Consider the following 72,089-nt stretch of genomic DNA (forward strand, 5'->3'; position numbering starts at 1 on the left):
AGATGAAGCTTCCATGTAGCAGGCTTCAGAGAGAATATATTTTAAATGTTTCTTACGAGATTTTAAAAGGCAAGGTTTCAGAGAAAAGGGAACACTTATACACTGTTAGCGGGAGTGCAAATTAGTTCAACCACTGGGGAAATCAGTATGACAATTCCTCAAAGAGCTAAAAGCAGAATTACCATTTTACGGATCCAGCAATCCCATTACTGGGTATGTATCCAGAGGAATATGAATCATTCTACCATAAAAACACGTGCAAATGAATGTTCCTTGCAGCACTATTCATAATAGCAAAGACATGGAATCAACCCAAATGCCCATCAATGATAGACTAGATAAAGAAAATGTGGTACATATACACCATGGAAGATTATGCAGCCATAAAAAAGAACAAGGTCATGTCTTTTGTGGGAATATGGATGGAGCTGAAGGCTATTGACCTTAACAAACAAATGCAGGAACAGAAAACCAAATACCACATGTTCTCACTTAAAAATTGGAGCTAAATGATAAGAACTCATGAACACAAAGAAGGAAACAACAGACACTGGGGTCTACTTGATGGGGGAGGGTGGGAGAGGGAGAAGAGTAGAAAAGATAACTATTGGGTACAGGGCTTAATACCCAGGTGATGAAATAATATGTAAAACAAAACCCTGTGACATGTGTTTACCTATGTAACAAACATTCATATGTACCTCCAAACCTAAAATAAAAGTTAAAAGTAAGAAAGGAGCAAACAAACAAACAAGATTTTAAAGGTCCCACACACTTAGTTAATTCTCTCCTGGATCAGGGAAAAGACCTGGAAAGGGAAGAGGAGAAGGGAATTCTCTACAGAATGTAGACTTTCCCCATAAGAGACAGCTTTTCAGGGCCATTTCAAAATACATCAAAGAAATATATCTGGGAGTAAAATACTTCCATTTCTTTCAGGTCCTACTATCCATCATGTGATGCTATTCTAGACTCAGGTTGGAATTCGGTGTCTTATTGCTACAGAATCGGTTTTGCCAGCCTTAAGCTGTCTGTTTTAATGTTAATGTATAGGAGATTGGTCAGGGTGATGGGAGAAGCTATAGGGAAAGACACAAACCTTGAAAGACCAGACGGTTTTGCAAAGCTTCAGGAGAAAATAAGCTGAAGGCAGCTGTTCTCTTACCCTGAGGCAAAGGGTGAGAAGTAGGTACAAGGGAATGTAGAGGAGTTTACCTAATAGGCTTGTTTACTTATGTTGTCCAGAAACCGACCTTTGATCATCAGCGAGAGACTGATCCCTGCAAGGGGGAACAACAATGTTAATTACCCACATATTGCGTTGGCTCCAGGCTTTTAGTATTATGTCTGTACTCAGTAAAAGCTAGCAGCTCCAGCTTATTAGGGCTACTCACTGTGCCAACAGTCCCCTAGTGGCTCTTACACTGCCTACCTATGTCTCAGTGCTCCTTTCTTCTGTCGCTCAGCCAGCGTCTACAGGACAGACCCAGAATTAATGTTAGTCAGTTGTTCCTGAATTCCAAAGGGAGGAGAGCATAATGAGGCATATCCAACCCCCTTTTCCCATTATGGTCTGAGCTAGTTTTTCAGGTTAACTTTGGAATGCTCCTGGATGAAAGGAGGGGTCCATTCAGTTGGTTGGGGGGGCTCAGAATTTTATTTTTGATTTACATGGTAATCCTATTTTTAATTTTTTGAAGAACCACCATATTGTTTTACATAGTGCCTGCATCATTTAAATTCCCACCAACATGTGTGAAGTAATATCTCATTGTGGCTCTCATTTCCCTTTCTTTGATAATTTGGGATACTGAGCATTTTTTTATATACCTGTTAGCCATTTTTGTGTCTTCTCTGGGAAAATGTCTATTCAGTTTATTTGCCCATTTTTTAATCAGGTTATTTGTTTTGATTTTTACTTTTGAGTTGCATGAGCTCTTTATATTTTTGGCTATTAACCCCTTTTGATTTGCAGATGTTTTCTCCCATTCCGTAGGTTGTATTTTCATTTTGTTGATTATTTCCTTTTCTGTGCAGAAGCTTTTTAATTTGATATAGCTCCTCTTGTTTATTTTTGCTTTTATGGCACATGTGTTTGGTGCACTATCCAAAATACAATTGCCAAGGACAATATCAAGGAGCTTTTCTCCTATTTCCTTATAGGAGTTTTGTGATTTCAGGTCTTACATTTAAGTTTTTGATTCATTTTGAGTTTTTGTGCATGGTACAAGATAAAATGTCCCATTTCATTCTTTTACCTGTGGATATCCAGTTTTCTCAACACCATTTATTAAAGAAACTATACTTTTTCCATGTGTCTTCTTCATGGCCTTGTTGAAAATTCACTAACCATATATGTTTTTGTTTATGTCTGGGCTCTCTATTCTCTTCCATTGGTCTTTGTGTCTGTTTTTAAGCCAGTACCATGTTGTTCTGATTGCAATTATGTAATATAGTTTGAAATCAGGATGTGTGATACCTCCAACTTTGTTTTTCTCTCTCCAGCTTCTTCTGGCTATTTGGGGTCTTCTGTGTTTCTATATATTTTTTAGAGTTGCTTTTTCTATTTCTGTGGAAAATGTTCATAAGACTTTATTGAATCATATTGAACTGTATATTGCTTTGGGTAGTATGCACATTGTAACAATATCAATTCTTCCAGTCCACAAACACAGTACACTGTATTTAACCTCTTTCATCAATGTTACAGTTTTCAGTGTACTAAATGTTTACTTCCTTGGCTAAATTTATTCCTAAGTATTTAATAATTTTTATGCTATTGTAAATAGGATTGTTCTTGATTTCTTTTTTAAACTAATGCTTTTCAAATGGTTATTTTCAGACATTATTTATTTAGACAAAGAGTGGCAGCTATTGTTGAAATTTTTTAAAGCAGACTTTCAAGCATGAATTGTAAAGCCAATTTTGAAGATCTTATATGATCTAGAGCTATTGTTTCCATGCTATGGGTAAAATAAAGAAATGGGTAAATAATTCTGAGCATACAGCTCCAGTGCCAGCCCTACAACTGGTAACTTCAAGGACCCCCTAGTAACACCTGAAAAAATCCTGCTGCATATACTTCATTCATTCATTTTCATCCTCCCACGTGATTATTTCACTTCTTCTTCATTCATTGCAAAATTCCACCTCCCTTGAAGCTTACCCAGCTGATAACCCTGCTTTCTAATTCGCTGAAAAACTACAGTAATCAAAAGAAGCCCCATTTCCTCCCATGCACACATCTGCCAACCACTGGCTCCATGCCCATATACTCTGCCCTCCCTCCAGTTACTACAGATGAAGTAATTGTCTGTGCTCTAATAAGCCAACTGCTGCACTAAGTCTCATCCCCTCTTACCTACTCAATGACATGTTGCCAGGTGAATGCCTTCTTAAATCTTTTATCCAAGGTGTCTCACTTGCCTCCCAGAGTCCCAGCCCTGCACTATTGGCAGTATCTTAAAACTAGAAGCAGCATCTGACCACTTCTTACCATCTCTACTGCTACTGACCTGATTTAAGCCAGGACAACTGCTCCTGGGGCTAGTGAACTACCAGCTGGTCTTTCACATCATTGCCCTCACTGTTGAGTCTTAATAGAGTAGAGTTAGTCCTTTTGCATGTAAGTCAAATGAGAACAGCTCTTTGCTCCAAATTCCAAATTCTCCCATGACTTCCCCTCCATTCAAAGCAAAGCCAAAGTCCTGGCAATGGCCTCAGGGCCTGACAGATGTGGAGGCCAGCTACTTCTCCAACCAACCTCCACAGTGACACTGGCCGCCTTGCTGTTCCTAGAATGTATTAAGTACACCTAGAGCCAGACCTTTGCTTTTGCTGCTTCCTCCACCTAAAATTCTTTCCTCACAGATATCTGTGTGGTTTGGTCCCTTTCTTTACATCTCTGCTCAAATTCATTCTGTTGTCAGAGAGGCACTCCTCAACCCTTCCTTATAAAATAGTGATCCCCCTCAACCTGGCCTATTCTTCTTCCTGATGTTATCACCACCAGATAATCTTTATTCTCTGTCTCTTTCTGCCCATGGTTCACTAATGTATGCATCCCACCTGCTACATAGTAGTCCAATGCACCTGTTCCCACCTGTCCAATAAATATGTTTTAAATTAAGTGCAAATGATCTTCATGAATGCCTGTCAATTTATACATACAATATCAATAAATCTAATTTCTTAACTTTCAGATAAAATTGAGTTTTAATATTCCCTTTTCTCTGCACCTCCCACCACCACCTTATTTTGTTCAGCTTTTTTAAGCCCTGTGACCTCCCCTTACACTACCCCCTTTGTCATGGTAGTCCACTATTCTGAAGAGCCCACATCACACTTTTCCTGCATGTGCAGAAGTAAACTAATATGAGAACTGTGGGTTCGTGATATAAGTCTGTTATTTTCACCATCACATCTCACAAACGGTCTACTGCTTCTATTAAGAAAATAGAGCTGTTGTCCAGAACCTATTTCTAAACAGCAAAAACATCTTGACTCCCCCTCTCAGTGATAACCAATATATTCAAATCTAAATTAAAAATTAAGGGGAAATTTTTACTTTTATGTAAGCATATTAATATTTGGAATATAATGTGTGTGCAGATAAAATGTTTCTATTTCTGTAATGCATGCAAATGTTTATCAACTTACCAACCTGCATATATGCTTCCCTTTAAAAAAACAATAAAGCTATACCAATGAATACTAATGGTTGTTGACCCAAATACTTTTTAATGTAATCTAAGTGTTGAAAAATGCAAAGCTTTCTTTTAAGGGTGCTGCTCATCCTACGCTAGTGCAAAAACTCCCCAGAAGTCAACCAAAGCTGCTAGGTTATTACATTTTTTCCCCTGTGGTTTCTTTATGTAGAAATAATGACTACCCTAGCTACCTCTCTCTAATCTCTGCTTTTCAACTAGATCATTTTATCTTCCACCATTTGGCCACGTTGAAGAAAACTCAGGAGCAATGAGGATACTATGTAGGACAAAATCACTATGTTCTATGGAGGAGAGGGACTAGTGGTACACGGCCCAGTGGAAAGACAGGGTTTTCTCTATTCAGAGAAAGCAGATGATGCTTACAGTCTTCCATGGAAAGGATGTCATGTGAGATGCGAAGTCAATGGAAATCAAGAGGTTTCCACGGGTTGAGGAGAAGGGGAGATGCTGGCAATAAATAGACAGACAGACAGGGAGAGAAATGGCGGCTAATTTTTTTTTTCCTGTTTTTACAGTTTTGAAAGGCACAGCCAGCCATACTTTCCAGTGTAGTCCATTTTCCTTCTAAATATAAGGCAGCACTGCAGGATAAGCAAGACCAGAGCATAGCATGGGATGCTTATGGTGATCATAAAAGAGGGGGTGACTGAGTTGTTTGCACAGAACAGACAAACTTTCCTGGAAATGAATACAGCTGGGCCTCCTGTATTCAGTGCTCCTGTTGACTTTAATTTGTTTCATCTATCTGCTGCTTGCATCCATACCTCTACTTCCTAAGTGCCTTATCTGCAACAGTGGTGAGAAGAGGGGTCAGCCATTCTGATTGTTCTGTTAATAAAAACAAAATGAAGGCCCCTCTCTGCAATAGACCCATGACTAACCCCTCCATCAGGACGCCAGAGAGTGCAGCTTCCTCTTCAACTTTTCCACACTCATCTGCCAGCCACCTCTCCCAAATTCACCTTTTCGGGTCTGCTCTCCATGTAACCGAGGAGAGTGGGCTAGAGAAGAAAATCAAGCCAGAGGATCTGAGTCAAGAAATCTCAACTCACCAAACTCCGCTCCACAGGAGGTGTGGTGGAGCCGCCTCACACAAGCTGGAGAGAGGCCACTGTGCACATCTGTTCCCTGTTCCACTTGGCGACTCCATGTTGGTCGTGTGGCATCTGTTGTGGTGGAAATATTTAGAAGTCAGCAAATCTCACAAATCAGCGTGCTCATTCTTTTCAGGGAGCCCCTTGTTAAACACCAGCACATCATTGCTTTTAACCCTAATATTTAACTGATGGCCTCAAATGTCTAGATGCTCTAATAGCTATTTCTGACAGCAGGATCCCAAATATTAGATAATGCAGAAAAGCATAAGGGATGTAAATCTCTATTGTAAGCATACCGCTTAGAGAGAAACACTGCAGATATTTCTGATGTATATCTTTTCAGACACAAATATGTGTATGTTTCTAACCACATTTTCCTAGTGCAATTATTATTTTAACATTTTTATTTATAAAACAACAGATTTGTTCATGGACACAAATTTCAAACTATATATGTTTGAAGTAAAAAGTGAAAGACCTACCCTTATCCCCTCTCACCCTCTCTCTAAACTCCTATTCCCTAGGGGTAAATACTGTCCATAGTTTGTGGAATATTCTTCTAGATCTTCAGAAAGCTAGACTCCCTTTTTTTTTTTTAACTAAAACTAGCATTAGCATACTACCCTACAACCTGCTTTCTCTCAGGAGGACTGACTGCCAGCTCCGTGTTCCCGTACTTCATTAGGCTGACTCCCCTGCAGCCTCATGTTCAGGAAATAGCCAAAGCTGGGAGCTTTGGGCAAAACACACTTTTATTCTAATTGTTCTTTCCTTGGTCTCTGCTGTGGACACCAGTATTCTCAGTTCCACATAATCATCAGGCCCCAGCATTCATCTCGGAACCCCTCTCCTCTCCAGGCAAACCTATCATTTTCTTCAGATGAGAATGAAACTCCCTTTGCAAAATTATGACAGCAAGAGAAATCTGACATAGTTGACTCTGTCTTGCTTCTGACCTCCAAGCTGTCCCTGGTCATTCCTGGGCATAGGCCATTCCTCTTAACTTCAGGAGAAATTTAGTTTATGTTAACTTCAGGAGAAATTTAGTTTATGGTTTAACTTTGAAACAAGAGTAATGATAGGCTGGATGTGGCAGCTCATGCTTGTAATCTTGGCAGTTCGGGAGGCAGAGGCAGGTGGATCACTTGAGTGAGTTCAAGTGAGTGCAAGACCAGCCTGGGTGTTACAGCAAAACTCCATCTCTATAAAAAAATACAAAAATTGGCCAGGCATGGTGGCACATGCCTATAGTCCCAGCTGCTCAGGAGGCTGAGGTAGAAGGACAGACTGAGTCCAGGAGGTCAAGGCTGCAGTCAGCTGTGATTGTGCCACTGCACTTCAGCCTAGGTGGCAGAGCAAGACCCTGTCTCAAAAAAAAAAAAAAAAAAAGGATAATAGTGTCTTCCTGAAACGAATCCCCTCCCTGTTCCAGGGCTGAAACTGCCGTTAGAAGATTGAGAAAGATCACAGTATAGGTGTACTTTCTATAATCCCTCACTGCTCAGCAGTTATGTGGCCAGAGGTCACAAGATTTGCGACCTTCCCAGTTGCTCTTATAGATGACATCGCTAATGTAGAACCTAAAATTGCTTTTTGTTAGATATTTTTCACACTGATCCCACCCAGACTGATGACTCATGACTCAACTGATCCTCTGGCCTCACCCAATGGTGGACTAGCCTGAGAGAACATTTTCCACACCCTTAAGACTTCATCCCCAACCAGTCAACAGTGTCCATTCCCTAGCCCCCTGCCCACCAAATTGTCCATAAAACTCCGTAACCTCCAAGCCTTCAGGGAGACTGATTTGAGTGATAATTCTAGTTCTCCCATGTGGGCTGGCCTCGTGTCACTTTAACTCTTTCTCTACTACAATTGCCACAGTGTCAGTGAACCAATTCTGTCTGTGCAGTGGGCAGGAAGAAGCTGCTGGGTGATTACAGGAGTACCTCGGATTTGGCTACAGTGCTAGACATTCCACAGGCACTATGTAAGGAAGGTTTGGAATCAGGCTAATGAGTTTTTCTGCACTTTCAATAAAGCCTAGAGAGAAAAGGGAGGTGATGAAGATGCCCAATGGGCCATCTTGAATCTGATGTATTAAACTATTTTGATTTTTTTAAAATGTTCCTCTTAAAAGTATATAAATAATATATTAATCTTCCTATTACAAAAAAATTAAAATATATAAATACACAAACTAAAACATGAACATATTCCTTTGCCTACCCATCCTCACTCCTAAAACCTTCTTAGGAGAGTACTACTTTGAAAGTTCCATGAGCAGACTTCTAGTTCTTTTTCTCTGCAAATACACATAACACATTTACATGTAGCCAGTGGGCTCATACCATAAGAAGTGTTTTGTAACATACTGTTTTTTTTTTTTTTTTGAGATGGAGTTTCACTCTTGTTACCCAGGCTGGAGTGCAATGGCGCGATCTCGACTCACCGCAACCTCCGCCTCCTGGGAACAGGCAATTCTCCTGCCTCAGCCTCCTGAGTAGCTGGGATTACAGGCACGCGCCACTATGCCCAGCTAATTTTTTTTATTTTTAGTAGAGACGGGGTTTCACCATGTTGACCAGGATGGTCTCGATCTCTTGACCTGGTGATCCACCCACCTCGGCCTCCCAAAGCGCTGGGATTACAGGCTTGAGCCACCGTGCCCGGCCAACATACTGTTTTTACATACAATGCTTCTTATAGATATTTCTGTTCAATGGATATAAGTTTATTTCATTCTTTTAAATGGCTTCATAGTATTCTGTAGTATAAATTTTCTATAATGTATTATCTCATGTCCATGTTATTTGTCTATTTCCAATTATTTTGTTACTTAATTGAAACAACGTTACAATGAACATCCTTGCACATACATCTTTGTGCACATGTATTTTCATAGGATAGATTTCTAGACATGTAAGCCTGCCTCAGAGTTACTAACATTTAACTTTTTGATAGCTATTTCCAAATTGCCTTCCAAAAAGGCCTCATTTACATACAATCCTCTGATAACATAAGCACACTCATTTCTTGTATCCTGCCAACTCTTTTTTCTTTACTCTCTGCTTGAGGAGAGAGTACCCTGCCAACTCATGATCATATCTATATTTTTAATTTCTGCCACTATAATAGATAAAACAATCTTTTTAAAAAATTGTATTGCCCTGATTACCAATGAAATGTATATTTTACGTTCATTTGCCATTTATATTTCCTCTTCCACAAGTTATTTTGCTTACATGCTTTGCCCTTTTTACTAATGATATTGTCCCTGTACCTTATTAATGGTGGAGCTCTTTGTACCATCTGGGGTAATGTATGTTTTCTGTAAGACGTATCCTAACTATATTTTCATCAGTTTTCAGTTGTCTTTAATTTCTCTTTTGTACTGTAGAAGTTTGTGTTGTGTCTTTACTGTAATGAACTATGTCAATATTTCACTGTAAAGCTTCTGACTTTTGTGCATTTTGTACATTGGAAAGGTCATCCCTACTGTAAAATGATTAAAATTTTTGATTAAAAATATTTTCCTGGCTGGGTGAGGTGGCTCACACCTGTAATCCTAGAACTTTGCAAAGTTGATGCAGGAGAATTGCTTGAGGCCAGGAGTTCAAGGCCAGCCTGGGCAACATACTAAGAACCTATCTCTACAAAACATTTAAAAATTAGCTGGGCATGGTGGTGCATGCCTGTGGTCCCAGCTACTCAGAAGGCTGAGGTGGGAGAACTTCTTGAGCCCAGAAGGCCAGTGATGCAGTGAGCCATGATGTCACTGCTACACCTGGCCTAGGGAACGCAAACAGACCCTGTCTCTCAAAACATAAAATGTCCTATATTTGTCTTAAATATGTGCTTTCTACCTCACTATTTTTTTCTGAAATTTACTCGGAGTATAGTACAAGGTATGGGTCTAATGATTCTTTTTATAGAAGAGTAGTGAATTTCATAACACAATGTGTTGAAATGTCAGTTCTCACTCATTTGAATTTGCACCTTTAACATAAACTAAATTCCCATGTATTCATGGTCAATCTCTGAATCTCCATGCTAACTGTTGGTTCATTTATCTCTTCCTAATGCCACACTGTTTACATATTGTGTGGCTGCCTAGCCTTTGTGGTGGCTCCCATTGGTCACTGGCTCCTGGCATTCACACATTTGTGTAGTCTCCTCCCACATTGTACCTGTGTTGGTCTGTGTGACCAACAGCGCATGCAGAAGTGATCGGATGTCACTTCTATTTGGGATTTTCTCTCTCCCCTCACCTGCTCTATGGGAAACCAGATGCCATGTCCACTGAGCAGCCCTGTGGAAAGGCCCAAGTGACAAGAAACAGAAGTCTTCTGCGTCAGTCACTCCAGTGAGCCATGAAAGACTCTGAGCCAGGAAGCCACTCCAAGATTCCCAATTCTCAGAAACTGTGACAGGCAATAAATGTTTGTATTAAGAGGTCACACAATTTGGGGGAATTTTGCTACATAGCAATAACCAAAACACATTGTATTAGTTGGCAATTTTGCTATTTAATAGAGCAAGTCCTCTATTTGCTCATTCCCCTCCCCATGCAATGTTTTATCAGCTATTTCTGCTCATTCTCTCTTCTTTATGAACTTCAGAATCTACTCTTCAAGCTCAATAATCCTGTTTGGATTAGAACCTTGACTTTACAAACTAATTCAAGATACTAAGCAGCTATACAATTCTGGGTCTTTCCATCTGGGAACATGGTATGTCTTTCCAGTTATTAATATATTTCCTTTCTAATACTTATTGGTTATTTATTAACTTACATGTTATTTGTCTTATATTATTTTTGCCTTATTATATGGGCCAGAGCTTCAAGGACAAAGTGTTTTTGTAAATGATATATAGTCTAACCAAATTACCCCCTAAAACTTTCCTACATCTAAGAAGGCAAGTTTCACTGTTAGCTAAATGTTTAATGCATGACTATTTTTGCTGGTTTATGTTATTTTCAGGTTGTAGTATATATAACATACAAATATGCTGGACATACATGAAATAGATTACATATAGTATTATATACGAATATTACATTTCAATGTCCCCATTAGGTATGATCATTTTTGCACAGAAGGCTTCTAAAATAAATTTAATACTCTAAATAATAAAATTTATAACAGTTGTTTCATTGCTTTCATGGTAAATTATTAATTGAACCTAAATGTACTCAGTGCCAAATGCTAGCTCATGAGCATAGTTTTCAAACATAATGTTTCTACGGAAAAGTAAAATCTGCATTTTTGATCATTTAGTTTATTATGGTCTTCAAGAACATATTCCAGCAAAAGGTAAGAAATACATATATAAACTTAGCTTTAGATAGTAAAAGCCTTTTATAAAATGTTGAATCTCTAATGCCATTATTGGATCTGTTGATGTTAGAATACAGTGAACTAGGGACCAAGATGGGGGATTCTAAAAGCAGGAGAGCCACAGAGATTTCAGACCCTAAAGACCAAATACAATAATAGCAAAGAAAAATTCCCAATAGAGTATTGCATATATTAAATATAAACACAGAAGAGAGTTTTCCAAACTGTTCAAATAGATGTTCGATGCCGTTTCTGTGAATTGCTTAGTCAAGGTAATACAGAGTAAAAGACATTTGGCATTTCTTGATTTTTTTAATTTTGTGAGGGTGATTCTTTACCCCCAATCTCCCAGAAAATATCCCAATAATTTAGAAATATATTTTAGAATAAACTGAATTGCTATAGATAATCAGGAAATAACCTATAAATGCAAAAATCAAACGAACTTTTTTTCAGTTGCTATACAACATGGTGGGCTGACTTTTTGAATTATTACTAAAAGGAGAATCTGCTGACCACAACTCAAGTTATGAAGAGCATGAAAGTTTCATGACTGTGTATCATTAATTATTTAGAACTGGAGTTCTCATTTTTTAAATTTGTCATGTGATCTGCCACAAAGCTGCTATAAAATAAATACTCATCTTTACTGAGCTTATAGACAGAAAACGGACTAAGACACACGCTCTTAGCAAGATCAAAATCTATATTCTCACCATTGGTATCACTATCTCACAGTGAATTGTATAAAGATCATTAGAGTGAATCGGCAATAACAGAATGAGCAAAAACTTTTGCAATCTACCCATCTGACGAAAGGTTAATATCCAGAATCTACAAAGAACTAAAACAGATTTACAAGAAAAAAACAAACAAGTCCATTCAAAAGTGGGCAAAGGATATGAACAGACACTTTACAAAAGAAGACATATATGAGGCCAACAAACACATGAAAAAATGCTCATGATCACTGCTCATTAGAGAAATGCAAGTCAAAACTATATTGAGATACCATCTCATGCCAGTTAGAATGGCGATCATTAAAAAATCTGGAGACAACAGATGCTGGAGAGAATGTGAAGAAATAGGAACACTTTTACACTGCTGGTGGGAGTGTAAATTAGTTCAACCATTGTGGAAGGCAGTGTGGCGATTCCTCAAGGACCTAGAAATAGAAATTCCATTTGACCTAGCAATCCTATTACTGGGTATAGACCCAAAGGATTATAAATTATTCTATTATAAGGACACAATGCACGAATGTTCATTGCAGCACTGTTTACAATAGCAAAGACTTGGAACCAACCCAAATGCCCATCAATGATAGACTGGACAGGGAAAATGTGGCACATATACAACATGGAATATTATGTAGCCATAAAAAACAATGAGTTCATGTCCTTTGCATGGACATGGATGAACCTGGAAACCATCATTCTCAGCAAACTGACACAAGAACAGAAAATCAAACACTGCATGTTCTCACTCACAGGCAGGTGTTGAACAATGAGAACACATGGACACAGGGAGGGGAACATCACACACTGGGGTCTGTTGGGGGGAACTAGGAGAGGGACAGAAGGGGGTGGGAAGTTGGGGAGGAATAACATGGAGAAATGCCAGATACAGGTGATGGGGAGGAAGGCAGAAAACAACATTACCATGTATGTGCCTATGCAACGACCTTGCATGTTCTTCACATGTACCCCAAAACCTAAAGCGTAATAAAATATATAAAAGAAAGGCAGTGTTGGCCAGGTACAATGGCTCACACCTTTAATTTCAACATTTTAGGAGGCTGAGGTGGGAAGATTACTTGAGCACAGGAGTTCAAGATCAGCTTTGGCAACATAAGGAGACCTTATCCCTACAAAAAAAAAAAAAAATGAAAAAAGTTAGCTGGACATGGTGGTGCACCTATGGCCTTAGCTACTCAGGAGGCTGAGGTGGGAGGATCACTTGAGCCTGAGAGATCGAGGCTGCAGCCAGCTATGATTGCACTACTGCATTCCAGCCTGGGCGACAGGAAGATCCTGTTTAAAAAATAATAATAAAGCTACTGCAAAATTCTTCCTCTTTGTAGTAAATGTTATTAGGGCCTACTCAGATCCTGTTTATCTGGTAAATGCCTGCATTTCCCAGCTGTATGAATGTTAGCTGTTGGCAACTCACAGCTGTACTTTTCACCTAAGAATTGCCTTCAGCACAACTGCCTTGCCTGGAAATGCCTGCAAGGTGTATGCCTCCCTACCCCATACACACACTCTCCATGGGCAGCATACAGGCAATGACTGACTGATAAAGAAGCACAAAAGATCCAAGAGAGGACAATTCTATGATACTATTCATGCCCCAAAACTCCTGTGAGATCAGGTTGGGGTCAAACTTTAGCATACCCACATCTTTGCCCAGCTTCCTCCCCCGATCTGCCCTCCCCTGCTCAGCTTACTCCTCCACTGGCTTTTCCTGAGCCCACTCCTCAATGAGTCACTTGCACAGGAATCTCCATTATAGGCTCTCCTTGGAGAGAACCTGACCTAAGACACTTCCCTTGAACATTGCCAGATATAGAGCTATCTGCCTCACAAGGCATGCCATTCTGTTTTTGGACAGCTCTGATCATTAGAAAAGTTTTATTATTGTTAGGATCACATCTGCCTCTGATCTCCACACCTTGTTCTATGTAGGATGAGTCTAATCCCTTCTCCACATGACAGCCTCTCAGATATTGGGGCGGTGTGTGGTGGGGGATTCCTTCTTAAATCTACTTTTTTTTAGGTTTCAAGGAAAAAAGGGGGGGCTTTTTAAGAAAAGTTTTTAAAAACTATACAATGATATTCTAACTCAGAGTAGTATCTGCCCAACAACAAAACTGCATGAAGTAAAATAATGGAAAATCAGCCAGAAGAAAATCTGAAGAAGGTTATGTTCAAATCCACTGGATGGTGGGGGCTGGGGGAGAGGGTGGGGCAAAAAGATGCACCCATCACAAGAATGAAAAAGAGATCAAATCTCAGAAAAAGATAAATCAGACATAAACTACTCTAAACCAGACACAATGAAAGACTGCAAGCATCTCATAGAAGAGAAACCTTATAATTATCAAGAGAAGATGTCATAGAAGTAGATCTAAAAAACTCTAGAACTCAAATGTGTATATGTCAAATGCACACAGTATCCATACCTTGAAGATTTTTAAATAAGGATTGGTAAATACAGTCTCAGGGTCATTGAGATTTATTAATGAGACTCATGCCTGGAATACAACAATGAAAGAGCATGTATACCCTGTTCAAAAGGAAAATGTTTCAATGAAAGGATAAGATAGGAAAATTGTATGTCAAGAATGTATATATTCCAATGAGAATTTAAAATCTGAGGGTAGAAGTATTTAAAAGCGGATAAACCCAGAAAGAAATGGAAGTAGTCTCTTTAAAGGACTATCATACAGATAGCCAGCCAGATGAAGGAAGTTGGGTAAAACAATGCTAGATCGCTCTCATGAGCAGGGCAAGGTCATGTTTGTGTCTTTGCATGTTTGTGTCTTTCACAATGTCAGATTTTTACAGATGCTCTTTTAATCATAAAAGCCACACGTTTTCAAAGAAGCAACTCTCTCCTAAGACTTCTTGTTCACTAAGTAGTCAGAGCACACAAGCTCAAGCCACTTCATGAGTCAGTTAATATTGCAAACTATACATAGTAGTATTTCATCAATATATAAATTTTAAGATTAAACATTCCACATCAAAGTAATATTTAACATCAAGAGAAAGGGGATAGGAAAAAGGGTTAATGAACTAGTCCATGGACAGTGACGATGAAGACAGAAAGAATCTCCTGGTCTGTACTGGGTGGTCCATAAGTCTTGAAAGGAAAAGTCTTTGATGTGAGCAGAGCCTTCAGTAGCAGATGCCAGGTGTTGATAACTAGTGACAGCAAGGGAGTGTCAGTTAAGATGGCTGCTTCAAGCTGCTGAAGCCCTGCTCTTTTTATGGCCATCAGAGGACAGATAGTGGAAGAGCATGCTTGCTTATGTCCTCATCTGGTTGGATGCAGTCTTTATTTATTATAAATTTGTTAGGAAAACATCATATCCCTGTTGGCAAAGTGTCCCGTGAAATGTAAGACAGAGTCTTTTTCTAAGATGGAGTTACTTATGTCAAGGGTGCTCTATACAATAGCCTCTGTTGGAATTTTATAACTTAAAATGTGCTTTCTCACATTTGCTTCAAACTCTCAGAAGCCTTATCAGATGAATAATACATTATCATCATTTTATGGAAGTTATAAGTGATTAATTGACCGTGCCCTGTTAAATTAAGTTTAGCCTAACACTGCCTTCTTACATACTTTTAAGTTCAGGCTAAAGGTTTTCTCTGCACATAGTGAACTGTAACCTAACTGGATGTATCAACAGACTGTAACCTGCTCTTGTACCAATCGCTGAGTTTCAGCCAATTACAGATGGCCAACTGATTAAACCACGTTCAAATAAGACAAACATCAAGCTGTTACAATCCAGCTGTTTCTATTCCTCACTTCTGTTTCACTTTCGTTTTTCTGTTCTTAAATCCTTCTCACGTGAGTCTGTCTGAATCTATTCTGGTTTGGGGATTCCCAGTTTATGAATCATTCCTTTCTAAATTAAACTCTCTGAAATTTAGTTTGTCCAGAATTTTTCGTTTAACAAGCCGAGATCACTCACCTCACCAAGGTGGTAGGTTCAAGGCTTGAGCATGGGTCTTCAAGTCTAAAGTCTATGTCCTTGTCACATAGCCATGCTATCTTCTGATAGATGTAGCAAAACTGCTATAGCATTGGGCACCTGGAACCTGCTAGTGGTATCCTGCTATTAACCACATGTATTGGTTATGTGATGCTGCCATAACAAATTACCACAAACTAGGTGGTTTAACACAACAAAAAATTATTAACTCAGTGTTGGCAGCTAGCAGTCTGAAACTAAAGTTCTGGCAGGATGATGTTTTCCTCTGACACCTCTAGAGAACTTTCCTTGCCTCTTCCTAGCTTCTGGCAGTTGCTTGTCACCCTTGGTGCTCCCTGGCTTCTAGATACATCCCTCCAGTCTCCACCTACGATCTTCTCCCTGTCTATGTCCCTGCAACCCAATGGCCCTCGTTTTATAAGGATCCAGTTATATTTAGGGATTTAGGGCCCATTCTATTCCAATATGACCTCATCTTAACTTGATTACATCTGCAAAGACTACATTTTCAGATGAGGTCATGTTCACAGGCTCCAGGTGGACTTAAGCTGGGGAAAGCCATACATTCAACCCAGCACACAGCAGATGGAGGGTTTGTTCTTGGCGTATGCTGCTGACAATTTTCCCTCCACAGGTAAAGGAATACATTTGGGAAACTTCTATCCTGGATTCCAACAAGAAAGAAGGCGTCATCAAATGTAGAAACAAGGAAAAAAAATAACTTGGGATAAAATGGGCCTTGATGTTTTCTAACAGCGAAAAGGGGAATGGTTAGGCCTTAAGAAAGGAGGCTTCATTAAAAGTAAGGAAAATTAATAGTGCCCAAGGGAATATGTTTAGAAGAGGAATGTAGACTCTGAAAACAGGATTACTTCCACATTACAAAAGGACCCTGTTTAGGAGGAAAGATATCCTGTCTGAAAAGAAAATATAATAGGGATAATCTCAGATAATTGACCATAAATGAGGTCCTAAGCTTGTGCTGAAAACATAAACAGCAAGAATAGAGAAGTAGTCTGGGAGCAGGCAGCTCTCAGAGAGGAGGCGAGAGGAGTGTTGGTTACGGAGTCAGAAGACTCAAGGTTCCTGTGGCTCAGAGGATGAATGGGTGGACAGAGCCAAGCATGCAATAAAAGAAAGGGAAAAACTGTTTAGAGTATTATAAGAATAAAGTCTTAAAGTAGGGGCTGAGCTAACACAAAAGACAACAAGAAAGCCGTTTTTCTTTTTAATCACTGTAGCCAAGAAAATATCTGGGAAGAAAAGGCTATGCTGTATCTCAGACAATATAACCTTAGGCTGAGCATGGTGGCTGACACCTGCAATCCTAACACTTTGGGAGGCCAAGACAGGAGGATCACTTGAGCCCAGGACGATCGCTGGCCCACCAGCCTGGGCAACAAAGTGAGACTCCATCTCTACAAAAACATTGTAAAAAAAAATAGTCAGGTGTGGTAGCACACGCCTGTGTTACCAGCTACTCAGGAGGCTGAGGTAGGAGGATCACTTGAGCCCAGGAAATAAACCCTCACTAGCCATGTTCACACCACTGCACTCTAGCCTGGGAAACAGGGCAAGACTTTATCTCAAAAACAAACAAAAAAATATATAACTTTAACAAATGATAGCATAATCAAAAAACTATTCAATTTTCTGCTTTATTTCCATATTCGAAGAGAGAATGAACATCATTTGTGAGGCAGACATTATGAAGAGAGAATTAAAACCTACAATAGAATAAGAGATAGTAAGAGAAATCTTCACTTACTCTAAATGAGTGCAAAATTTCAGTTAATACAAATTCTATCCCAAAACATCAAAAGAGTTTGCAGATGAGAACAGAGAACTGTTCCTGAGAATCAAGGAGAATGGAAAAGGTGACTAACGGCTAGAAAATGTTTCTACTTCTAAAAATAGTGGAAGAATGAGATTTGTATGTAAACTGATGAGCCTTACACAGATGCCAAACAAAATTCTAAAACGGATGATTTGTAAGCAAGATACAGTAAGCAAATACTAAGCACTGGCAACGAGTGTGAATTCACTAAGAACAAGTCATGCCAACCAGTCACATCTTTTCTTAGATTTGGTTGCCTCTGTGTCAGGAAGAAGGCACGTACAGGGTATGGCTTTGTTTTAGCATGGCATAGCCAAATATCATGATGCACATCTTTTGTTGTTAAGATGGAGGAATGAGGGCCAGGTAAGAGCAAGATGACTGGTGGTTTGCTTCATAGTTAGGCAATCAATGTCACCCAAAGAATATTGGCCAAAGACTTGACTTCAATCTTAAAAGGCAACTCCAAGAATTTATGATTTGCTTATTTCTGTTCAATATTTTTGTCAAAAACATGAAAACCACAGAATGTATGTTTATAAATATTTGAATTAAAAACTTTGGGAGAGAGAGCTAACACACCAGGAGACAATTCAAAACTATTTCTTCACATAGAAATCAGGCCCAAAACAAAGAAAACACAAGTTATTTGGGATAAACCTAAGGTCTTGTGCTGAGACTAAAAAAAAAAAAAAAAAGAAAAGAGACTAATAATACCAATAGCTTACATTTATTGAATAGTCATTATGCATTATGTAGTCACATGATACATATATATGTGTATATATGCAGTCACATGATACATACATATATATATATGTATGTATATATATTTTTTGAGATAGCTTCTTGCTCTGTTGCCCAGGCTAGAGTGCAATGATGCCATCTTGGCTCACTGCAACCTCCCCATCCCAGACTCAAGTGATCCTCCCACCTCAGCCCCATGATAGCTGAGACAACAAGCACATCACCATGCTTGGCTAATTTTTATATTTTTTGTAGAGATGGAGTTTCATCATTTTGCACAGGCATTATATTTTTTAACCTCACAACAACCACTTTATCATTAGAGTTATTACTTCTAAAATTCACCAACAAGGAAGCTAAGACTTAAGGAGCTAAGTAACTTCTTCAGTTTATACAGTTAGTAGGTAGTAGAACCAAGACTTACATCCAGGTGTGTCTAAATCCAGAGCTTGTGATTTTAGCCACTTTGCTAGTCTTATCAATGCAGAAATGGAGGCTACTTGGCCTTAACTTATTTTGAGTTTTAATTGAAAACACCTAGACAAAAGTGTTAATATTGCACAGTAGCCACTTAATACTGCTATCTTCTTTCTATAACATTGAAAATTTAGGAGAAACTTGATAGTTGAATTCACATAATTTAAGAATTGATAAAATCAATAATCTGAAACCAAAAAAAACTATGACTACAGTTAATTTTTAACTTACACTGAGATAGGCTTAGGCAAAGATTTCATGACCAAGAACCCAAAAGCAAATCCAATAAAAATGAAGATAAATAGCTGGGACTTAATTTAACTAAAGAGCTTTTGCATGGCAAAAAGGAAGAGTGAGCAGAGTAAATAGACAACCACAGAGTGGGTGAAAATCTTCATAATGTATACATCTGACAAAAGACTAATATCTAGAATCTACAACAAACTCAAACAAATCAACAGGAAAAAAACAAACAATCCCATCACAAAGTAGGCTAAGGACACGAATAGACAATTCTCAAAAGAAGATACGCAAATTGTCAACAAGCATATGAAAAAATGCTCAACATCACTAATGATCAGGGAAATGCAAATCAAAACTACAATATGATACCACCTTACTCCTGCAAGAATGGCCATAATCAAAAAAATCAGAAAACAGTAGATGTTAGCATGAATGTGGTGATCAGGGGACACTTCTACACTGCTGGTGGGAATGTAAACTAGTACAACCACAGTGCAAAACAATGTGGAGATTCCTCAAAGAACTAAAAGTGGAACTGCCATTTGATCCAGCAATCCCACTATTGGGTGTATACCCAGAGGGAAAGAAGTCATTATACGAAAAAGATACTTTTGCACAGCCATGTTTATAGCAGCACAATTCACAATTGCAAAATCATGGAACCAACCCAAATGCAAATCAGTCAACAAGTAGATAAAGAACCGTGAGATATGTGTGTATATATATATATATATATATATATATATATATATATACATACACACACACACACACACACACACAACACATATATGTATGATGGCTTCCATCATACATGTATGATGGAATACTACTCAGCCTAAAAAGGAATGAATTAACAACATTCGCAGTGACCTAGGTGAGATTGGAAACTATTATTCTAAGTTAAGTAACTCAGGAATGGAAAATCAAACATCATATGTTCTCATTGATATGTAGGAGCTAACCTATAGGAAAATGAAGGCCTAAGAATGACACAATGGACTTTGGGGACTTGGAAGAAAGGGTGGGAGGGAGGTGAGAGATAAAAGACTACAAATAGGGTGCAGTGTATACTGCTTGGTTGATGGGCATACCAAAATCTCACAAATCACCACTAAAGAACGTACTCATGCAACCACACACTACCTGTACTCCAATAACCTATGGAAAAATAAAAATAATAAAAATGAATGACAAAAAAATTACACTGAGATAAATTTTTGTTCAATAACATGAACATTTTTCTATGTTGTGCCTTTCCTGCCATGGAATAAACCACCTTGTATAGGAATAAGTTCTTTATCAGCATTTTTAAGAGGGGGTACTTAAATTGAGAGAAGAAATTTCTAAGTGATTTCTCTGTCTTTTAAATCTAAGGTTAAATAAAGCAAACATTTTAAAGGTTAAGTGGTATGAAAAGGAATTCCTGAGAATCACTGACTCATAACTATGAGAAAACTTGTCGTCATCAGCACCATAAGTTAAACAAGTTGTGGTCTAATGCCTAATTCTATGAAACCCTCAGAACACTCCACTTATTCTACTTTATTTAACCTCAGAGTGTTCCTTGGAGGTAGAGCAATTGTCAACATCCCTATTTTACTGACTGGAAAATGAAGCAATTCCACAGCTAATGCATGGCAGGGCAAGATGGGAGGTCAGTTCCTGCAGACATCTGGTCACCTTTTTATGACATCACTGTTTTCCCAGTACTGATCATCTCAATAGATGATCTCAAGGCTTTTTTTTAAAATAATTAAATATATTTTTAAGTAAATTTAATTCTCTCATTCATATGTATACACATATATGTATATATATGTACACATATATGTAATTATATGTATATATATAATTCACCACTTGTGAAACATTTAATTATGTGATTTTGATCTATATCTAAATGGTTCTGTGCAAATTCCCTACCAGCTAGTAATTAAGAACCATGGTTAAACCTAATACTTGCAAAAGCAGCCCTGGAATTTTGGTGCTGGCCTGCCATAGTATAATAAAGTTGTTCTTTCCTGAAATCCAGGGTAAAATTCCAGTCTGGCTCTGCCACTAACAAGTCATGGGACCTTGGGCAAGTCAAGCAATCCCTTTGCACCTCAATCTCTTGGTTTCTAATGTTTGTGAAGGGCCTGAACTCCAATTATCTATAATGTTTCTTCCATATTTTAACATATGTAAGTCATTGCCTATTGAGACCTCGTGCCTATCAGTTTACTTGTGATGGTCCTTTCCTCTTTCACAGCTCAAGGCATGATTTAGTTTATAATCTATTGATTTTTACTGTTTTTCGGCCAGATCGTATCAGAAGGAACTTTGCATGCATATTTAGCCTGATTTTAGCAATATTTTTAATCTAATAAACTTAACCAAGCAGTTTTGTTGTTGTTGTCAAAATTTGGGGTAAAATTTCAAAAACAGGAATATAGCTTTTTAACTTTTCAACTGTACTCATGCATTTTGGTTTAGCAGTATGCTTTTTCTCCCCATGAATTCAGCAATCCTAAAATATGCTATCACACAAGATACTTATGAGGGATTTAACACCAAATTTCCTGTTTTGGCACCTATAGTCACTCACAGTTCCAATCTGAAAAATACATAGATGTGTCTCAAGTGTATATACTGGTTACCAGCTGGTAGTTTCTCAGATATCTCCATTTCTTCCAGCTACTTTGCACTCACTACCAAGCAAAAAGGTAGGCTTCTTGCGAGTAATGATATGAAATAATGTCGTAGGTAAATGAAAATAAAATCAGTGTTGCAATCCAATTAGTATTTAACATCTGTGTAATTGTATGCTAATAATTTCTGAACATTTAGTTTCTGAAAACAGAAAAACAAACCAAAAAAAGGTACATTCATCTCATTCATTACATCAAACACTCTACTAACAAGAATATTCAAGTTTTACAAAGTGTGTATCCCTTATCTGAAATGCGTGGGATGAGAAGTGTTTCCAATTTTGATTTTTTTCCAGTTTTGGACTATTTGCATTACACTTACTGGTTGAACATTCCTAAATTAAAAATCCAAAATCTGAAATGCTCCAATGAGCATTTTCTTTGGCACTCAAGAATTCCAAATTTTGGAGCATTTCAGGTTTCAGATGTTTTTGATTAAGGATACTCAACTATCAAACTGGGGGCTCCAACTAGGACATTGTTCCAAAGAAACCTTCCAGAATGTCATGACCTAGTAGCAAAGTTAAATGTTTTTATTGGAAAGGGGTCCCAATTTAGATTCCAAGAGAGGGTTCTTGGACCTCATGCAAGAAAGAATTTGGGGCAAGTCCATACAGTAAAGTGAAATAAAGTTTGTCAGGAAAGTAAAGGAATCAAGAATGTCTACTCCATAGGCAGAACAGCAGTGTGGGTTGCTTGGCTGATTGTTCTTACTGTTACTTCTTGATTATATGCTAAACAAGGGGTTGACTATTCATGAGTTTCCAGGAAGAGGGTGGGCAATTCCTGGAGCTGAGGTTTCCCCCTGCCTTCTTAGACCATATAGGGTAACTTCCTTATGTTGCCATGGTATTTGTGAACTGTATGGCACTGGTGGGAGTGTCTTTAGTATGCTAATGTATATATAATTAGCGTATAATGAGCAGTGCGACAACCAGAGGTCACTTTCATTGCCATCTTGGTTTTGGTAGGTTTTGGACAGCTTCTTTACACATGCTGTTTCATCGGCAAGGTCTTCATGACTGGTATCTTGTGCCAACCTCCTATCTCATCCTGTCTCTAAGAATGCCTTAACCTCCTGGGAATGCAGCCCAGTAGGTCTCAGCCTTATTTTACCCACCCCCTAATCAAGATGGAATTGCTCTGGTTCAAACGCCTCTAACAGGTAGAAATTAAGATGATAGAAAATTTTACCTCCTTATAATAATTTAAGAGACCAATTACTGTATGGCTTATTTATTTGTATATTTTATACAATGTTTTCTAAATACATAGCATTCATCAATGTTTCTTTGGATGAATTTTAACAAATATCAGTGACAAGGTTTTTTTTGGAGGGATTTAAACCAGTGGGGAGCTCAAGGATATTTATTTTGCTGTCATTCTTGAGCCACTGTAAATATTTCAGTTAAGAGTACTCATAGGAAAGCAAGCAACTGGCGTTATCCGGATTTGAAAACAGTTCTGCTTTCTTCAGCATCCATGCTGTCAGTAGCTGTCTAACCTTGCTTTCTGACATTATGCAAGAACTGGATGCTTTTAGCTAACAAACCCTCACTCATCCTGGCTTTTTCCATCCTTTGATCCCTTACCTTGATGCTGCTTTATGGAGCCAAAACACTTCAAAGCTCAGACTCGAATAGATAGTATCAAAACATAAAGACAGAACTGAATCAGCTCATGAATCCTCAAAATCAAAAGTCCTTCTCCCCTGACCACATGCCCAGCATTTGTGACTTAGTGAATCATAGGGTGGGGACGTGACTCACAGTCATCCCAACATGCTCCTTTTTTCATTAGTTGTTTCTGAAGAATTGTAAAGTTCTGAATTCAAAGCATGCCTATAAAGTATTGAGATGGACTTTTTCTTCCCTGTAGCATGCCAGAAACTATACAATCCACCTCCTTTGAAGGAGTTTGCTCATTTAAAAAAAAAAAAAAGGTAAGCATGTTTTAAAATTTTAATTGCAACAGACAGTACAGAAAACCATTTTTATGACTACAGCATGTGTTGCCTGGATCTGCTGCTTTTTCTTCTTTCTTATTTTCTCTCATCCTTTGTTCCACTAAATCCTCCTGCTCCCACCCTCTTTACCACCACCACCTCCTCTCCCTCCCCCCTCCACCCTGGATCCCTAGAGAGGGCTGACCTAGGGGCTGGGTAATAATCCCAGACAGGGCTTGGGATTCCAAATTGCCAGAAATCAAGACTGCCATACAGGGAGAACATGGAAGGACAGAGAGTGGTTGATATGAACACATCCATGTGCTCCAAGTGGGCAAAGTAATTCGTTAAAATGTGTAAATATAAATGCTAGAAATCGAATCTCTATCGAGTGGCCAATACTATAAAGGGATTACTTTCTTCCAAACAATTGTTTCCTTCTGTATTTTTCCTGCCAATCTATATAGTGTTTATAATTTAACCTTCTTGTTGTTATTTTCCTGAGCTGTGGACAAACCTTATCATTTAACACATGCAATAAATGGGAGTAAGTTCAGTTTTTCATAGAGGATAACCATGATAAAAAAGAAGAAATTTGCTAACACCATACACTATGTTAACATTGAGATTAGAACTTTCAAAAGAGTAGTCGGGGGGCAAAAGCTTGATTGGAAGGGACTGAAGGGAATGGGAGGAGAAGAATTGAAGGCAGTCAGTATAGACAGCCCCAGAATAGTGCAGTGAAGAGTGGCAGAGATAGTAGAGCCAGAGGGAGAGCTATGCGTGCACGTGGGGTCAAGAAAGTTTTTAATATAATTAATATGAAAGAAATAAGAGCATCTTTATATGATGTTAGTAATGATGAGTACAAGAGAGGAAAAACTGATGACAAAGAGGAGTGTATTAGTTCGTTCTCATACTGCTATGAAGAAATATCTGAGATTGGGCGATTTATAAAGAAAAAGAGGCTGAATGGACTCACAGTTCCACATGACTGGGGAGGCCTCACAATCACGACAGAAGGCAAAGGAGGAACATCTGCACATCTTACATGGCAGAAGGCAAGAGAGTGTGTTCAGGGGAACTGCTCTTTATAAAAAACCATCAGATCTCATGAGACTTATTCACTATCACAAAAACAGCAGAGGAAAAACCTGTCCCCATGATTCAATTACCTACCACCAGGTCCCTCCCACAACACATGGGGATTATGGGAGCTACAATTCAAGATGAGATTTGGGTGGGGACACAGCCAAACCATATCAGAGAGTATGTTTGCCAAGCAGCATTAAAGCTTTATGTTCATGAATTTAAGATGACAGTGGAAGGATTGCTGAAGATGGAGCATGTTAGGGGTTAAATTGTATTCCCTACCCCAAAAAAATTTAAATGTTGAAGTCCTAACCTCTCGTACCTCAAAATGTTACCTTACTAGGAAATAGGGTCATTGCTGATATATCCTAATTAGTTAAGATGTGAGGAAGCCCTAAGCCAGAATTATTGGTGCCCTCATAAAAATAGGAAATTTGGATACAGACAGGTACACATGTGAACACAAAGACAGAAATTGGAGTGATGAATCCACAACCCAAGGATTGCCAGCAAGTCACCGGAGTCCCAGACAGCATCCTGGGGCAGCCCCCTACATGGTACGAACCCCATCAACACCTTGATCTCAGACTTCCAGCCTCCAGAACTGTGTGAGAATACATTTCTACTCTTTAAGCCACCTAATTTGTGGGACTTTGCTTTGACAGCCCTAGCAGACAGGGTGACTGAGGGAGCATGCTAGGAAGAGAGGAAGCAGGGGTCCTAGAGTGAGAGGCATGCCTTGCAGCTGTGGAGGCCATGCAGCTGCAGGAAATGACAGGGTCCAGAATGATGGGAATGAAAGGGGAAGGACCAGACTGTGAGAGGGAAGGTCAGCAGGGAACTGAGAGACCAGGAGAATGGAGGGACAATCTATGTATACATTGAACTTGCCCAGAGTTAAGACAGGAAGAGGAATGCAATGGTGAGGCAGGAACACCAAGGAACCAGGGGGAATGACCTCAGGATAACAGATGTCAGCAAAATGAGAAGTCAGGTCACATATCCTGATGACCTGAGATTCAATGCAGGACATTTTTAGGGAAGAGAGAAAGGATGATGCAGAAGTGGTAATGAGGAGTGAAAAACAAGCGCACCCTGCCTCCAGGCCCCATGGTACAACTTGGAGGAGCAAACCACAGTCACCATGGGACAAGGGGAATACCGGCAGAATCGGAAGGCAGTATTCCCAGGGGACAGCCAGGTTTTCATCAGAATGAGATGGTGCTGGAAGAGTCGGAGCCAAGGCTGACACTATTGGGTTTTGCAAATAATGAACTGTGACTTCCAGCAGGACCCGAGAGGGAGTCTGGGATTGGGCAAGGGTAGAGGATGTCCTCCTCTAGTCCATGACCAATGCTGATCCATATTGCACTAATTACTTCCTTGACTCCAAGTTAGTACATCAAAAGCAGTAAATGTTCCATCTCCAGCTGCACTCAACCTTATTAACTCTATTTTCTAACTCTAGTTAATTCTGTCCCAGGACCTGGCATTTACAGGCTGAAGCAGCAGTGAACTCCTCTTTTCTCTGGGACTCACAGAAATCATAGCAGCTGTGTTGTTGTAGGGTTTCTTGGCATTTTGTTTAGTTTTGGTTTGGTTTTTAGCCAGTAATTTTTTTTCCAGAAAGGCATTCTTTCTCTTCACTGCAGTCAGGGGTGGAAAGAGGGCAAGTAATCGAATTCCCAGATGACCATCTCCCTAGAAAGTTTTCACTATTCCAAAATATATGGCATTATTTTAGTATCCTCAGCTCTGTTATTTTGAGGGTAACCTCAGCAAACATGTCCCGATCATGAGCAAGGTGTATCATTTGACAAGAAGACTGTCACTTTTGTGATTAGAAAAAAGTATCCTTCCTCCTGGTGAATGTAGGCCATGTCAGAGCACTCAGCTTGACAAGGAGACGGTAGACTGGATTTTAGATCCCATTTACTTCTTGGGATAAGTATTCTCACACAGTCAACAACTTAGACAACTGTACATAGCAGATCTAATGAGAGGAAAGTAATTAGGTGTTTTAAGGAATATTTTTATTGAAGTATGTGGAATATGGCCTGAAGTAGTGACTGTCATGTCACTACATTTTACACATTCCAGTGTGTGTGAAATATATTTTTTAAAGTTTCCTTTGTTAATCCCCTTATAAAATAATTGAACAAGTCTTTTTTATGTGCAATTGTTTCTGAAAATATGTTAAAGGTAGCCAGAAAAGTGTTCACTTTTTCAGACTATTATCTCATTCTAAGAAAAATTAGGACAACTTGACTCATGCTGGAGAGGCTAGAGTCCTGGAGAGAATGAAATTAGAAAAACCTGGATTTTGGGTCCCCCAAGATAGCTCAAATCTGTCAGTTCTGCAAAAACAGAATTATGCCCCACTCCCATTCTCTCACTTTTCACCTGAGATGCAGACAGGGCTTGCAAAGGACACGCTAAGGTCGGGCTTTCCCTCACTGGGCCCTGCCACCCTGGAGGTCATATTTTCTTTACCTTTTGTCCACTTTTCCCTTCCTGCGGCCTGGCTTGAAGGGCAATTCTTGTTCAGAAGAAATCAAGTCTAAGATGTTACTAGTCTGGAAATGTTGGTCTGGTCTGCCTCTAACATCTGTGGGGCCCAAAGCAAGAGAACAGACGAAGGTCCCCAAACCATACGTCTAGTTATTTGGAAGTTACAAATCAAAACCAACAAACTGCTGAACAAAAGGTCCTATTCTCTTACCTGATAAATATACCCTCAAACAACCCAGAAACCCAAGGTAGGAGTGCGGTGGCACAGGGAGTGCCAACTCCTGGCCAGTAGCCCATGCTCCTTCTTTTCCCACAGCCAGCCCTCCATGAATGACGGGCCTCCTGCGGCCACTAGCGCACGCTGCAGCTCACAAGTCAACTCCATCCACACCCCCACAAACAGCTGCCCCTTGGCCACTACTCAGACATAAGGACACGCCCAGCAGGGTATGCCCTCAGGAGGTCAGACCAGGAAAGAAGCCATGCACAGCCAGGAGCCAGCTCAGAGCCTGTGATGGCAAATTGTACACGGCAACTTGACTGGACACAGGTGCTTGGATTAGACTTGATTTCTGGGTGTGGCTGTGAGGGTGTTTCCAGAGGAGATTGGCATTTGAATCCATGGATCGGTAAAGTTGGTGTCCGCCCCAGTGTAAGTGGGCACCATCTACTCTACTGAGGGCCTGAAGAGAACAAAAGGCAAAGGAAGGAGGAATTCGCCCTTACTTGCTTGCTGCCTGCCTGCTCGCACAGAGACATCTCATCACATCTTCTCTGGCCCTCGACTGAGATTCACACCATTGGCTTCCCCGGTTCTCAGGCATTTTGACTTGGACTGAATTACACCATTGGCTTTCCTGGACTCCAGCTTGCACATAGCAGATTGTGGGATTTCTCAGTCTCTATAATTACAGGAGCCAATTCTTCAAAATCAATCTCTCTCTCTCTCTCTCTCTCTCTCTCTCTCGCTCTCGCTCTCGCTCTCTCGCTCTCTCGCTCTCTCTCCAGATCACAGTCTAGAAGTCTTCTCACATTCTCAAATTTGGCGTATCCCTTTGATCCCTCCAGACTCCTCATCCCAGGGGACCATCATGGCCAGGGGAGGGTCAGAGCAGGACCCTATAAACCACAGACCCCAGGGCAGGAGCCCCTCTGGCCTGGATCTAAGGGTGGTATTTTCAATGATCATTAAAGATTTATCATAGGCTCTCCAAATAGAAGTCTAATAGTCTCAAAACATGATGCAGAAGAAGTCTGTAAAAAATATAAATTCCTAGGCCCCAACTCAGACCTATGAATCAGATCATCCGTATGGAGTTTCTAGGAATCCACATTTTTAAACAATCTTCCTAAATGACTTGTATTTATACTAAAGTTTGAGAATTGCTATCAAACAGCTAGCAGTTAGAGTGAAGGGTCCTGCCTTTCCCATGAAGTCCATCAACTCTATGCCCCCAAAAGCTGGGCCCTTGGATGGGCTGCTCTCCATTCTAGAGACTTTACCATCTTTCCTCAGGAAGCTAAGCCCAGACTCTTCAGTACAGTGTCAGATAAACACTGATCACATTGTACTCTCCAATTCCAAGAACACCATTACTTAATTCCTGGCAAGTTACAATGTAATTGAGTAGGTTGCAGTTTTCTTTTTTATATCAGGCATAGTTAGCCAACTTCCTGGAAACACCATGAGCTCTTGATGAAAATTCCAGAAACACACATCATTTCCTAATTAAGGCTGGGAATTTAAAAAAATTATTAAACCACATGCTTTCTAATTCCTGTTGCCCTTTTTTTTCACCCACCATTCAGCATTCAGCAGACACTTTCTGGGTTATCAGGATAGGACCATCCAGGCAGAACAAAAGCTATGGATTATGAACTACAGAGGAAAGCTTGGTAAATGAACAGCAGAAACTATGGTCTACAGGGGCCTGGCTTTCTCCCATCTAGATAACTAGGCCCAACCCTATTTGGGCTTAGTTTCCTAAATCAGATGAAATTGGGCACATTCAGGTGGTATTCTGACAGAAAAAAAAGGGATTCTCTTTTTTTCTTTCTTTTAAATTTTAGAGCATTAACTTTAAACATCAAGATCCAAACCCCAAGGATTCAGGGAACCTCATACCATAAACCATTTGTATTAGTGAGGGTTCTCCAGAGAAACAGAATCAGCAGGAGGTATAGACAGAGATAGAAAAACATGTAATTGGCTCCCACGATTATGGAGGCTGAGAAGTCCCTCAATCTGCTGCCTGCAAGCTGGAGACTTAGGAAAGCTGGTGGTACAATTCAGTCCAAGTCCAAAGGCCCAAGAACTAAGAGCACCATTGTCAGAGAGCAGGAAAAGAGAGATGTCCCAGCTCAAGAAAAGAGAGAGCAAATTTGCCTTCCTTCCACCATTTTGTTCCATCCTGCTCCATTCCTCAACAGGTGTGATGATGCCCGCCTGCATTGGTGAGGGAGATTTTTACCCAATCTCAAGCTTTTTGTGTAGTCAAATATGGGATACAAATGAAAAATACTTAAAGTGCATCATCATTAACTTCCAACTTAGTCTAGTTTGACTTCCCTTTTCTTCTATCCTGTCGAATCTTTGAGGGATCTCTCCTTGTTCATCTCTGTATCTCTAATAATTAGCACAGTGTGAGGCACGTGGTAATCAGTTATAACAGTAGATTATTGGTCTCCAACATAATTAGGCCCATCCAAAAACAAAAAAACCAACTTTCCAAACCTACTTTGCAAAGTTCATAAACAGTAGATATGCTATGTCTCAAAGGTGCTGGCCAAAAAAATTAAAAACTTGGGAATTATGTGTTTTTTTTTTTCACCAGGTCTACTTTTCTGTCACAAGAGCCATATATTAACAACACACCCACGTATGCCTTTCTTTTTATCCACTTTTCTCCATGAAGTCTGTCACCATCAACTGTTAAAACTATAAAGATTTGATCAGCTAAGTAAGTGATCTTTGGAACTAATTTCTCTCATACTTCCTAAAGGAACTTTGAAAATCTATGTATCACTCTGCATATTTTCAAGTAAACACCTAAGATTTTTCATCATAAATCTGAATAACTTCAAAGTATGTACTTTCTAGCATACTGTAAATATTGATTTTTAAATAAAATATATCACACTTTGTATCCAACAGACTCTAAATACCAAAGCAATTTGACACTTACTCTCCCACCCTCAGTCTTAAAACTTCACCAACAAGCTCTTTTTTGACAACCAAAAAAATCTGTATCATTCCTTTTTAAAATTTTGAAGTTTTCTGGATTATCTTTACAATGATTTTTAGTACACAACTAACCAAAGCAACATAAATATATAGCATATTTTGATACATAATTATAAAACACAGTAAGTTAAGTGTTACTGAAAAATAAAACTAAATCAATGGATCTCTTTAAATTAGTTCATGTACCTGTGGCTCTTCCTCAGTATTAAAATGAGACAGAAGTTGGCATCAATTCTATCCTTATTTTTTATTTTTTTAAACATAAGCTCTGAGAAAATGTGTTCAATTAAATAATGAGAATGTGAGCATTTTCTGATGAAAATGTCACACTGTTATTTGAATGCCTTCTTGATTATAAGTTAAAAAGTACATAGTGATCTATTATCAAAAACTATTGACCTATTTGTTGACAACTCTGTTAGGTCCTCCTTTAATTTTACTGAAAGCAAAGAATTGAAAACTACCTAACTTACAAAAAGAAAAACAAGAAGAGGGAGGAGGAGGAGAGGAAGAAGAAAAAGAGGAAAGAAGAAAGAAGAGGAAGAAGAAAAGGAGGAGGAAGAAGAAATGTGTTACCTGATCATTAGAGTTCAGTTTTTAAGTTTCTAAGAAGTATGACACAAAACATCTTGGCCAAGACTTACCACATGGCTGTTGACTTTACTGCCAGCCTTTTACTTACAGGTATCTTGCTTATGGAGCTAAAATAGGTGAAACTGGAGTTAGAAACAAAAACATAAAATTGTAAATTGTGCATTTGGGGACTTTTCTCCTTGACTGTGAACAGAGACCTATATATAATGCCAAATTTTATTTTTTAAGGATATCTGCAAATGCAGAGTAAAGAAATGACAGAAGGACAGACACTTGGGGATATTCATGTATATATTAATAATTTCTTCCCAAATATGACTGAAAATGCACTTAAAAGAAGTGAAATCAGTATATTAACATCTGAAAGGGATACATTAATTCTAATTAAATCAAGCCAGTTTTCTAAAGTTCAGATCATTGCATATTAGATTTACATTTTGGGAAAAAAATTTATTTGCTTTTGAACCAATAGATTTCTGCTTTTGACAGAATAGTTTAAATATTTTATGCAAGTTGACAGCAAGAGAAAGAACTTAGACACCAATTAGTACAGAACAAGATTATGGAAAGCACATTAAGGACTGTTAAGCACATTAGTTAGAGTATAATCTGCAACATATTCCTGTTAAACTACTTAACGCTAATTCTGTGGACTGAGCTTTGTCCCCTCAAAATTTATATTTCAAAGGCTTAACCCTCAATGTGACTATATTTGAAAATAGTGCCTGTGAAGAGGTGATAAAGGTTAAATGAGGACACAGGTTGGGGTCCTACTTCAATAGGACTGGTGCCCTGTAAAGAAGAGGATGAGACACCAGACACTCTCACCCGTGCGCTCGCTCTCTCACTCTCTCTCTCTCTCTCTCTCTCTCTCCCCCCCCTACCCCACATGTAAGAATATAACAGGAAGGCAGCCAACTGCCAGCCAGGAAGACAGCCCACACCAGAACTTGACCATGCTGACACCCTAATCTTGGATTTCTAGCCTCCAGAGTTATGAGAAAATAAATGTCTGTTGTTTAAGCCACGTGCTGCATGGTATTTTGTTATGGTAATCTAAGCTGACTTGTATACCTAATAACTATGTGGCAGGAATAATACATGAACAGAAAAGTGGTTCATGAGTGATAGTGAGCAGAAGACTTGTACCTTCATAAAAAATATAGATTTCATATTTTGCTAACTTTTAGCAAAAATTAATGGAAGTGTTTCTCCTATGAATCTGAGTAAAAATTTAATAAAATATAAAATACTAACTTACCTCTAATATGTTTCTTTTATTAGAAAATATAGCATTGATTTGTTGGAAGAAATTGTAGGTCTTTTCACCTTGAAATTATGCAAATTAAACTACTGAGACATAGAGCAAAATGCAGATAAATGAGAGTATTCACTGAACTTGTTTTCATTACTGAGATGGTGAAATTCCAGAGAAAGTGTGGTTCATAGTTCATTGGCGTTTCCCAGTACAACTTCTTACAAATCTTGACTATTTCAAGATAGAAAGAGACCTCTCATGAGTTTGCCGTCTGGATGAATAACTTAATGCCATCTTCAATATTTCTAAGAGATGTTCTCTTTGTTTTATTGTCTTTCTTTTTTTTCTTTTTGAGAGGTAGTCTCACGAAGAGCGAGACTCTGAAACCCAGGCTGGAGTACAATGGCGCAATCTCAGCTCACTGCAAACTCCACCTCCACCTCTCAGGTTCAAGCGATTCTCCTACTTCAGCCTCCCAAGTAGCTGGGATTACTGGTGCCCACCACCATGCCCAGGTAATTTTTGTATTTTTAGTAGAGATGGGGTTTCACCATGTTGGCCAGGCTGATCTTGAACTCCTGACCTCAAGTGATACGCCTGCCTTGGCCTCCCAAAGTGCTGGGATTACAGGCGTGAGCCACCGCACCCAGCCTGATTTATTCTCAAGCGTCTCTTCCCTCAGGAACAATGCCTTCTTTGTCAGTAGTGAAGATGGGGGTGGGAAATGCCATCATTTCTGCCTAATTCCATGATACTCCTGACGTCCAAACACCCCACCCAGGTGAGCATACCTGCTCAGGTATGCTTTGTCCCTAAGAGAGATAAGCATAAGACAGGGGAAGAGACGATGCCCTGCACCTTTGGTTTATGCCGGTTTGATTAAAGGAAAATACTCGTAGTATTTCCTTTGACAGAGAGTATTTCCTTTGAGAGTCTTTCTCTCTCTCTCTCTCAAATACCCATAGTTTGACCTTCCTCTGCTTGGTGTTCCAGAGGTTTCTATACCCAGGGCAATCAAGGTACTACACTATAATCTGAGTTGGATGAAAAATTTGTCACTTTGTTTGCAGGACAGAAGAAAAAGAGCTATAAAAGAAATGGTGGATAAGGAGAAGCAGCTTGATTCAGGTGTACTTTTGAGCAAACAAATATAGAAATATATATAGAGTGAGAATTTGGAAATTGATTCTGAGTCTGCATAGCTCTTGGGATGTCTTCATGTACCCCTAAAGCTATGGAAATCTCATTTTGAATTAAGTATTTCTATCATTGCTAATAATTATCATTGCAATGTACTGGGAACCTATTGTATTAAGTTCCTCAATACATATATATGGAGAGAGAGCATGCACTCATTTAAATTGTACTTCTCATGCGATAGCCATTATTAAACCCATTTTAAAGATGAATAAATTGGGACTAAGAGAAAAGTAATTTGCCCAGGATCCCATGGCTAGTCAGTGCCACAGCCAAATTCAACCGTACCTCCATTTGGTTGGATAGCCTGTGCTTTGCAGTACACCCTATAGTGGCCTTGTTTCTGTGTTCTCAACTGGCAGCAGCTGAATATCTCTCCCTCCCAGAGAACTAGTGCTTACAAAGTAATGTCTCTAATGGTAGATTTCAGGATTATGTGGCAGACTTTTGAAAGGTATTTTCCTCAAGACATTCTTCCTAGTGCCTCCTCAAATCATGGAAATACATTTTTTTCTCTCTTTTTCTGATACACACATCACCCTATTTCTTAATGAGGTTACAGGGGTGGGGAGAATCAAATATAAATAGCAAAAAAGCAATCAAATTAAGAAAACTTGCAAGTATTCCAGGGTCTCTATTTAGTCCACTGTTAGAAATCCTAACTGTTTTCATACTTAAAGATTTTGTGGTCACTAGTTTTTTTTTCCCTTAAAATGTTCCCCAAAGGATTAATTCTTTAATTCTCAATTTTTGACATACACCTGTGAACCCAATCCCTTTAGTGATTAACCACATAGTTAAAAATTAAAAGTAATAATGACCATAATAGCAAACTGTAAAGAATATCCTACTGTTCTCTGCAAAAATATAGACAAATTTATGGTACTTAAAAAAATAGCCCCCCTTCAACCTATTTCATACATATGTACATACACAATTTTCAGTGGAACTGTGAGTCAAGTGAATCTATGCATATTTCATTATGGAGCTTAAACAGATATTTATCTATTCTTTAAGACAAATTAAAGCTTGTATTTTTTAGTGGGTTCAGCTAAATAGTACTTTGGACAGTAGTCCTTTGTCTGGGGCTTGTGTTTTTTAGACATAAAGACATCTAAGAAGTCTCAAGAACATAGGGTGAATAAACAAGGTCAGTTTCCTATAGGGCAGATTTAGGAGAGGAGAGAAAGCTTAATAATCTAGACTAGAAAAGCAGTGTTCAAGACAAAAGAGCACCTCTGTTAGAGCCATCCATGCTGCAATTTGAGACACAACTCAAAAAGGTAAAGAGGGGAACCGGAAAATCGAAGGAATTAAGTAAGGTGAAGGAGTCGGAGAGAGAGATGAATTGTGCTAGTTTTTAAGGGCATATTTGGTCTGCAATGAAATAATAATGTCATATGTTTATGTTTCACTTAACGAACTTTCACATAAATGTATTTTCATAACTGCCTGTGGAGTTTGTGGGGAAGGCACTATTTTTGTTAAGTACCAGAAAAGAAAAAGCAGGCACAGAGAGGCTGAATGAATTGTCCATTGTCCCATAGATGGTTGCTGGCAGAATAATGACCAGACCAACCCCAATCCAAAGGAGTCCCACCTCTCGCTAGTAGTCGGAGGCACTCTTTTTAAATTTGCCAAATTGTTCTAAAACTAAAGATACAAGTACCATATAATCTAATAACTGCCCTCTCAAGTACTTATCTCAAAGCTATGAAAACTTATATCAGCCAAAGACCAATATAAGAATGTTTATGATGGCTTTACTCATAATAAACAAAAGCAACCCAAATATTCCTCAGCAGGTGAATGGTTAAACACACTGCAGTCTACCCATACAATGGAATACTTCTCAGCAGTAAAAAGGAACAAATACAGATAAATGCAGCAACTTGGATAGCTCTTAAGGGAATTATGCCGGGTGAAAAGAGACAAACATTGTTTTTTGGTTTTCTTTGGAGACAGGATCTTGCTCTGATGCCCTGACTAGAGGGCAATGGTGTGATCTTGGCTCACTGCAGCCTCAACCTCCTGGACTTAGGTGATCCTCTCACCTCAGCCTCCCTAGTAGCTAGGATTACAGGCACAAGCCACCACAGCTAATTTTTGCATTTTTAGTAGAGTTGAGGTTTCACCATGTTGCCCAGGCTGGTCTCGAACTCCTGAACTCAAGTGATCCACCCACCTTGGCCTCCCAAAGTGTTGGGATTATGGGCATGAGCCACCACACCCAGCCTAAAAAAGCCAATCTTGAAAAGTTATGTACTATATGATTTCATTTATATAACATTCTTGAAATGAAAAATTCTAAAGATGGAGAACAGATTACTGATTGTTCATCAGGGGAGTAGTGGATGTAGGATAGCGACACAGCCTTGTAGTAGAACAGTTCTATATTTTGATTGTAGTGGTGGCTACATGAACCTATACATTAGTAAAGCTGCACAGAACTATATATACACACACACATGCAAGAACACATCAGACTGCTAAAATGTAAATAAGCTCTGCCCATTTCCTGGTTTTGGTGTTGCACTATAGTTAGGCAGGATATTAGTGCTGGGGAAAACAAAGTGAACCTCTCTATACACTTTTTTTTTTTTTTTTGAGATAGGGTCTTGCTCTGTTGTCCAGGCTAACGTGCAATGGTGCAATCTCGGCTCACTGCAACCACTGCCTCCCAGGTTCAAGTGATTCTTCTGCCTGAGCCTCCCCAGTAGCTAGAATTACAGGCATGTATCACCACATGACTAATTTTTGTATTTTTAGTAGAGACAGGTTTCACCATGTTGGCCAGGCTTATCTCAAACTCCTGACCTCGTGACCTATAGAGTTTTTATAACTTCCTATGGAACTATAATTTTTTTCAAAATAAATCATGAAAAAGTCATTTTTTAAGTAATAATCATGTACCATAGTTAATAGTCCATTCTTAAAATTTGTCTGGGATTGATACAAAGCTAAAGCCAGTTTTCCTGTATCTCCCCATTTCTTCTTACTTGTTGGTTTGTGATATGATTTGGACCTGTATCCCCACCAAATCTCATGTTGAATTGTAATCCCCACTGTTGGAGGTGGGGCCTGGTGAGAGGAGATTAGATCATCGGATGGATAGCTCATGGCCTGGTGCTGCCCCTGCAATAGTGAGTGGTAGTTTAAAAGTGTGTAGCACCTAGGCCAGGCACAGGGCTCACACCTGAAATCCCAGCACTTTGGGATTTTGGAAGCTGAGGTAGACAGATCATTTGAGGTAGGCAGATCATTTCAGTCCAGGAGTTTGAGATCAGCCTGGACAACATGGCAGACCTCATCTATACAAAAAAATTAGCCAGGCGAAGTGGTGCATGCCTGTAGTCCCAGCTACCTGGAAAACTAAGGTGGGTGGGATCACCTGAGCCCAGTAGGAGAGGAGGAGGGGAGTGTCAAGGCTGCAATGAGCCATGATCAAGCCACTGCACTGCAGCCTGAACAAGACTGCAACCCCATATCAAAAATAATAACTAAAAGAATTGTTAAGTGTGCAGCACCTCTCTCCATACTCTCTCTTGCTCCTGCTTTCGCCATGTGACGTGCCTACTCCCACTTTGCCTTTCTTCATGAGTAAAAGCTCCCTGAGGCTTCTGTGTAGAATACATGCAGATACTGGTGCGATGTTTCCTGTACAGCCTGCAGAACTGTGAGCCAGTTACATTGCTTTTCTTTGTAAATTACCCAGTCTCATGTATTCCCTTATAGCAAGGCTGAATCCAGTTTGTCTTATTGTCTGTCTTTCATTTATTCCTTCATTCGTTGCACACTTATTAAATGTTCATTGTATGTGCACTGCTGCTCCTGCAGGAGGGCATTGGCTTCTATCCTACTCTTTGGCTCCATCCTTCTTCCCACTTTTCTGTGGAAACAGAGGCAGAAGCAACTAATTCAACCCTGAGGGTCAGCAATCTCCACAAAGGGAGCATTTAAGTTGATTTTACCAGGATTTTCTTCTCTGTTTCCCAGAAGAATAGAGTGGAAAATCCCTCTAGATCAAGTCAGCAAATCTCCTGCCAAACAAATTCCTCCCAGTCTTTGAAAGATCCACTCCCCCCATTCTCCCTTCACTACCCAAGAAACCTAATCTCGCTCCTCTAAACCAGCAACAGAAGCCAACTCTTCCTTTCCTGCATCTTTTTCTTCCAAAGCCAACTACAATGAAAAAATAAACCAAAGATTCTATCTAGACCTTAAAATTCTCTATTTTCTGTTCAAAACTCCAACAATAGAGATACAATTGCAACTTCTTAAAATCAAGGAATTTATTTTTAGCAGAAATGGATACAGGCCAGCCTCCTCCTCCTCCTAGAGATAAAGGACAAATAGAGATTCGGAAGGGTACGCAATATGCCACGAGCTGGGCAGCCAGGAAGAGAATGCACTTTCTAATCCCAGAAAATGCCCCCTCTACTCTGCCATATTGGCTAAATCTTTTCTCACCAATATTTCTTGATCTCACATCTTAGAATAGTTGTTCAAGGAAGAAGGCTCATTTCCTCTCCAGCTTTCTTGTGTTCCAAAGAAACAGGATGAGCTTCTTGAAGGGAGCAACATCTCATCTTTCTTTATTATTTTTTTTAATACTTGTCAGGGGCTGAGTCTTAAGAAGTCAACATTTACCACGTCCCCACTGCTTATCTTGTCATCAGGACTGAAGGAAGCAAACGAGAGGGAAGCCCACTGACTCTCTGTGGTCCAGGTGTAATCAGGAGGTCCCTCCCATGTTCTCCTCTAGGGTGCCTTTGGCAGGAAGAGAGTATGCTCCTGACTGGAGCCCATCCTACCAACTCGCCAGCCTTCACACTCCACAGCACTATCCTCCTTGAGGCCACCAGGATCAACCTCAGCATGCTTCCTAACCTTGTTTATGTCACCCCAAGAAGCCCAGGACTCCGAGGTCAGTCCTCAGACCGCACACAGCTCTATGAGAATGAACAACAACCTCCTCAGACACACACAGATGATCCTAATTACCCCTCCTGTACTGCATTTTGGTTTTGTTTTTTTTACTTAGGATTTATGATTAATTTAATAATTCATATGCTCTATTTACTTGGTTTTCCATTCTCTCCCAGAATAAAAGGTCTTCAAGAGCAGGAATTTTAGTTTGTTTTGTTCACTGTTCTATCTTCAGTGTTAGCACTTTTTCGGAGCTTAAAAAACATCTGTTAAATCAATAAATATCTAGGACCATTTTTTGAAGTCTGAAAATGCCAGGATGAAAGGATGTCTGAGAAGTTTAAGAAAAGAGCGATCATTTGTAGCAAACAGAACACTTGAAGAGGGGAAGGCTTGAATTCTAGAGATTTTCAGAACTGGCCTGCATCGAGTGAAAGGACAATTAGCAGTGGGGCTACTCAGAGCAGATACAAGGCCAGACATAAGCAAAATAGTGTTCCTTCTGAAACAGGGAATAGAAGAAACTCACATCTACTACGTGCCAAGCACCATGTCAACAAGCACTGTTCAAGATGGAATTGTTATCCCCATATACTAATGAAGAAACTGAGGCAAAGAAAAGAGAAATAATTGCCCAAGATCCACAGTTGGTAAGAAGTAGAACCACTTTTCAAACCTTGAGTTTACCTGGATCTAAAATCCACGTCCCTTCCTCTCACTGAGACTGCTTGGCCCATCCATCCCAGGCGTCAAGCCCCCTCCTCTGTGCACTGTCTCCATTCCTCAGAGCCTCCTTCTCCAAGCTCCAGATAAAGGATCAGTTAGTTCCCATGCAGTGCTAGCAAATGTCACAGGCTCAGACCCTGGGTGCTGTCTTCTTCTCTAAATCAATACTTTTCCAGGAAGAAAGTATGGAACCAACTAGAAAGTATTTTGAATTATTAAATTATTAAATAACCCCCTAAAAAAGTACAGTGAAAGGGATTGGTAAGGGGTATAAATTAGAATATAACCTACTGGTATATTTGGTAAAGTTTTTGTGAGTATTGATAAATAGGATATTGATTAGACTTTTCTAAACCTCAGAATACTTTTTTTTTAAAACAGGGTCTCTGTCACCCAGGCTGGAGTGCAACAGCAGGATCTTGGCTCACTGCAACCTCCTCCTCCTGGGCTCAAGTGATCCTCCCACCTCAGCCTCAGCATGCTTTCTAACCTTGTTTGTAACACTACAAGAAGCCCAAGGCTCCTGGGTCAGCCTTCATCCCCCACACAGCTCTATGAGCAGTAAGCAACCACCTCCCCAAACACACACATGCAATGCCTATCTTTCTTCCTTCCCTTTTGTAAAACTTAGCATTTATGATCATTTGACAAATCATATACTTTATTTACTTGTTTTTCCATCCTTTCCTGGAATAGAAGGACTATTAGAGCTGGAATTAGTTTGGACAGCAAAAAAAAAAAAAAAAAAAAAAGTGTTTAAATAAAAGCAGAGAGAGAGAGATGGTTTATAACAAAGTCTCATTAGGATGATGAAACACTTGAATACATTTTTACTGGGTCATGATCCCTGGAGAAACTTCCAAAATAAGAACTTCTAACATTCATACTGAATGATTCTTCCTTCCATCACTGAGACATTCTGATCCAGATCAGATGGGCTCACAGTTCTGGCCAACTGGGTGAATCCATGGTTAAGAATGGCCCCTGACTTTTCATGGGGCTCACATGACAGCTCAGTTGTCTGGAAGTGTAGTGCTTGCAGAACCAAGGTCACATGTAATGAGTGTGATTACTGTTCATTATTAAGTATTATCTACGAAACAATGTTATTTAAAGGTCCTATGAGCTTTTAGCAATAGAGTCATCAAGAAATATAAAATCCAGACTTTAGGTTTAGTAGGAGATGATGAAAAGGAAAGCTTAAAATTAGGATAGTTGTAAGAAAGATGCTCATTAAAGATGAATGGAGTTTCTCTGCTTCTAGTCCTAAAAGACACTTGTTACAGGTATTTGTTATTTTTCCACCTGCCCAGCAGGTGTCAGTGTAAGACAATATTCCTAGAACTGACTCAGCTTTTAAATTTAAAAAATTGAGTTATCAAATTATAAAATAGAGAAGATATAATAAAGATGGGTTTGCAAAAATTTCACATGAGCTTTTAAATGCCAATATTTAAGGAGGGAGATGACCTAAAATACGTTTCCAGAAAGATGAGATGATCAGAGTTGGACCAGGGGGCCTCAGAAGACCCCATCTGGCTCTCAGATTTCTTGTCAGTTCAGCGGGAATTCCTGCAGCATCTCAGGGTTGCAGCAGGACTCAGCATTGTTAGGAGAGTTTGTTGCTGGTAACTAGCACAATGACCAATGAACACTCCCAGGGAAAATAGCAGTATTCAGCCAGGCATACCCTATTTTAAAAAACAGGCATTATCTCTGCTTCTCAGAGGCTTACAATAAGAAAATAGAAATCCTGGGATTTATGAAAATCTATTATTATAAAGACTAAAAAAGTGAATCAAGGAAATAAAGATGGTCATCAATGGTTGCATGAATAATTTGCAGAATGTGTTGAGTAAGTCAGGGTGAGCTTCCTGGAGGAGGTAGCCATTGAGCTATGATGAAAGAGAACAGAGCCACAAATCCAGGATTGCATCTTAGCTCCTGCCTTTCTGTTCTGCATTCAGTTTTTCTCCTGCAGATACAAATGTCCTATATGCTGATAAAAGGCAAGTAATACAGAGAAAGAAAATAAATGACTTATTTTTAAAATTCACTATATAAAGGTTCTGTGGATATTTTAAAGGGAAAATGGTGGGGGGCTCTTATCTATTGAGATCTAACACGGATATACATTATGTAATACAGTTTTTACCAAAATCCTGAGATGTAAGCAGTACAGTTCTCATTTTTGGATAAAGGATCCAAGGCTCCAAGAAGCCATAAACTTGCCCAAGAATATGATATCTAATATTTATGAGGGATTACTCTGCATGCACAACAATCCTATGAAGTTACTATTTTTTCTACTTCTTGGATGAAGACATTAAGTCTTACAAAAAATAAATGATTGTTTCCCCAAAGCCACAGGCCTCATGCGCCATTGAGCTGAAATTCAAATTCACGTTTGGCAAGGTGGGTTCTCTGGGAATTCACCTTGTAGGTGTTTGCTAAGACATGCCCTTAAGATTAATAGCTATAGAAAGAAGGGGAGGGTAGCAGGATTGGCCAGCACTGGGCAAAAAAGTCAGGCTTTTCTACACCTGTCTCAATCTGTCACTGGATAGGAACCTCACAGGAGGACATGGCCTTGGGAAAGGCAGCTCTCTGCAGCTGAGGTGGACCCTGAAGGGTTGGTACCTGACAACTGTCTGCTGAGAGCACTCCCAGAAGTAGGACAAGTCCTTCCTGGGAGGGGTATCTGGCATCACCATGTCCATTATGCCCTACCTGTGTCTTACTCGGTTCCAGCAAACCATGTTCTCTCTGCTACACCACGCTGGGAGAGGGCCAGTAGGGAGGCTGTCATAGTCTTTGATAGAGTTATAGGGTGGGGTAGGGCAGGGGGTTGTGGAGTGGTGAGCCCAGACCTGAGACTTCCTGGGGAAATTAATACCAGGGTCTCATCCAAAGGGACATCTCATCAAATAACATCAAGTGGAAATAAACAAAGGGCTGGAGGCTGATTGTACCAGCTGCAAGTACTGTCAGCCATTAGATGCTTGTTATTCAGTTGATTGACAACTTCCAGGTGGCCAAATAAAGAAGGATGCAACAGTTGGCCCAGACCTCGTGCTGTTTAGTAACATCTGATCTCCTCCCGCTGTGTGCCACTTACTCACCCAGAGGCACCCGAGCTGCTCCATATGCCTGGTGTGCTAAGCGCTGGGCTTTCTGTGCTGTGCAGTCCTGCCCTAGGTGAGGGTAGCCTTGAGAGTGCTGTTTGCCATTTGGAAATAGAGTCAGTTTGTGGCTCTCTCAAGAAGTGAGAACAGCAAAATTCAAGCCTGAGTGGCAACCAATTTCTCATACTTCTGCTTGAATTCAGAGAGCAGCTGACTTGACAGAAGGCAAAAAGCTGGCCAGCTTAGCTCACTCAGTGACTAGTGAGCACAAAGCAAAACTAACTTTCCGTGGTTCAATTCCTCTCCAGTGTCACCCCGCTTGCACATGGAAGGGAGACCTGAGGGGCTGCAGAATGGCCCTGGAGAAGGCAAGAGATATTGTCCAGTTGGCCTGGAGTAGACATCTGTGACAGACTTCAGGGCAGTTCTCTCTCCTCTATGCTGGAGCCACTGACACTCTGTGCACTTCATTGCCTTTGACCATCATTCCTTGCTCCTGGAATCCCACCACCCCTTTTCCACAGTTAATAAAACCCAGCTGAAGCCTCAGTTCAAACTCTCTTCCATGAAATTCTCCATCTCCATCACCACTCCAGTCAAAACTATAGCAATTCTTCTTCATTTAATACCTATCACTTAGCACTAGGTGTTCCACCATTTTAAATTGTGCCTAAGAATCACCTGAAGCATTTAATTAAAAGGCAGATCTGTTTGCTCTGGGCTCTAGCTATTCTGAGTCAGCAGGAACGGAGAGGGCTGGGAGTCTGGATTTTCTTTTTCTTTTTTTTTTTTTAAGACGGAGTTTCGCTCTTGTTACCCAGGCTGGAGTGCAATGGCACGATCACGGCTCACCACAACCTCCGCCTTCTGGGTTCAGGCAATTCTACCACAGCCTCCTGAGTAGCTGGGATTACAGACATGTGCCACCATGCCCAGCTAATTTTTTGTATTTTAGTAGAGACGGGGTTTCACCATGTTGACCAGGATGGTCTCGATCTTTTGACCTTGTGATCCACCCACCTTGGCCTCCCAAAGTGCTGGGATTACAGGCTTGAGCCACCGCGCCCGGCAGGAGTCTGGATTTTCATTATCAGTCTTGGCACTCCTCATGCACTTGGTCTGCAAAAGGATACTTAGAGAAGTGCTGGCATTATGACTGTAAACGATTTCTTCTCTCCAAAAGAAGGGGATGGCACAGATGACACACTTGCTGTAGAGTCTATTTCCTCCTCTAAAGTGCATGTGATAGTGTTACAGAATCCCAACACTTACCCTAAGGGAGCATTTGGGAAGGGGATTGCCACACTATAGTCCCTTCTGTGGTCACCAGAAAGATGTTACCAGAAAGGGGTCCTGATCCAGACCCCAAGTGAGGGTTCTTGGATCTCGAGTAAGAAAGACTTCAGGATGAGTCTGCAAAGTAAAAGCAAGTATATTAAGAAAGAAGAAGAATAAAAGAATGGCTACTCCATAGACAGAGCAGCCCTGAGGGCTGCTGGTTGCCCATTTTTATTGTTATTTCTTGATGATATGTTAACAAGGGGTAGATTCTGCATGCCTCCCCTTTTTAGACCATATAAAGTAACTTCCTGTTGTTGCCATGGCATTGATAAACTGTCATGGCACTGATGGGAGTGTAGCAGTGAGGACGACCAGAGGTCACTTGTCGCCATCTTTGTTTTGGTGGGTTTTGGCCAGCTTTTTACTGCAACCTGTTTTATCAGCAAGGTCTTTATGGCCAATATTGTGTGCTAACCTTTTATCTCATTCTGTGACTTAGAATGCTTTAACAGTCTGGTTTCAGCTCCTATTCAAGATGAAGTTGCTCCCGTTCACGTGTCTCTGACATTTCTCCCCTCCCTTTTATAAGAGAATCCTTAATCTTAATGGTTGCCAAGGAATGAATATCCATCTTCTGTAATTTCTTCAGGCTGAATAGGGGTGACGACATTCCTGCCTAACTATTAGGGTCTCTTGTATTCAGGGTAGAGAGGAGCACAGTCAGAAAGCATTGATATGCTGAGGTCTGTTCATAACTCCAAGTTCTGACAAAAAGTGGTATTTGGAAGATTAATAAGTGTTCAATTTAAGAAAATGCTCAGTAAGCTTGTCCTGCATTTTACACAGAGTATAATAGCAATATATTTCATAACAGTAAAGCAAAAATAAGCAAAATTATTCCAAATAAACTAAATTAGAGGGCTTTCCATGAACCAGGCAACTGTTGGAACCAAGCTGATATGGAGTTGCTACGTGATTCCAGTATATGCCCAGAATTAGAATATTGATTCAGATTTTTACATATCTATCCCTCTTGTTTCTTCTGAGCTGCAGAGATCACTGGTTGGTTCACAGGGATAAGCAGGGTTAGCCTAAATTATAGAAACAAACTTAAAAACAACTGATGAGACTAGAATCTAATAACAAGTGTAACACAGTTCATGAAACATAATATTTCTCTCTCCAGTTTCCCATTTTTACAAAAGACAAATCATGGTAAGACTGATTTGCTTTATTTTTTTTTTTTTTATTTATTTTTTTTGAGACGGAGTTTCGCTCTTGTTGCCTAGGCTGGAGTGCAATGGCGCGATCTCGGCTCACCGCAATCTCCGCCTTCTGGGTTCAGGCAATTCTCCTGCCTCAGCCTCCCGAGCAGCTGGGATTACAGGCACGCACCACCGTACCCAGCTAATTTTTTGTAATTTTAGTAGAGACGGGGTTTCACCATGTTGACCAAGATGGTCTCAATCTGTTGACCTCGTGATCCACCTGCCTCAGCCTCCCAAAGTGCTGGGATTACAGGCTTGAGCCACCACGCCCGGCCTGATTTGCTTTATTATACTTGGTCTGATTATTTGCATAAAGTGCAGCAAGAATAATTATTTTTCACATAAGCTCTTTTTAAATTGGCTTTGATGGGACTATGTTCCATAGAAGGAACTTAGACAAAACTTGTTTTAAAGCCGAGCCATGCCATGGGATTGCACCCTCAAATACCTATGAGTTGAGTAAATTCCCTTCCTCTTGGGGTCCCAAGATAACCTGGTGCTTTGAGGCCTGTTAGAAAGTGACATTCTTTACTTACCACAGGTCAGAAACCTTATACAGGAACTGTTGTAAGCAATGTATTAGGTGTTTCCCTAAGGGGCTTTTATTGGCTTTACAGGTCAAGTTTGATTCCTTAAAGGAAAGCATGCCATTCCAGTCAAAGCCTGGGTAAAATAACCAATTTCTCCAATTGTGTTCTGTTGCAAAAGAAAACAGGTTCTTACTGCACTTATGCAAATAACTATATTGCCATAAATTAAGAATGCTCAGAAATCATTTCCAAATTCTGGAGAAATCAGGTAGACAGAAACAAATATGCCCCAAGTTTTGTTCATAGGAAATATATTTTCATTTACTCAATTGTTAAACACTATAAATACCTTAAAAGAAAAGTTTTTCTTGACTCTGAAAAACAAAACAAAGGATCAGCAACATTTTAAGCAAAAAGTTAAAAAGATTATTTCAGTTTTTATTGGTTCAGCTTGATATTCATCAACATTTCAGCTCTCCATGAGAATGCTGAAAGTTTTTTCCTCTATTCCAATGTCACAATCACCAAAGTTATTAGAAACTTGCATTCAAGAGCACCTCTCAGAGCTCTATAGTTGATTATAAACAACCTTCTAAAGAGGATTAAGCAAGACAGTTGTCTGTAGATGACAAAAAGTCTTAGGACAGCAACTATTAAAGCCACAATTAACTAGGAAATTTTGGTTAACTTGGTGGCATGCAATGATTTTATGTAACAATTAAAATTATTAACCTACACTAAGCCATATTATAAGTATATGAGTTTTTAAAAATAATTTTGGAACAAATACTAATAGCATATTTATACAAATGCAGCCCAAAGAAAGCCAAACACTATTTTACATTTGATAATGCTTTCTGTATGATTTTAATATACCAAAACCCAAATTTTACCTTTACATTAGTATACCATTTATATTAAACTCAATTCCTAATAAAACCTTGTAGTTATATCTACCCAATTTTAATGTTTGACTATGAGGTAAGATTTTCATAAACCTTTTATAATCCTTTACAAATTTTTGTTAAAGAGCAGAATATAGGCAGGTTTTTGCTCTTAAAAAAAACCTGTTGTGCTTTTATTCCAATGGTTTATTTGCAGAAAAACTGTATAATACCCCTTTAACTTTAGCCAGTAGCTTTACACATAGAATTTCTTTTATAATTAATTTTTCACAAACATTTCACAACTTGTTTAAAACTTCAGCTTTATCCTAACTTAAAACAATTCTTTAACCCTTTAATCTAGGCAAAAAAAAAAAAAAAATCTGCATTCCTATGCATTCTTAAAATCTTTTACCAAAAACATTCTACTTTCGTTACACACCTTGCATGTAGAACTTTTCTTTCAGTAGTCTTAAAAAATGTTACACTGTTAACTGTTAGTGACTTTTACTTTTGGTGAAAACCCTGGTTAGTAAGCGATTTTAATTATGTACTAGACATGGAGCCTGGGACCGAAACAGAAATGTAGATAAGGTCTGACTCTTTCCAGCATCTAACTTCCCATGTCCCAGGCCTCAACTAGAATCTAATGCTCCAAAATAAACTGAACAATTTTTGAAAGTCAAAGACTCAGATTATGACCTTAAAATATTTAGCAAACTTAATATCTGACCTGCATAATTTAGACCAAATGTCTTTATTTTACCAATAATCTTTAAAACTGTCTTTATTTCCCAAAACATTACTAAAGTCACATTAACTAAAAGGCATTACACTTTTTACTTTTCTGACAAAATATTTTATTTAAGCTCTTATTTTTAAGCCAATCAATTGAAGCTCTTTCATATATAAACATCACACAATACATATAAATACACAAACAGAAGAAGACAAAGAACTCATCTTCTAAGCCAGGAATGAACCCTGGGTCCAGGCCATCATTGTGATGGCAGAGACCAAGAGAAAGTACTACCACATGGTTACAAGGTCAAGCTCCCAAGAACATGACTGACCAGAGGGAAACCTCATCCAGTTTACACACAAACTCAGAGAGACAGAGAGAGAGAGAAAGAGGCCAGAAGTCTGACTGGTAAGAAATTCTTACACTTTGCCAGCATGCCAGGCTTCTGGGTTCCCTTTTCCTGAAAGGCCCTTAGTGACCCAGCTGGCTGCACCACAGCCCTGGGAACCAAGATGCAACACAAAGGAAAATTAACTCCTTCCTTTCTGGCCAGAGAAAAATACATGTGACAAAACACAGACATTAGCCACTCTGCTTAGCACCCAGTATCAAACTGGCAAGGCTCAAACTTGTCCCCATCATCGTTAATTCAACCTCCAACCACAAGTTTCAACATATGGTCTCTCAGCAAGATGGTCACCCTAAGTAATAGAAAAAATAAGAAATGGAAAGGAGAGAGAGAAAAGCATTGCCTATGACAGTGTGGGGAAGGCGAGCTGCTCAGGGAGGCCAGAGAAAAACACGCCATTGCAGCAAGAGTGAATCAAAAGTTCAGGTGGCTGCTTGTTGGTAGCAAAGGGATCTTTTCCAGCAGTGTCATCAGCTCTCAAGTTTCCCCTTTTAGGGAGGAAAAAGCTCTCCATGTTTCACGATCCTGTACATGCCTAACCCTGTCATCCACAGCCATCAGCAAAGAGTACAAGGCAGATTAATCCAAAGAGAATAGTAGTTAACACCTGCAGTGCCAAACCCATTCTTAACCAAGAGGGACTTTGCTGAGAGGAGTTTTACTGAGGGGGTCTCTAACCCCCAAAATCTTAGAAGGAACTGTAACTCTCCTAAGTCAGGCCTCTAACCCAAGGTTGGTCAAGTGTCCTTGCCTTTTATTGAGAGGAGCTTTTAACTCTCTCTTAGAAGAGATTCTAAATCCCCTAAATTGGGCCTCTAACTCAAATCCCATTCTTTACCTGGGTACCCCACCACTTTCCAAAAGCCATCCAAACAGTGCTGCAGTCTATTTCCTTTGGGTCGGGGGGGGGGGTCTCCTCAGTATTATTCCTTCAGGGTTTGCCAGAAAGATGTTACAAGACCTCACCACTTACCCAAAGGTAACCGTTTGGGTCAGGGTTTCTGCACTATATTCCCTTCCATGGTTGCCAGAAAGATGTTACAGGATTCCAACACTTACCCGAAGGTAATCTTTGGGAAGGGAGTTTCCACACTATAGCCCCTTCTGGGGTCACCAGAAAGATGTTACAGGACCCCAACACTTACCACAGGTTTCTTCACTATAGTCCCTCCGTAGTCACCAAAAAGATGTTACCGGAAAGGGGTCCTGATCCAGACCCCCAAGTGAGGGTTCTTGGATCTCACCCAAGAAAGAATTCAAGGTGAGTCCAAAGAGTAAAGGAAAGCAAGTTTATTAGGAAAGTAAAGGAATAAAAGAATGGCTACTCCATAGACAGAACAGCCCTGAGGGCTGCTGGTTGCCCATTTGTATGGTTATTTCTTAATGATATGCTAAACAAGTGTTGGATTATTCATGCCTCCTCTCTTTAGACCATATAAAGTAACTTCCTGATGTTGTCATGGCATTTGTAAACTGTCATGGTGCTGGTGGGAGTGTAGCAGTGAGGACAACGGAGGTCACTCTTGTTGCCATCTTGGTTTTGGTGGGTTTTGGCCAGCTTCTTTACTGCAATCTGTTTTATCAGCAAGGTCTTTATGACCTGTATCTTGTGCTGACCTTTTATGGCATTCTGTGACTTAGAATGCCTTAAGTGTCTGGGAAGGCAGCCCAGTAAGTTTCAGCCTCATTTTACCCAGATCTTATTCAAGACGGAGTCACTCTGGTTCACATGTCTCTCTAACAATAGGATAGGGACCCTGTCCTACTTATGGCTATACCTCTCACTGTATCTAGCACAGTAATTTGCATGCAGTAGGTGCTCAAATGTTGTTTATTGGTCAGCTGAGAGTCTTTCTGACCTTCTGACTTTTCTTTCCCTCTTCTAGATGATTTGAGGTGTGCAGGGAAGCCCACCGCTCACTCCTGCTGCACACATCTCCCAGCGATGCACCATCATGTTCCAAAATCTATACTAGCTGCTGACTTCATCTCCACCCCATTCTATCTGCTGTCTATGACCCTCTGTAGCAGATATTTAATTAGGAATTTTGGCATGATTTTTAATTTTCTATCTTAGATTGTATTTTATTCTAATGTTTAAAATATACATGTGGGACCGACTAAAGATGGCGTGGTGAGAACAACCCAGGATTGAAGCTCTCAGTGAATGCACGGAGAGTGAGTTAGGGCCACATTTCCAGATGGATCTTTATTGTCCACAGAATGGGGAAATTCCCAGGTATAAAAGAGACATGGGACACCAGCACAGCGGTTCTGGCTGGTGCAGCTGGCGGCCGGTGCAGCTGGCGGCTGGCGCTATAGTGCAGCGGTGCTCCACAGCGCTCCACACAAAGCGCACTGGTCTGGGTGCCCTGTTTAACCGGCAATCTGAGACTTGAGAGGGCAGATTGGTATATCCATCTGATTGAACGGGACTTGGACAGTGAGCCAGGCAAGGAGATTTCAGGGAAACAGCGTTTAGGCCAGCGCAGTGGGACAAACAAAACGGCGATTCCAAATGCTCCGGGTGAAGAGTTTCACTGCAGGCACAGCTGAACACAGGATGGTGCAGCTCGATGGGGGAGGGGAATCCGCCATTACTGAGGCAATCCGCCCCTACTAAGGTTACACTCCCATTGCTGATGCAGCCTGCCGTTGCTGAGGCAACCCGCCACAACAGAGAGACTCCGCCACAGGGTGGAGCCCGTGGCAGCAGGGCGGAGACCGCGGCACCAGGGCAGAGCCTGCAGCAACAGGGCGGACCTCACACCAGCAGCGCAGAGCCTCAACAGGCAAATAGTGACTAGACTGCCTCCTAGCTAGGCAGGACAGCACAACAGACACTCATAAAGAAAGCCCCAACACCCTGAGACAGAGCATCTGAGAAAAAAAGGGTTTTTTTAATGAGTTCTGCTGCAGCAGAATTAAACGTAGCAGCCTAACAGCCCTGAATGAACAACAGAGCTCACAGATCAGCACTTGAGCTCCTATAAAGTACAGAATGTCTCCTCAAGCAGCTCCCTGACCCCTCTATATCCAGAAGACTGACATTTGGCAGGCATCATTCTGGGACAAAGATAGCAGAAAAAGAAACTGGTAGCATCCCTCACTGTTCCGCAGCTGCTATAGGTGCATGCCAGACAAGCAGGGCCTGGAGTGGACCTCAGCAGTCGTACAGTGGAGGGGCTAGACTGGTAGAAAGAAAACCAAATAACAGAAATAATTCATCATCAACAATCTGGGCATCCACTCAGAGACCCAATCAAAAAGTCAGCAACTACTCAGACGACAGGTGGATAAATCCACAAAGATGGGAAGAAACCAGCGCAAAAAGGAGGAAAACACCCAAAACCAGAATACCTCACCTCCTACAAAGGACCAAAACTCCTCACCAGCAAGGGAACAAAACTGGACGGAGAATGACTGTGACAAAATGACGTAATTAGACTTCAGAAGGTGGATAATGAGAAACCTTTGTGAGCTAAAAGAACATGTTTTAAATCAATGCAAAGAAACTAAGAACCTTGAAAAAGATTCGAGGAAATGATAACAAGAATGGATAACTTAGAGAGGAATATGAATGAATTAAAGGAGCTGAAAAACACAATACGAGAACTTCACAAAGCATGCACAAGTTTCAACAGCTGAATTGACCAAGCAGAAGAAAGGATATCAGAAGTCAAAGATCAACTCAATGAAATAAAACGAGAAACCAAGATTAGAGAAAAAAGCACAAAAAGGAATGAACAAAGTCTCCAAGAAATGTGGGACTATGTGAAGAGACCTAACCTACGTTTGATAGGTGTACCAGAATGTGAGGAAGAGAATGAATCTAAGCTGGAAAATATTCTTCAGGATATTATCCAGGAAAATTTCACCCACCTAGCAAGGCAGGCCAACACTCAAATGCAGGAAATACAGAGAACACCACAAAGATATTCCACAAGAAGAGCAACCCCAAGGCACATAATCGTCAGATTCACCAGGGTTGAAATAAAGGAGAAAATACTAAGGGCAGCCAGAGAGAAAGGTCGGGTTCCCCACAAAGGGAAGCCCATCAGACTCACAGCACATCTCCTGGGAGAAACTCTACAAGCCAGAAGAGAGTGGGGGCCAATATTCAACATCCTTAAAGAAAAGAACTTTCAACCCAGAATTTCATATCCAGCCAAACTGAGCTTCAGAAGTGAAGGAAAAATAAAATCCTTTGCGAACAAGCAAGTACTCAGAGATTTTGTCACCACCAGGCCTGCTTTATAAGAGCTCCTGAAAGAGGCACTACACATAGAAAGGAACAACCAGTACCAGCCATTCCAAAATCACACTAAATGCTAAAGAGCATCAACATAATGAAGAATCTACATCAACTAACGGGCAAAACAGCCAGCTAGCATCAAAATGGCAGTATCAAATTCACACATAACAATATTAACCCTAAATGTAAATGGACTAAATGCACCAATCAAAAGACACAGACTGGCAAATTGGATAAAAAACCAAAACCCATCAGTGTGCTGTATCCAGGAAACCCATCTAACATGTAAGGATACACAAAGGCTCAAAATAAAGGGATGGAGGAAGATTTACCAAGCAAATGGAGAGCAAAAAAAAAGCAGGGGTTGCAATTCTCATCTCTGATAAAATAGACTTTAAACCAACAAAGATCAAAAGAGACAAAGAAGGACATTACATAATGGTAAAAGGATCGATACAACAAGAAGAGCTAATGATCCTAAACATATATGGACCCAATACAGGAGCACCCAAATACATAAGGCAAGTTCTTAATGACTTACAAAGAGACTTAGACTCCCACACAATAATAGTGGGAGACTTTAACACTCCACTGTCAATACTAGACAGATCAACCAGACAGAAAATCAACAAGGATATCCAGGGCTTGAACTCAGACCTGGAACAAGCAAACCTGATAGACATTTACAGAACTCTCCACCCCAAATCCACAGAATATACATTCTTCTCAGCACCACATCACACCTACTCGAAAATTGACCACATAATTGAAAGTAAAGCACTCCTCAGCAAATGCAAAACAACAGAAATCATAACAAACAGTCTCTCAGACCATACATAGTGCAATCAAGTTAGAACTCAGAATTCAGAAACCAACTCAGAACCACACAGCCGCATGGAAACTAAACAACTGGCTCTTGAATGTTGACTGGATAAACAATCAAATTAAGGCAGAAGTAAAGAAGTTCTTCAAAACCAATGAGAACGAAGACACAACATGCCAGAATCTCTGGGACACATTTAAAGCAGTCTCTAGAGGAAAGTATATAGCAATAAGTGCCCATATGAGGAGAATGGAGAGATCCAAAATTGACACCCTATCATCAAAATTGAATGAGCTCGAGGAGCAAGATCAAAAAAAACTCAAAACCTAGCAGAAGAAAAGAAATAACTAAGATCAGAGCTGAACTGAAGGAGATTGAGACACGAAAAACCCTTCAAAAAATCAATAAATCCAAGAGCTGGTTTTTTGAAAAGATCAACAAAATAGACAAACCACTAGCCAGATTGATAAAAAAGAAAAGACAGAACAACCAAATAGATGCAATAAAAAATGACAAAGGGGAAATCACCACAGATTCCACAGAAATTCAAACCATCATCAGAGAATATTACAAACAACTCTATGCACATAAACTAGTAAACCTGGAAGAAATGGATAAATTCCTGGACTCCTCTGTCCTCCCAAGCCTAAACCAGGAGGAAGCTGAAACTATGAATAGCCCAATAACAAGGTCAGAAGTCAAGGCAGCAATTAAGAGCCTGCCACACAAAAAAAGCCCAGGTCCAGATGGGTTCACAGCCTAATTCTACCAGACACACAAAGAGGAGCTAATACTATTCCTTCTGAAACTATTCCAAATAATCCAAAAAGAGGGAATCCTTCCCAAATCATTTTATGAGACCAACATCATCCTGATACCAAAACCCGGCAGAGGCCCAACAAGAAAAGAAAACTTCAGGCCAATATCCATGATGAACATAGATGCAAAACTCTTCAATAAAATATTGGCAAACCGATTGCAACAGCAAATCAAAAAACTTATCCATCATGATCAAGCAGGATTCATCCCGGGGATGCAAGTTTGGTTCAACATATATATGTAAGTCTGTAAACGTAATTCACCACATAAACAGAACCAAAACCAATAACCACATGATTATTTCAATTGACGCAGAGAAGGCATTCGACAAAATTCAACAACCATTTATGCTAAAAACTCTCAATAAACTCGGTATCGATGGAACGTATTTCAAAGTAATAAAAGCTATTTACGACAAACCAACAGCCAATATCATACTGAATGGGCAAAAACTGGAAGCATTCCCTTTGAAATCCGGCACTAGACAAGGATGCCCTCTGTCACCACTCCTATTCAATATAGTACTGGAAGTTCTAGCCAGAGCAATCAGGCAAGAAAAAGAAATAAAGGGTATTCAAATAGGAAAGGTGGAAGCCAAATTGTCTCTATCTGCAGACAACATGATAGTATACCTAGAAGACCCTATCGCCTCAGCCCAAAAACTCCTGAAACTGATAAGCAACTTCAGCAAAGTCTCAGGATATAAAATCAATCTGCAAAAATCACAAGCATTCCTCTACACCGATAACAGACTTAAAGAAAGCCAAATCAAGAACAAACTGCCATTCACAATTGCTACAAAAAGAATAAAATACCTAGGAATACAACTCACAAGGAATGTAAGGGACCTCTTCAAGGAAAACTACAAACCACTGCTCAACAAAATAAGAGAGGACACAAACAGATGGAGAAACATTCCATGTTCATGGTTAGGAAGAAACAATATCGTGAAAATGGCTATACTGCCCAAAGTAATTTACAGAATAAACACTATCCCCATCAAGCTACCATTGACTTTCTTCACAGAACTGGAAAAAACCACCATGAACTTCATATGGAACCAAAAGAGAGCCCACATAGCCAAGTCAATTCTAAGCAAAAAGAACACAGCAGGGGGCATCACACTACCAGATTTCAAACTATACTACAAGGCTACAGTAATCAAAACAGCATGGTACTGGTACCAAAACAGAGATATAGACCAATGGAACAGAACAGAGGCATCGGAGGCAACACAACATATCTACAACCATACAATCTTTCATAAACCTGACAAAAACAAGCAATGGGGAAAGAATTCCCTGTTTAACAAATGGTGTTGGGAAAACTGGCTAGCCATGTGCAGAAAGCAGAAACCGGACCCCTTCCTGACACCTTATACTAAAATAAACTCCAGATGGATTAAAGACTTAAACATAAGACCTGGCACCATAAAAACCCTAGAAGAAAATCTAGGCAAAACCATCCAGGACATAGGAGTAGGCAAGGACTTCATGAACAAAACACCAAAAGCATTGGCAACAAAAGCCAAAATAGACAAATGGGACCTAATCGAACTCCACAGCTTCTGCACAGCAAAAGAAACAGTCACTAGAGTGAATTGGCAACCAACAGAATGGGAAAAAATTTTTGCAGTTTACCCATCTGACAGAGGGCTGATATCCAGAATTTACAAAGAACTCAAACAGATTTACAGAAAAAAAACAAACAAGCCCATTCAAAAATGGGCAAAGGATATGAACAGACACTTTACGAAAGAAGACATATATGAGGCCAACAATCATATGAAAAAATGCTCATCATCACTGGTCATTAGAGAGATGCAAATCAAAACCACATTGAGATACCATTTCATGCCAGTTAGAATGGTGATCATTAAAAAATCTGGAAACAACAGATGCGGGAGAGGATGTGGAGAAAAAGGAACACTTTTACACTGTTGGTGGGAGTGTAAATTAGTTCAACCATTGTGGAAGACAGTGTGGCGATTCCTCAAGGCCTTAGAAATAGAAATTCCATTTGACCCGGCAATCCCATTACTGGGTATATATCCAAAGGACTATAAATCATTCTACTATAAGGACACATGCACACGAATGTTCATTGCAGCACTGTTTACAATAGCAAAGACCTGGAACCAACCCAAATGCCCATTGATGACAGACTGGACAGGGAAAATGTGGCACATATACACCATGGAATATTATGCAGCAATCAGAAATGATGAGTTCATGTCATTTGTAAGGACATGGATGAATCTGGAGAACATCATTCTCAGCAAACTGACACAAGAACAGAAAATGAAATACCACATATTCTCACTCATAGGTGACTGATGAACAATGAGAACTGGAGTTATTGTTCTAAATGACTCCGGTATCGATGGAACGTACTAACAGGGAGGGGAGTACTAAACACTGGGGTCTATTGGGGGTAAAAAGGAGAGGGCCAGTGGGGGAGGGGAGCTGGGGAGGGGTAGCCTGGGGAGAAATGCCAAATGTGGTGAAGGGGAGAAAGGAAGCAAAAGACACTGCCATGTGTATACCTATGCAACTGTCTTGCATGTTCTGCACATGTACCCCAAAACCTAAAATGCAATAAAAAATAAATAAAGGAAAAAAAAAATAAACTATACATGTTTACTAGGCATATTTTGAGAAATAACATTTAAAAGAACACTTAGCTATAGTCCTCATTTCATCTTTAAAGCACATTCTCACATATCCTAAAGGTGTCCCTCTTTCTGTGGCTGTGTCAATGACTTTCTCTATCCAGTGGATCTCTCTTTTCTGAAAAGTTCAGGCTATTACTACAGAGTAAGAAGGGGATTTGAGGGAAAGAGAAAATCTGAAGTCTGTTTTTAAAGAACAAAACTTATTCTGCTACTTACTTCAACCTATCAAAAATTATACAAATATGAAACTAATAGTGTAACTTTGACCAAGCACCTCCATAGGAAACAGACATTTGGGTGACAGCATTCTAAGGAACTCAGTGTCTTTTTTCTGGCTTTCAGAATCTACTTAACACAAGTGGATAATTAAGAAAATGGAGGGATAATGAACATAATAATGAAAATAAAGCAGACAAATATGACTTCCTCTGTGCTGGGCACTCTTATAAACACTACATTCATTGACTTTTTCAGCCTCAGAACAGCCCTATGAGGTAGGTATTGTTATTGCCGCCATTTTAGAAACGAGAAAAATGAATCACAGAGAGATTAAGTAACTGGCCTCAGGTCACACAGCTATTATAGTAAGTGGCAGAGTTGGGATTTGAACCTAATCAGACTCCAGAGTCCATCTTCTCAACCACTAACTGCAAATTAACCAGTGTTGTGTGAACAATTATAACATTTTAGTCATCTAAAGACCTTAAGTAACACTGCACTTAAGCTTTTGATCAAGGTCCCAAATATTCTAGAGCGTTTTCTTGGAAAATAAACCCACAGCTAAGCCTCAATGAGACATTTGTTTCACTCATAATTACCATAGTCCAGAGCTTTATCTGTCAAAGTCTACATGCAGCCAGACTGAAAAGTGAGGATTTACTTTGAGAAAATGCTTCTTTTATTCCTGGAACTGGTTCTCCTAAATTCATTTAGACAACAAATTTGTTGAGCAACTACTATGTGCCAGGTACTATTCTGGGTTCTTGGCCAAAAGATTAGTAAACCATGCTGTTTACCCACCATGAAAGGACCCAGCCTCTACTAGATCTATGGTTATGAATAGACAAGAGAGGCAGGGATGGGTTGCATATTCATACTCAAGAAAAACGCTATGTGACATGAGTTTGGCTCTAAAACTAGCACCCTATATAACTACCCATGGGATATCTAAAGAACAAGAAACCCAAGGGCTATGAAGGTAGAGCAAGCTGTTTTTGTCTTACTGCCAATGAGAGGAGCCACAGCTTATTACCACTGCTACAGCTCGTCACCCATCCAGAGCCACTCCTGGCACTCTGAGCTGTGTGAGGTTGGGCCCTGATCCTTTTGATTTGCTTAACTATCTCTTCCTTCTAGCACCACCACTTTCTAACTTCCATATTCCTACAATAAATATGTTCTGTAATTCACCTAGGTATTAAATGCTGTCACTGAAATAGCTAAACAGTACAATCAGTGAAAAAAACGGACAAAGATCTCTGCTCTTGTGGGACTTACAAAGGTGATTAAGGGCTACTGAGAATAAAGGTAGAGCAGGTAGTGGAGATTAAGAGTGCTAAGGTGGAGAGGGGAAGGGTGCAATATAAATAGAGTGTCAGGGTAGGGCTCACTGAAAGGGCGGTATTTGAGCAAAAACTTGAAGGAGGCAAGGAAGTTACATATGAGGTACCTGGGGCAGAGCATTCTAGGCAAAGAGAAGAGCCCAGAGGAAAGACCAAAGGTGAGAACACATCCGCTGAGTGAAGGCAGGAGGCATAGGCCAGTAGGATTGCAAGGAGGAGAATGGTGACACATAATGAGATTGTGCTGGAACTCTTGGGTCTTGAAAGGACTGGCTCTGGCTCTAAATGAAATGGGAACCATTACAGACTTTTGGACAGAGAAATGAGACAGGTATTAACAGGATCACTCAGGCTGCTGCATCGGAATAGATAGCAGGAGATGAAGAAAGAACCAGGGAGCCCAGTAAGATGATGATGTCTTGAATGAGGACAGTAGTAGAAGTGATCAGATTCTGGCTAAATTTGGAAAAGAGTGTGTTTCAATCAGCATAGGTAGCTAAGCTGCAGTAGCAAGAGACTCCCAAATCTCAGCAGCTTACAACCCTTCATGACCAGGGAGGGTTGGCTATGACTCTGCTCCTTGTTAACATGGCTCTGTGTCCAGGCTGGCAGGGCAGCCTCCATCTGAATCATCTTAAGCTATTGTGACAGAGGGAGAAAGGACATGTGCAAACTACGTGCTGGATCTTAAGTCACCCACCAGAAATGATGTCCATCAATTCTTCTCACATTCTTCAGCTAGAGCAAGTTGTACAGTCACTCCTATTTTCAACAGAGTGGGGATATTTAATCCTTCTGCAGAGAGAGGCACAGCAGGAGGAAAAACTAGATTATTTAGGGGAAAGTAATACTATCTACTATCAGCCATTCAGAGCCATCAGAATTTCCTGATAGATTGGATGTGAGGTATGAGTGAAAAAAAGTGTCAAGAAAAACTTGAACATTTTGGCCTGAGCAACCACCAGAATGGAGCAACCATCAACCCATATGGTAAAGCTATTAGTGAAGTAATTTACAGTGGAAGATTAGGAGTTCAGTTTGGGACATGTTCAGGGTAAGCTGCCTATCAGACATCCATGTAGAGATGTCAAGTGGAAAACTGGATAATATAGTGTGGATTTCAGGTCAGATACCAGGACTGGAGGCATAAATTTGGAACACATCATCATATGGTTGGCATTTAAAGCCCTAAGCCAGGTGCGATCACTAAGAGTAAGTGTAGACAGAGAAAGGCAGAAGACCAAAGGCTGAGCTGAGCCAAGCCAATAGGAGTCGTTAAGGAAAAAGACACAGAATCAGCTGGGGAAACTGAGATTGAGAAGGATTGAGCAGTGAGGAAACCCAAGACAGTGTTATGAAGGCCAAGTGAAGGTGTCTCATCAAAGGAGCAGCGAGGAACCAATGATGTCATATGTACTGGAGACTGAGAACTTTGCCATTAGATGTAGCAATGTAGAAGTCATGAGGTGACCTCAAGAAGAATAGTTTCCATGGGGTGGCAGGAGTGAAAGCCTGGATAATATGAGTTTAAGAGAGAATAGGGAAGAATTAAAGTCAGAAAGTATAAACCGCATTTTGAGTTTTGCTACAAAATGAGGCATAGAAATGGGGCTAGCAGAGGAAGTAGGGTCAAAGTATTTGTTTTATTCTTCTTTTAAGATGGGATGCAAATAGCTTAGAAATAAAAGTTAATTAGAATAGGCCCAGTAATGTGTGAAAATTTATACAAGAGAAAGAAGAAAGACTTGCTGATGTGCTACCCTTGACTATCAGAATGTTGATGGGAGGACCTAGTTTTAGTCAGGAGCACAGTTCGACCACCCAGGTCTAACAGACGGGAAGCATGCAAATGCTGACACATTTGTAGAAGTTAGGAGCTGGTGGGGACCACGTGGAGGCTCTCTTCTTATTGCTTTCCTTTGTTTAGTAAAGTAGAAAACAAGACCATCAGCTGAGAATGAGAATGGGGAAGAGGAGTAGGAGATTTGAGGAAAGGAAAAGGTGTGAGTGAAATGGTCATCCAGGATAAAAATCAATGGTGGCCTCTGGGGATGCTGGTGCAGGAACTGGCTGGGAAGTGACTGAAAGGAACTTTCTGGGTGATGGTAGTGTCCCATATCTTGCTGGGGTATGGGTTACATGATGAATGCATTTGTCAAATCATCAAACTACACATTTATAATCTGTGCATTTCACGGAGAATAAATTACACCTCAATTCGAATGGAAGGAGAAAGAGGAGGGGAAGGTAAAGGGGGGAAGGAGTAAAGTCACCCAGGCAAGTGGAAGAGTGAATAGAGGAGAGAAGTGTGGCATTAAAGGCCCACTTGAGGTTTATGGTCATTCATTCAATTGACACCAGGGTAGTGGTATGTTACTCACTTGCCACAGTCAGCTGCACAGGTGTCGGGCAGAGTTGAATTTATCCAGGGCTACAGCTTTGCTAGACAGTTATTGTGAATCAAAAGCAGTATGTAAGGCAGTGTTTGTAATAACTGACTACAGTGAGTGTAGTTTTTAAAATAGGGTTTTATTGTGCATGACTGTGTATCAAATCCACTAACAGGTAGAAATAGATCACAGCAGCAACACCGATATATTTAAAGAAAACATACCTCCTCGTGGACCTGCCTTGTAATCAGCATCACTGATGCTTTTAATCACCTCTGATTGCATCTCATTCTGTTAAATGTATTCACATGCTCTTTGGAGCGTTCCTATTCCAAGGAAAAAGACCTCCTTTGGGAGGACAGGCAGAAATTCATGATTTATACATGAAATACAGCCACATTTTCCTGCTACTAACCACGGAGGCCAGTTACACACGTAGGCTTCTTTGGTTTCGGTAGTAAAACCTGCTATTGCCTTCGAAGGATTGTCTCATGAGCTAAGTGAGTCTTGTCCCAGGAGACATGATTCCTGAAGTCTAAGCCAGTTTTCACTCCTGAATACATCCTTTCTTACCTAACATCTTGGCTAATGTCCGAATGACACCAGAATAACATTCTTAAAATTTAAGGTTTTAATCATAAAATTCAAGTGATTTTATCAATCAACTATACTTTTTTAAATTTTTTAGGTTTTGGGGTACATGTGAAGAACATGCAAGATTGTCGCATAGGTACACACATAGCAGTGTGATTTGCTGCCTTCCTCCCCATCATCTGTATCTGGCATTTCTCCCCATGCTATCTCTCCCCAACTCCCCACCCCCTGCTGTCCTTCCCCTAGTCCTCCCCAACAGACCCCAGTGTGTGATGCTCCCCTCCCTGTGTCCACGTGTTCTCATTGTTCAACACCCACCTATGAGTGAGAACATGTGGTGTTTGATTTTCTGTTCTTGTGTCAGTTTGCTGAGAATGATGGTTTCAGCTTCATCCATGTCCCTAAAAAGGACATGAACTCATCGTTTTTGATGGCTGCATAATATTCCATGGTGTATATGTGCCACATTTTCCCTATCCAGTCTATCATTGACGGGCATTTGGGTTGGTTCCAGGTTCAATCAACTATACTTTCTACTTGAATTTATCCCATCCTACTTTTTGCACTCCCACCCTCTCCCCACACAACGTTTCAACAGAAGAGTGAGGCTTTGAGAAGTTCTGCAGACAAAGAGCTCTGTCTCAGGACCTCACGATGCTCTTCTGTCTTCCAAGAGTCCCACTTATGGTCCCTCTGCTCCTCAACTCAAATCCCAGGAAGTGGGACTCCAAGTTACTGAGGCTTCTCTGCAGACACAATCACAGCCCTTCCCTTTTGCTACCTTGACTAATCCAGCTTCCCCAAACCACCGATACCAGCCTGTTTGGGACAACTTCTTTACTGAAGGATCAAGGTAATTTCAAAAGAAACTTTAACAAGGAAAATGTAAACCAAGTGCTAGATTTAGCTTTTTTTCAGAATCCCAAGGCAACAAAAACTGGAGATGTTAACTTCACAACAGGGATCCTGCTTCCACTCAGGAGCAACCTGTTTGTAACCTGACTCCAATCTCCTCATAGCTCATCCTCAAAGAGAATCTTGCTTCTAGTTTTCAGGAGGAAAACCTCCACCACCTTCTGGAAATCTGTGCCTCTTACCCAGAGGGATCCATCCTCAACCTAGAATGCATCTCCCCTCCCCCATTAGATCATGTCCCCTCACCTGGGCCTTTCATCAGAAGCTTCAGTAAGACCATCAACCACTTCTGAACAATCAGGGATTGGGAGAGGTGGGACTGTCCAGAGCAAGCATCTAGTCCTACAGCCAATTTCCTGCTGAGGACTTACCTGAAAGCTGAGGGCATGCTCCCGTTTAGTTAACACCTGTTGATTTAAAGAGGAACCCATTACATCAAGTCCTTCCACACATTCTTCAGGGGCTAACGTTAATTTTCACACTGTTGAAACCATCATGAGGAAGAAAATACTGACGCAAGTCGTTTTCCATAGAGTCAGGAAGTCACATTAATGCACAGATGCAAATGTTTCTTTCTTGTCCTTTCTTCCACATTCTTTTTTTTTTTTTTTTCTGAAATGGAGTCTCTATCACTCAGGCTGGAATGCAAAGGCTTAATCTTGGCTCACCGCAACCTCCAGCTCCTGGGTTCAAGCCATTCTCCTGCCTCAGCCTCCCACGTATCTGGGATTACAGGTGCATGCCAACACGCTCAGCTAGTTTTTGTATTTTTTTAGTAGAGACAGGGTTTCACCATGTGGGTCAGGCTGGTCTTGAACTCCTGACCTCAAGTGATCTGCTCACCTTGGCTTCTCAAAGTCCTGGGATTACAGGCGTGAGCCACCACACCTGGCCTTTTCTTCCATATTCTTGATGGTATCTCCTTTGTGAAAAAGAAAAGCTTTGAGACAAGTGTGTGTTGAGGGTTTGTTCTTAGTCTTGTAAACCAACGAGCATCTTAGACAAGTCTCAATCAATTTAGAAAGTTTATTTTGCCAAGGTTAAGAACATGCCTGTGACACAGACTCGGGAGGTCCTGACAGCATGTAGCCAAGGAAGCTGGGGTAAAGCTTGCTTCGATATATTTTAGGGTGACATAATAATACATCAATCAATACATGTAAGATTTACATTGGTTCCAGCTGGAAGGGGTAGGGGGGGCTTCCAGGTCATAGGTATTCTCAGAGGTAGCTGGTTGAAGGAGTTATTATTAGTAGGAAGGAATGTCTGAATTATAATAAAGGATTGTGGAGACCTAGGTTTTAACACGCAAATGAAGCCTCTTAAAGCCAAATAGCAGGTTTTAGAGAGAACAGACTGTACATGTGTCTTATTAGACTAAAGTCTGTGTTGATGATAATGCCGGAGGGGTATAATGAAGCATGTTTGACCTCCACTTCCTGTCATGGCCTGAACCAGTCTTTCAGGTTCAACATTAGTGTGCCCTGGCCAGGAGGTTGTCCATTCAGATGGTTGCAGGGGGCCTTGGAATTTTATTTTTGGTTTATAGTCTGCTTAGCTCTCATCTTGGGTAAAGTGAGGTAGTGGTCTATCTGGGTAGTTTCCACACTGATGATGTTTGAGTGCAGGGCAATGTCAGGTATTCTTTCCCTCCCTCCTTACCTGGATCTCCCCTCACATTTAAAGGATGAGGAGCAAAGGAGGTGGCCAGGGAATGGTGCATGGCCTAGCAACATGAAGGAGGCATGAACTCAGGCTAAGAATTGTGGTGGCACAAATCACGTGATAGGGGAGCAGGTAGACAAGAAAACCAGTAGCAAATAGAACCAATTCATGAATGAACCAGCAACTGTGCTACTCCTAGGGCTTTGGCAATATAATGAAATTCTTCTGAGGACTAGCGGTTTTAGTCCATTTGGGGCTGCTACAATAAAATATCATGTACTGGATAGCTTACAAACAACAGAAATTTATTTCTCACAGTTCTGGAGGCTGGAAGTCCAAGATCAAAGGAATCAGCAGATTCAATGGCTGGTGAGGGCCTGCTTCCTGGTTCATAGATGGCAGCTTCTCCCTATATTCTCACATGGTAGAAGGGGCAAGGTAGCTCTCTGGGATCTCTTTGATGAGGGCACTTATCCCATTCATGAGAGCAAAGCCTCCCAAAGGCTCCCCCTCCTGATGTCATCACCCTGGGGCTTCGGATTTCAACAGGTGAATTCCAGGAGAGCAGGGGGGACACATTCTGACCCCGGCCCCAGCTGTGTCAGATTCCTGGCCAGGAGCTGCCAGAGGCTTTCACAGAAATAAAACTTTAAATCTGTGGGTCTTGCAATAATTTTCTGCTTCTAAGTAACATAAAAATGTAACTGTTTTTATGTAATAACAGTTTGTCAAATATACACAGAAAAAAGATGACAAATTTCCATAAATATTGATAAGACTGATGAATACAATTGAGAAGCAGTTGGCAAGGAACAAATAGGTGACTAAGCATTAGTATTATACACAGCACAGTAAGTTACAGATGAAATAGAATGCTAAATAGTAAAAATATGAAGAGTTATCATAAAGCATAAGTACTTGACGCCTAAAATCTATTTCTGTGAAAGTTTGTTCACAACGACATTCTATTTTTCTAAATACTAGAAATAATCTATTTACCCAGAAAAATGCTTTTACATATAATTACTTCATTTAAGCTTCATAAAAAGCCTATAAGCAGAGTGTTACTGTCTTCATTTTGATTTATGAGAAAACAGCTCAAAAAATCCAGTGGATTTCCTAAGGCTATACAGCAAAACTGAGACAGCCACCTACATCTTTCCTCCTCTTAGGTCCAGTTTCCTAGAAGCAGAGCCTGAGATGAGGATTCTCATGCAAGTGATTTATTGTGGGAGTGAAAACCTATATGTGTGTGAGGGAGGTAGAAGAGGACAGGGGAAGGGGCTGGGCTAAGACATGGGTCAGCTAGAGTTTGTCACTAGCCTGATGCCATGGGGAGCTCTGGAGCATGAGTGACCCACAAATTTGTCCTGCCTTGAGACAAGAGAGCCAGGCTTTTCTATCCCTTTATCAGTCATTCATTGCCTCTAGTCCTCCAACCCCACCCCACCCTCAGTGGATGGAAGCTGCATCTCTTGGTAAAGAGCTTAAACTCATTGGGTCTACAGCACCTGGAAGGTGGGTACCATGGCCAAGTAACGGGCTTCTGGACCAAGCACCACCACCATCTACCATGTCTTCTGAATTCAAGTCTAAAATTGTTTTATTACATACTTTTAATATTTTTCAAATTACATTTTAAAAATAAAGATGAGCCTGCAATGTTTTCAAAGTCAAAAGATTTATTAAGCACTTACTATGAAAGGATATAGGAGGATGAAAAAACTATGAAGAAAAAATACAAAATCATGATTCAAGTAATTTTTCATTCTTTTTGAGACAATATTTGCATGCAGCTTTCCATTTCAAGAAGTTTTCCTCACTTCCCAGTGAAATGACATTACATATATATATATACACACACTATATATACATACACATATATATGTACATGTGCATATATATACACACACACACATTTTGTGTGTGTGTGTGTGTATGTGTGTGTGTAATTCTGAATAAGCTCTTAAAAAACAAAAAGGGAACTATATCGGTTAGAATTCGATTTAGCTATAAAACCAGCACAAAATGACAGTAGCTTAAACAAAACAGTTTCTTTTTCACTCATATAGCAGAAATCTAGAAATAAGCATTTCAAAGCAGCTGTGGCAATTATATAGTCCCTGGCTCCTTCCAGTTTTTACCTCCACCATCCCCAGGATGTGAACCTCTCCTTTGTGGTTCCTAGAGCTCCAGCTATTGCACTCATGTCTCAGGCGAAAAGACGAAGAAAAAGGAAAGGAAGACATGTTCTCTCTCTTTTAAAGATATTAATGCGTACTCCCACACATGATTTCTGCTTATATTTCACTGGTCAGAACTTAATTACAGGGTCATATCTGACTGCAAAGAATTTGGAAAATGTAGAGTTGTTGTTCTTTCATGGGTTGGTTGGTTTGTTTGTTTGTTTAGCTTGGCAGTCATGTGTCCAGCTGGAATTTTGGGTCCTATTACTAAAGCGGAGATATTTGGGAGAGACAACCAGCAGTCTCTGCCACAGACACCATTTTACTCCAGAGACTTTGAGGCTTTTTGGAAAATATGAAAAGTGTGGGATTAGATTAAAGGAAAGCCAACCAGAGCCATCATGCTGTTAAGTAAGTTACCTTTCCTAACAGAGCTCCAGAAAAACCTCTAGCTCAAAAGCAGCAAGATCTGGAAACAAGGTGAGCCATGAGGAAAGAGCAAATGAAAGGAAAAAAAAAAGGGTGATGTACAGCTAAGCAGAGCATCCAGCCCCATCCTTCCTCCTCCCCAGCCTCAGTGAGGTCTGCTGCTAAATAAAGCAGTTGAGGGTTTGCCACAAGCTCCTCACATGGGTTGCACTCCTGACTAAATTCTGGCTGCCACACCCAGCAGAGAGAGAAGAAAGACTGAGCAACGGAGTGAAAATCACACACAAGCTCAGTCTTCATGCTCTATAACTCATTCCTTCCTTCCCAGGGTATGACAGCTCCAACTAGGGTTGGATCCTTGCATCCTTGGATCCTACTGGCAGAAGCTGTTGGGAAAGCACTTGACAAGGAGCACCAAAAAGACTTCAGAGACTTCACAGCCATCAATCAGATACCTCACCATTGCATTCGTCCCTAAGCTTCACTACGTAAAGAAGCACTTGTACATGGAGACCTGAGTTTAGCAGTGCCACATTCCAGATATTTTCCAGTGATGCTGTAACACCTATTATAAAATGGTGCCCATCTTTCTATCTGTGGTTGGCCTGTCCCCTTAACACTGCTCTCACTGGATGGTACCTCACTGTGCTATCTATATACTAACTACAGGCATGATATAATAATTTAAAGACGGGCCAGGTGCGGTGGCTCACGCCTGTAATCCCAGCACTTTGGGAGGCTGAGGCGGGTGGATCACGAGGTCAAGAGATCAAGACCATCCTGGTCAACATGGTGAAACCCCATCTTTACCAAAAAATACAAAACATTAGCTGGTCATGGTGGCACATGCCTGTAGTCCCAGCTACTCAGGACGCTGAGGCAGGAGAATTGCCTGAACCCAGGAGGCGGAGGTTGCGGTGAGCCAAGATCGCGCCATTGCACTCCAGTCTGGGTAACAAGAGCGAAACTCCATCTCAAAAAATAATAATAATAATAATAATTTAAAGACAATTTTAAAAGATAAGAGTGATTTAAATGTACATTTTTACCATTATGGAATACTGAATACACCAAGCCTGTTCCTGCCATAGGGACCTTTGATCAAGCTATTTCTTCTGCTTGGAAAGCTATTCCCTCAAGCTTCACAAGACTGGATTCCTATCATCATTCTCCTTTTATCTCAAATGTTGCCTCCTCAGAGGAGTCTTCCTTTACCACTCCAATCTAAATTCATCATCCTCCACTCCAAGTGCCTCTCTGGTATGCAGCCCTCACCACACAACTGAACCTGCTGATGCCTCGGTCATGGACTTTCCAGCCTCTAGAACTATAAAAAACTACATTTCCGGTTTTTGCCAATCACCCAGTCTTAAGTATTCTGCTATAGCAGCATAGAATAAAGTAAGACACTGTTACATATTCCATTGTCCATTAACAGTGATTTCTTTTTTAATAGTATGGGCCTGGTGCCGTAGCTCATGACTGTAATCTCAGCACTTTGGGAGGCTGAGGCAGGTGAATCACTTGAGGCAAGGAGTTTGAGAACAGCCGGGCCAACATGGTGAAACCCTATCTCTACTAAAAATACAAAAATTAGCCAGATATGGTGGGACACACCTGTAATTGCAGCTACTCAGGACGCCAAGATATGAGAATTGCTTGAACCCAGGAGGCAGAGATTGCAGTGAACCAAGATCGCGCCACTGCATTCCAGCCTGAGTGACAGAGTGAGACTGTCTCAAAATAAATAAATAAATAAATAAAATTTTTAAAAAACAAAATAAAATAGTATGCACTGAAGAGCATTGCCCCACAATTCATCTCAACATTACTAGATTAAATTATTTAAATAATTTGATGAGAGCATGTTTAATTTTAAAATTATAATGAATGATTAGCCTTTTGATAATGATATTTAATGTTCATTGATGAAATTTCCAACTCCACAACCCATTGTATTAATATAGCATGTATATTTTCTAACAACACAAAGCTGTGAAACATTCATTACCTACTAAAAATTACGCAGTGGGACCATTATAACTTATGTCTCATCTTCTGTCTTTTTTACTGGAAAAGTTCTGGAACATTTATTATGGGGAATAAGTAAGAAAGGAAGGGAGAAAATGAGTCACCTTCTATTCCTGCTAGCAATTTCTATTTGGCTTCTTCCACCACCACCTCCTGTCCATCCTTCTGGTGCAAAAGACCAAAGAAATTGGGGGACAGTAAGAAGATAGTTGAATGCGGTTACCAGAGGTTGCATCAGATGAAATAATTGGGAGAAAGAATTTGTAAAACAGCACTTCCCATTAAGAACCCCCAAAACATAAACTCAGATGTCCATAGATTGGTAGTCATTTGTGAGTTTCAGCATGAAACAGGGACAAGAGTCTAGTCACCTCTGCAACAGAACGTCCAGTAACTGACCTTGACGATCACCTCTGCAACACCATGACCTCATATCTTTCTTTAGAAAGTCTACTGTGTCTTTTTAGATTCTCTTGGATTTTAGGTTAAAAACATCAAAGATAGTTTTATGTTACAAGCCAGAAGACTGTGTTTTCCTCCTTCTTTTCTATCCATTTCCCCCTAATAAATAATATTAGATTTTCTCAATATTCTTAATTAGATTGGGATACTTACCAATATACATTACCAGAATTCTTAACATACAAAGCCAATTTTTCTTTTTTCTTTGCTTCCCCAAATATTTGACTTCAGAACATTTAGAAATAAATGCAGAGGGTAGAAACGTGTCTTTTACTTCATGCTTGTTGTTCCTATGTCAAGAATACCTATTGTGATAGTTTTATTCAAATAGGAGGCACACTTCCCTTCTATGAGTTTGATGTGAAAGAAGTTCCCAGGGTTAGGAAGAAACAATACACAATGCGAGTACTTCCCAGAGGATAAGAGCCCCATGGAAACCCAAATACATTTTTCATAGCATTTGTTTAACTTATCCTGACTACCCTATCTAATACAGCACCCCTAATCATTCTCTATTCCTTTATAGTGCTTCCTATTCTATTCTTCATAGCATGGATCATTAGGCTATTATTATGTTATTCATGTATTAGCTTACTTATTATATTAACCATCTCTCCCACTAGCTGGAAAGCCCTACTGGCTTATACTCACTGAATCCTCGGGGCTCTGAACACTGTTCAACATACAGTGGGTGCTCAATATATTGTTTGAGTACAGCAGACACCATCGATGCTCCTTCCCGATCCTACCACATCTTTGTTACCCTTGTATTGTTCCTCTGTATCCCTTTCTGTGCTTTTGGTTCCAGTGGTCCCACACAACCAATTCATCTTTGGAGCACTGCTGTGGAGCTTCTGGAGCTCTTTTGCCACCTCGTGCAGGAGATGGGAGTGACTGGCCGCTTATATCTCCCTTGGGCACCCTGCAACCAATGACTGCATCATGGGAGTACAATTCCCTGCTCAGTTGCCCATGAGTCCTCAGTCCAGGCTGTGCTCTGAGGAGGCTGATCCAAGTAAGACACTGAGTGATTGAATGAGTGCACTGTAAGATTTCAGACAAACTCAAATTATACCCTGAAAATGTCACAATAAAAAATTGTAACCACATTTCTCTTGATTATATTCAAAACAGCAATGGATAGAGATTTGCCACCTGAATCTATGGTAAAACTAATTACCCAGAGAGCACTGTGGGAAGAGCTCAGCTTCAAAACTAATTTCAAAAACAATAATTATAAACCACTGGAAAAAAGAAATAACTGAGTCAGTTCCCATTAGCCATCCAGAATTAAACTTCTTTGAATTAAGGCTATGATTTGAAAAGCATTGCTCTTTTAACAACCATGAAACTGTAACAAAGAAAAATTTTAAATGCACTTGCTTTAATGCCACCTGCTTCTCATAACTCCCTGCTAATATCATCATTCTCAGTCAAAATGTAGGTAAAATAAATTTACTTGGCATTCCTCAGGATATCATTAGCAAAAATGAATGCATTCTTGCACATCTGATTTTGATTAAATTGTGCTTCATCTAAATGCCAGGTCTGCTTCTTCAAATGCCCTTTATTTAGCTTACACTTTCTCCACAATCCGTTTTCCTCTACTCAGCTGGCAAAATAGGACACCAAGTCAAAGGTCATATCCCAACCATAACTGGCTGTGATGGTTAATTTTAGGTATAAACGTGACTGAATTGAAGAATACCTAGAGAACTGGCAAAGCATTATCTCTGGGTGTGTCTGTGAGGGTGTTTCCAAAGGAGATTGGCATGTGAGTTGGTAGAACGAGTGGGAACGATCCACCCTTAATGTGACTGGGCACCATCCAATCAGCTGGGTGCCTTGATAGAACCTCTCTCTCTTCTCTCTCTCTCTCTCTCTCTCTCTCTCACACACACACACACACACACACACACACACACACACATTCTCCCTCCATGCGGATGGGATGCTCTTCTTCTTCTCCTGCCCTTGGACTGCTCCATGTTCTCCGGCACTTGGACTCTGGGACTTAAGCCAGATCTTTCTGCCTCAGGCTGAGAATTACACCATCAGCTTCCTTTGTTCTGAGGCTTTTGGACTTTGACTGAGCCATGCTTTGGTTACCCAGGGTCTCCAGCTTGTCAGTAGTCCTTGGTAGGACTTAGCCTCCATAATAGCATGAGTTAATTCCCCCAATAAATCCCTTCTTATGTATCTGTATCTCTATTTTGACCTCCATCTATCTATCTATATACATACATCCTACTTGTTCTTTCTCTTTGGACAATCCTAATACAGATATTGGTACCAGGAGTGGTTCTGGAGGAACAGAATTTTAAGGATGAGTTTCCTTTATAGGTTTTGGGGGTTTTCTAGAATTGGCTTTCTGATTTGATTTGACCTAAAAATCCTACAAACTCCACCTCTAGTAGCACAGAGAGCCTTGGATAGTCCATGACATGAACTGTTTATAGAGATACACAAAATCTCTACATTTCATACTTTTAATCAACCACTTATAAGAGGCATGGAACTTGGTAACTATATCATACTTTCAAATATTTGTAGAAAACCAAGGAATATAATGAGGATGGTTGGCTGCTTCTAATGTCACTGGACACAGTGATGTAAGAAAAAGATGGACTCAGGGATTCACATTTCTAGCTCCAGTTCCACATAAATAGCCTAAGAGCTTCTAAGTGTGCCCCTAAGGTAACATCTTCTGTCCTGTAGTCACAGGGCTAAAATTGCTGAAAATCAAATACAAGCCATTGTCAGGTGATCAGCTGAATCACAACAAAAGTTGAACTCTCAGTCTCATAATGAGGGCATGGGTTGTGCAAGAATGGGATCCTGTAAGTAGGAATTTGTGGGAAGACGCTGATAAAGCTGGGACATTGAGTTCCTAAATTCTGATGAGTCTTCTTTGCCAGCAAAAGTGGCCTCCCTACCCCCACCCCCAGTGGCACCAGCATCCCCATCCACAGTGACATGGCCTTTCCACCTCTGTCTGCAGGGTTGACTCTGCATAGCCTGAGAAAATGGTAATGGCCTCTGCTGAGGCAATTGCTAAGCAAAAAAGTGTTGATTCACCTCCCTCTCACCCCGTCTTTGCTTCTAGACCTATATCTGCACTCAAGTCCCAGCAAGTCCCCAAGTGAGGGACAAAGCATGACCCATGAGGAGATGCACCACACTCCAAAAGAACTACTTGAGTTTTCTAATTTATGCTAGCAGATATCCAGGGAATATACGTAGAAATGGATACTAAGGCTGTGGGATAATGGTGGAAGGAACATAAATTTGGATTGGGCCAAATTTATTAATATGGGTCCACTAAGCAGAGATTCTGCATTTAATTTTGTAGTTGGAGTTAGGAAAGGTGCTAGCAGTTTGGTTGATTGGTTGGCTGTGAAGGAAACCAGAATATTTCACTCCAAAATATACCTTCTTGACAAAAATATCTTTAAGCCAGAGGCAACTGGAAAGCAACAGTCACAGAAAGAGCTATCCAACCTGCTCTTTCTTACCTTTGGCAGACCATAAAACTTCCAGGGAAAAGGATGCAGGGGGGCTTCTGCCTCCCTTTCTACCTAAAGACAGAGATATCAATTCTCTCCTGCTTGTCAGCTCAGACACTGGCACCAGCAGGGCCAGAGGATTCTGGGA

The 72,089-nt window shown here is 40.3% G+C and overlaps 1 long non-coding RNA gene across 2 annotated transcripts; it reads left to right on the top strand.

The window, feature by feature from the left end:
- Positions 1-22,805: 22,805 nt before the first annotated feature.
- On the top strand, positions 22,806-30,594 carry LOC128928493 (uncharacterized). Of its 2 annotated transcripts, none has more exons than XR_013523745.1 (3): positions 22,806-22,989; positions 23,774-23,837; positions 28,452-30,594. It is a non-coding gene; the product is annotated as an uncharacterized LOC128928493 (long non-coding RNA). The 2 variants fall into 2 exon arrangements; XR_013523746.1 differs by lacking the exon at positions 23,774-23,837 and adding an exon at positions 25,362-25,540.
- The last annotated feature ends 41,495 nt before the right edge of the window (positions 30,595-72,089 follow it).

This window comes from Callithrix jacchus, chromosome 11 (assembly GCF_049354715.1).
Source record: "Callithrix jacchus isolate 240 chromosome 11, calJac240_pri, whole genome shotgun sequence".
NCBI classification, from domain to species: domain Eukaryota; kingdom Metazoa; phylum Chordata; class Mammalia; order Primates; family Cebidae; genus Callithrix; species Callithrix jacchus.